Source organism: Cervus elaphus, chromosome X (assembly GCF_910594005.1).
Source record: "Cervus elaphus chromosome X, mCerEla1.1, whole genome shotgun sequence".
Lineage (NCBI taxonomy): Eukaryota > Metazoa > Chordata > Mammalia > Artiodactyla > Cervidae > Cervus > Cervus elaphus.
In genome coordinates this window covers 44265660-44337748 of record NC_057848.1, presented here as the reverse complement: position 1 = coordinate 44337748, position 72089 = coordinate 44265660, and the positions used below count along the sequence as shown (strand labels likewise).

General features: G+C 43.0%; 1 protein-coding gene and 1 non-coding gene across 2 annotated transcripts; both read left to right on the top strand.

Moving 5' to 3' along the window:
- Nucleotides 1–41580: 41580 nt before the first annotated feature.
- Nucleotides 41581–43743, top strand: LOC122690697 (B-cell CLL/lymphoma 7 protein family member C-like). Its single transcript, XM_043897603.1, has one exon. It carries the CDS (start codon nt 41650–41652, stop codon nt 42382–42384), a length of 735 nt encoding a protein of 244 aa, XP_043753538.1. The 5' UTR covers nt 41581–41649; the 3' UTR covers nt 42385–43743.
- A 5701-nt stretch (nt 43744–49444) lies between these two features.
- Nucleotides 49445–49517, top strand: TRNAG-CCC. The gene has a single exon. It is a non-coding gene; the product is annotated as a tRNA-Gly (tRNA).
- Nucleotides 49518–72089: the final 22572 nt, after the last annotated feature.

Here is a 72089-nt window from a genome sequence, read left to right as displayed (position 1 = left end):
TTTTTAAAAGCTTAAGGTTTCTCTAGGAATGGAGAAAAATATGAAGAATACTAATTTTTAGCTTAAAAAGATTATTTTTTAAATGTACAGAGATCTTCTTCCTTAAGGCTTTTAAGATTCTAATCTGAAAATCAGCCATAACAGTTACATTTTCATGGTTACAGGTATATATGGTCAGCCTGCAGTTAGCCAGAAAACTCCATTCTGTGAGCATTTTGTTTAAAAGAGGCTTTCCTATGAATAATTATTAAATGAATAAATAATGAAATTGAACCAACTTGACTGCACATGTCCCTGGCTGATCTATAGATCTAAATGTCTTCTGAAGCACAAATTGCCTGACATTTTATCTTTGGATGAATATTACTGCCAATCAGTCACTTACCCTTTCAAATGTTGCATTTGTTTCCCCACAGGAAACTCTCTGAACCCCAAAATGCTAAAAAGAAAACTGGAAGGATCTGTATTCACAGGCTTTTAGGGGCTGTCTGAGGGTTCCCATGGAGGTTTTATTCATGTTGAATGACTTCAGACAAATCCTGCTGGTCACCCAGACCAAGTTCGTCTAAGACAAGAGGCTAGTCTCCTGAAGAGGAAAAGCATTCTCTTTCCCAGGGAGTGACCTTGTCAAATGTGAAGGTCACAGCTTATCTCCTTCCTCTCTGTTAGAGTACTTGCTCAACAACTGAGATAAGTTATCTTTATTAGCCTAAGAGCAGACATTCTTTAGAGCTCAGAGAACAAGTACTCCACAATAAAGTCCCTACTGAGCATTCTGAAAATTCTCTCTCTTCTTCCATATAAACCTTTTACGCATTCAACATCTATATTGATTTGACCCAAACTGTAATGGAGTACACATTGTTGCTCTTTTGGAAGAAGGATTTATTGAGCAAATTAACAGTAGGTTTATTACATAAGTAAGTTGGATGTGGGTCTTCATGAGCTCCAGTTTAGAAAGCACTCTCAACATACATTTCATTTTACCCTTATAATCATCCTTTGAAACAGGTTTTATTATCCCTATTTTATGGACAAGGATACTGGGGCTCAGAAAGGGAAGGTGACTTGCTCCAGGTTTCACAGATTGGGTTGTAAATAAGGACACAGACATCATCATCATCAACATCAACAACATTATTATTATAAATAATAGCATTTAGTATATACTGACCAGTGATTAAATAACAGGTATTTTATTAACTGTTTCACATGCATTACTGAATTTAATTTATATAGTCAGTCTGTAGATTAGGTATTATTATCTTTCCCATTCTACAGATGAAAACTAAGGTCTCAGAGAAATAGAGCAACTTGTCTGAGACCATACAGCTACTAAGTCTTAGGATATGTTTAACCTGTCTAAGAAAATGAACTGTATTTTAGAAATTTGACAAAATCAGTTTTGAAACATAATTATCAATTAAATATAATTCTTATCTACTCATTTTAAAAAATTGGGGAGGTCCTCTAGATGAAATAATAACAGTAGTCTGAGTTATCATAAGGTAGAAAAAATGAATTTCTATATTAATCTATTTAGATTTTTCACTCCTCCACAACCCCCACATTTTGAGTGAATTAGTGATAATTTATTATAGTTCTGGCATTTTGGAGGGATGAGAAACATCAAAATTACAATTTGAAAAAGCATATTCTTATTGTAATTGCTTTGATTTGCTTTAAGTCATGATAGTAATATATTATGAAATTTCAAACTACATGGAAAAGGTGTGAGGTTTCATACATATCAAAAGGCTGTCAAAAGTTATCATTGCTATAGTTGATTCTCCTCTCCAATGCATACACACATATACACACACTCTCTCTTTCATTTCTGGTCTTCCCACCAGGGCTTGCAGGAAAGTGTGCAAACACACAGACAGACACACAAACACTAACTCATAGCCAACTAAGCCCCTACTATGTATCCACCAGCTCAGAACATTAGAACACGTAATATTCCTCCTGGAGCAAACAATCTGACTGGAGGAATAAAACCCACACAAGAAGAACTGAGGGAATACTTAAAGCAACAAGTGCCACCCAATGGTCAATTCTTTTGGCTGTTCATCAGGATCATCTTGGGGACTTGTTCAAATGCAGGTACCCCAGCCACATCTTCAGAGATCTGTCTGCTCCAGGGAGTCTGGCTAGTGGAGAAATGGAATATTTCCTGCCCTATGAGTAAACTAAGGATGTCATAGTCATCATAGATTGCAGCCACCACAGATGGTGAGCTGGTGAGCCCTGAGGGAACCCAGGAAGGAAAGAACCCCTGCCATCTAGCAGCCAACAGACTGCAGCCACTCCCTATGGTGAGCCCCAAAGAAATTCAGGATGTGAAAACACAGGATACTGGCTCCAGATAGCAGAGATGCATATCAAAGGAATGACGTAAGTGAGCCCAGACTCTTGCATCTTCCCATACAAGAAAAAGTGCTAAATTCCTTAACTTGGGGTATCTAATTTTCTTTAATTAACAATCATCTTTTGATGTTCAGACTATCTGCTCCTTGTTGTAAAGCTCCTATATATTCTGGCTCCCCACCTTGCCTCCTCAGAACAGTTCTCTCTAAGAAGAGAGTTCTCTCCGAGGGTTACTTGAGATGCTACCTCCCAGATATAAAGTCCTAAAGATTCCAGCAGAATAAAATGTAACCCTCAACTTTTAGATTGTGAATAATTTTTAGTCAACACCAAGTATTGCTCAAATTCAGTTTGAGGAAGGCTTATTAATGCTGTAGACAGAACCTGAGAATATGGTTTTGTTAGGTAGTTGGAATAGGGAAACAAGAGTCCAAAATGATGGTCAGAGGAAACAGCAACTAGGAAATAAAAGAGGATGCCACAGACCAGAGTAAGACCCTCAGGTGGGAAAACACACCCTGTTCCCTGATTGGTGCTGGGCATAACCAATCAGACGAATGCTGGTACAATCCCCTATTTTGCATAGGGACCTGCTCAAGGGAAGAAACAAAGGGATATAAAAGAGGAAAGCCAAACTGGGACAGGGCCACTCCTTCAGGGGGGTTGTTTGTCCACTCTCATGCCAGAGAGTGTACTGCTTGCTGTTTGTGCAATAAATCTTGCCTGTTTGAGCTGAACACTGGTCTGTCATTTCAGTTCTTTGCTGCAATGAGACAAGAACCAAGGAAGAAGAACCAACCTGACAGTTTCTTAATGTCTTGTTTTCAAAACAGGGCCAAATGGCAAACAAGGTCACAAGCCAATACAGAGGGCATAGTCACCCAATTGGCAGAGGAAACAAATCTGGGAGGACTAGTGACAGAAACTAACCCTAATAACCTGTCTGGGATCCTATGAACAATTGGTCAAGTAGAATGCCTTGAGTGCCACCGCATGCCTCATGCTCATGCAGTAGAAAATAATATCCATGCCTACTCACACACGTGCACAAAAGGACAGTCATCCTCACACCACACACAGATAGGTACCCTGCTGCCAAGGCAAGTCCCTAGTATCTGTGACACAACAGAGAACTGTTTGCCACTCTGCCTAGCCACCCTTATGTTACATGGCAGCAAGCCCCTTCTTCTCGCAAATCTCCAAAATCCTAGCTGGACCTCACATGTAAAATCCCTGAGACTGCCAGGCCTCCAGAGGATCCTGCTATGCACATGGGAGGAGACAGGAGACCAGATGTGCTGGTCACAGAGACAGAGGACCCACCTTCTGCCTCAAAGAAGGACTTACTGCCTAGCTCCCAGGAATGAAGTTAACAGACAACCTCCTCAACTGCAGACAGTGGCCTCACCTGAGATCACATCCATCCAGGGATAACCTGCATCCAATGACTGTGTAAGGCAGTGGTGTAAAACTGCCAAACTATTGCAGACCTACACAGGACAGCTCTGATGGACAGTCCTTGCTCCAGAGCTTCCCCATCAGATTGACCAGCACTTTGACTGACTTATCTCACAATTCAACTTCTGCCTCAGCCCAATTCTGCTTCTCTCCTTTCACTTCATGGGTATTAGGTCCCTAATAAATATCTTGTACCTCAAACTCTGTTTCAGCATCTGCTTCCAGAGAATCCACCCTGTGACACCAGGTCAGACCAGTTCAGTGTCAATGCCAAGTGTACTTGGAAGATAAAAAGGCAAGGGACTTCTGGCGCCCTTGGTCAGGGCTGCCAACACCTTGGTTGTCTCCAAGAGGCAGAAGTTTGCTTCTCTATGGCACTAAGAACTATGTACCTAGGTTTGCCCAGGCCCCTGGTACTGATGATAAATCTGATGACAGAAAAGCAGGGGGAGGAGGCCTTGTCCCTGGGGAGAAATAGCCATCAATATAAAGGACTAGTTAACTGCATTAGTTAACTAGTTAACTAATAGTTAACACCATTACCCAGGTGGTGCTAGTGGTAAAGAACCTGCCTGCCAATGCAGTAGACATAAGAGACACAGGTTCGATCTCTGGGTTGAGAAGATCCCCTGGAAGAGGGCATGGCTACCCACAATATTCTTGCCTAGAGAATCCCATGAACAGATTGGCCTGGCAGGCGGTCCATAGGGTCTCAAAGAGTTGGACATGACTAAAGCAACTATGCATGCACACATAAAATATCTACTTTGTGGATTCTCCATAAAAAGTTATGACATAGAGGACTGGCTAAATGCATTAGAATCATCCACAGCCCTTAAAAGAGGTAAAAGCATATTTTCTGACATAAGAGTGTCCAAAATACATTGTTATCTGAATTTTGAAAACAACATTTTAGAACAGCTTTTGTAACATGTCATTTTAAAGTCAACACAGTCCCATATTAAATAAATTTAGCTTATAAAAAATTGAAATATTTTGATATAGAAATATTTCAGTCCCAGTTTATGTACAACATTTGAAATAATGCAAATCTCCCCAAATTAATGTATCATCAGCAATCGCAGAATTTCAAAACTGGAAGGCCAGGTGAATTGTAAGCCATATTTACACTGATGCCACATGGTGGCGCCACTTCAGCTGATATTTCTGGCCTGCCTTTGTCAAGACTTGTCTCAAAATATTCTAATTTCTGATTTATGCTGGGCCCTGGGGAACACACTCCTTGCATAAAACACAGATGCCCTGAATACTGGTAGGTAGAACATTCTGGGTACTATATACCAATCTTAACTGGGGTTATCTCTGGAAAGTGGAAATGGGAAGGATGGGTATTATCTGTCTGTGTTATATACTTTTAATTTTATTGTTTTTATATACAGTAAGAAAGGATGTATAAAAAGAAACAATTTCTGATGAAAATAAATACTTTCTTTGGATTCTTAAGTAAAACCCCAAGTGTATTTCAAATGCCAGGCAGATGACACACAGGAGGCAGAGCAGGAGGCCTGTCATCCTCTGGCCAGGCATCTGGTGCTCCATATGAAGAGTCAAAGCCAGAGGAATGTGAATACCTCAGTCCCACTGGCCCTAGCGATATCTCTGCCTTGCCCCTGCTTTCCTCCCAGGCTCCCTCAGCACAACAGCCTCTAGCCCAGAGCCTCTGCACAACATGACCTCGCCCTTGTCCCAGTTCTGAGCCTGGAACTTCCATCAGCCTCAGAGGGAACACCTGGAGAGGAAAACTCCTGCCAGAATTGGCCAAAAACCCCAGCGGAGCTCTAAGTCACCGTGCCGCTCTGACCCTCAGAGGATGGTTCAGGGGTTAGGCTGCCTGAAATAATAGGAGCACTCTCATTTGAGAGCTTACTTTGTACAGGTATCACATACTAAGTATTGTATATACATGATCTCATTTAATCCTCAGTTAAGTTCAGTCGCTCAGTCGTGTCCAACTCTTTGTGACCCCATGGATTTAATCCTCATAGCTACCCTAAGGTGGGTATAATTATTACCCCATTTTACAGATGTATGAACTGAGGCAGACCAGAAAAGCTAAAGACACCTACTAAAGGGTGTACAATAAATGACAGATTTGAATCCAGGTCTATCTGACTGAGGTGCCAGTGCTCAAGGTTTGCAGCTATTGTTTCTCTGTCCACTTGAGCCCTGAAGCAAAGCAGAACTGAATGCTCAATAGCTTGCCTAAATTTCAATGGATGAATATTATTCTATGGCTTAGAACTTTTGAACCCAAATCACAATAAATTTCTGAGCTAGAGATAGACCAGTTACCTGGAAATACTGCCACTCCATCTGTTGATTCATTCATGCATTTATTCAAATCTCTACCTCTCTATGGGCCATTTTGTTTTCTGGTCACATTTTAGGTCAAGGATGAGTCCAAAGCCAGAGCTCCAGGCCCTCCTTTAGGAGATCTTTAGCAACATTTACACCTCAGAGAGTGAAAAGCATGTCATAAGAGATCATCTGTAGTTAGGAGGTAGAGCTGAAAGACCAGAAATAGGAGTCAAAGAAGGAACCCTGACACTGGCAGTGCTAGGAAACTGAGTATGCAATTACCCTTGAACTCTGAACCAAAGGCCTGCTATGTATAAAGCACATGACATAACAGAACACAGTGCTGTGGGATTATAGAGCCACGGCCATCTTTTTTTTGTTATTTTTTAAACTTTTTCTTGGAGAATAGTTGACTTACAATATTGTGTTAGTTTCTGCTGTACAGCAAAGTGTACCAGTTATACACATCAGTTCAGTTCAGTCGCTCAGTCGTGTCTGACTCTTTGCGACCCCATGAATCGCAGCACGCCAGGCCTCCCTGTCCATCACAAAGTCCCGGAGTTTACTCAAACTCATGCCCATCGAGTTGGTGATGCCATCCAGCCATCTCATCCTCTGTCGCCCCCTTCTCCTCCTGCCCCCAATCCATCCCAGCATCAGGGTCTTTTCTAATGAGTCAACTCTTCGCATCAGGTGGCCAAAGTATTGGAGTTTCAGCTTCAGCATGAGTCCTTCCAATGAACACCCAGGACTGATCTCCTTTAGGATGGACTGGTTGGATCTCCTTGCAGTCCAAGGGACTCTCAAGAGTCTTCTCCAACACCATAGTTCAAAAGCATCAATTTTTCGTCACTGAGCTTTCTTCACAGTCCAACTCTCACATCCATACATGACCACTGGAAAAACCATAGCCTTGACCAGACGGACCTTTGTTGGCAAAGTAATGTCTCTGCTTTTTAATATGCTATCTAGGTTGGTCATAACTTTCCTTACAAGGAGTAAACCTCTTTTAATTTCATGGCTGCAGTCACCATCTGCAGTGATTTTGGAGCCCAAAAAAACAAAGTCTGACACTGTTTCCACTGTCTCCCCATCTATTTCCCATGAGGTGATGGGACCAGATGCCATGATCTTAGTTTTCTGAATGTTAAGCTTTAAGCCAACTTTTTCACTCTCCTCTTTCACTTTCATCAAGAGGCTTTTTAGTTCCTCTTCACTTTCTGCCATAAGGGTGGTGTCATCTGCATATCTGAGGTTATTGATATTTCTCCCGGGTTAGATGGTAGTTAAATCAGCTTAGTTTCTCCTACTTAACTCTCAATGTACCAGGAAAAAGTTACAATCACTTACCATCTAGATCCAACAGGCTTTTTTATAGTTTTATATTTTAAGTCATTTTACAAATAATTAACAGAAGTAAGGATAAGGGGTAATGAAAAACTATATTATCAAGCTTAATAGGAATTTAAGCAAAATAAATCAAATTTTTGTTTCATATTTTCCAGATTTTAAAGGTATATCTACCCCAAATGGGCAACCTACTTTTAATGTTGCTCAACAACTGTCATGTACAAACCTGGAACATATCACCTTGTAAATACTGACTCCAGATTGCAAACATATCTCTAAGAACTTCTGCTTTGTCATTGCTTCTGATTCTTCTTCATACATGTAAAATGTCAAAATGTTATACTTTTGAAAACTTGATGGCTCATAATTTTGCTGAAGAGAGGATGGCCACCTTTACTCCACAACAGCAAAACATTTTCATTTTTAGAATCATAAATACTGATTAGAATGACTGACTCAATGATGTTTTATTTTTCATTTTCACATCATCTTTTTCCATCCATTCACCTTTGAATATACATCTGCTTTCAGCATGTCTCCACTTATGAATTATATCAAGTAACTTTCCATGCAGAAATATTATAAAAGATTAGTGTCATGTGTCCTTTTAGCAAAACATGGTAGTCCATATTCATGTAACAAAATATTGCCTGATGAAGTCCTTCCTATTGAATGAGTAGCTAGATAGGAATATCATGTTTCCTTTTTGTTCTTGGAAATACAGTGCTACCTCAAAGATGTTTGAGTTTGAAAAACTGTATCTAAGATATCCAGGATATCGACATCTGTAGACTCACAGTCTGAGATTTCACTGATATGATCAATTCCGCCATCACCATTAGTCTAGAGTGCTGCTGTCTCTTTGGATTCATCTTCTGATTTATCTAATAATTGGGAAACCATCCTCTGTCAATTTTCTTCTCTTAGAAGAAAATTAAAACTTCTGAATTTTCAACTGTGTTTCATGAAAGCCTTTAAAAACCCACAAAGATGTGTTTTCAGACTTCTTGATACGTTTTTGAAGAAGATGCATGATTTCAGGCAACACAGTAAAAGACTGAAAGTGGTATAAAGGTGACGATTTATTCTAGAATTGCATTATCCCTCTGGGATATCTCAGATTTCTACTATTTTCTTATTATTTTATAGTTTTTCACCATAGTTGAGAATAATTGATGAGCGGATGGTGATTGCAGCCATGAAATTAAAAGACGCTTCCTCCTTGTAAGGAAAGTTATGACCAACCTAGACAGAATATTAAAAAGCAGAGACAGAGACAAGTGCTCGGGCCTGGTGCACTGGGAAGACCCAGAGGAATCGGGTAGAGAGGGAGGTGGGAGGGGGGATCGGGATGGGGAATATGTGTAAATCTATGGCTGATTCATATCAATGTATGACAAAACCCACTGAAATGTTGTGAAGTAATTAGCCTCCAACTAACAAAAAAAAATAAAATAAAAAATAAATAAATAAATAAAAAGCAGAGACATTATTTTGCCAACAAAGGTCCATCTAGTCAAGGCTATGGTTTTTCCAGTAGTCATGTATGGATGTGAGAGTTGGACTATAAGGAAAGCTGAGTGCCAAAAAATTGATGCTTTGAACTGTGGTGTTGGAGAAAACTCCAACACTCCAACTCTCTAGAAGACTAGAGAGTCCCTTGGGCTGCAAGGAGATCCAACCAGTCCATCCTAAAGGAGATCAGTCCTGGGTGTCCATTGGAGGGACTGATGTTGAAGCTGAAACTCCAATACTTTGGCCACCTGATGTGGAGAGCTGACTCATTTGAAAAGACCCTGGTGCTGGGAAAGATTGAAGACAGGAGGAGAAGGGGATGACAGAGGATAAGATGGTTGGATGGCATCACCGACTCAATGGACATGGGTTTGGGTGGACTCCGGGTGTTGGTGATGGACAGGGAGGCCTGGCGTGCTGCGGCTCATGGGGTCGCAAAGAGTCAGACACAACTGAGCAATTGAACTGAACTGAATAATAAAATAATTCCTGAGACATTGAAATAGCAAAGTGTTTCAAGTTGTGGTTCTTCCTCAATTTATGACGGGTGCTGCTGCCATTTAGTCATCTCTAAGTCATGTCCGACTCTTTGTGACCCCATGGAGTGTAGCCCACCAGGCTCCTCTGTCCATGGGATTTCCCAGGCAAGAATACTGGAGTGGGTTGCCATGCCCTCCTCCAGGTGATGTTCCTGACCCAGTGATCAAATCTGCATCTCCTGCATTGCAGGCATCTTCTCACTACTATACCACTGAGCCACCTGAGAAGCCCTATGATGGAGTTACATTCTGATAAACACATCATAAGTAGAAAATATAAAGTAAAAAATGCACTAACACACCTACCCTACAAAAAACCATAGCTTAGCATAGCCTACCTTAAAAGTGCTCAGAACACTTATGTTGGCCAACAGTTGAGCAAAATCATCTAACACAAATCCTATTTTATAATAAAGTATGGAATAGCTCATGTAATTTATTGAATATGGTACTGAAAGTGAAAAGCAGACTGTCTGTGTTGGCACAGAGGGGTTGTAAGTGTCTTGTTTGTCGACCCTCATGATAGAGTGGCTGACTGGGAGCCGTGGCCTGCTGTGCTACCCAGCATCACGAGAATATCTACAGCATATCGTTAACCCAGGAAAAGATCAAAATTTGAAGTAGGGTTTATACTGAATGCATATTGCTTTCACACCATCATCATAAAGTCTAACCATTGTAAGTCACAGATTGTCTATATAAGAAAAATAAGATCAGTAAGATACCATAATGTATTTTAACTTTATAAAAAGGTTCAAAGGACTCATGGTAATTGCAAGACAGAATAAGTTGTATTCTGTACTTAAAAAACAATAATCCTTACAACTAGTTAGAAGTGTTCAAAATAGACACTTAAAAAAATAAAATTGGGTCCAATAAACTTTGATGATATACCAAGGGTTAAATCTTCCAAAGGTTCCCAGCTGCCTTCAGGGTAAAGTACTTGACAAAAAGGACCCTTCTAATCTGACTCTTGCTTACCATTCTAGCTGCATCACTGGACTCTCTCCACTCCACTGCAAAACCTTGCATTCCATGCTCCAGTTCTGTCAAACCAGGAGTTGTTTCACACTTCTGTGTCTCTGCTCATACTATTTCCTCTGCTTATAATGCCTCCCCTCCCCCATCTGCTTGGCGAAATTTCATTCTTAATTCAGCTAACACCTCCTCCAAGAAGCCTTCCTGGATCCCTTCCTCAGCTCAGCTTCCCCGAACTAGCTGCACTCGGCAGTACCTTCAGCTTACCCTGCTCATCGTGTGCTAACACACCCTCTTGTCTGTCTTCCTTCCAGCCAGTATATTTCTGTAAGTCAAGAATTGTTGCTAATTCATACCCATAAATTCAGCATCTGGGCACTCAGTAAATGTTTATTGAATGAACAAGTAAATGAGTGAATACTCTAGCAGGTATGGGACAGAAGGTTTCTATTGGAGTACCCTGGGAAATGAGACTTGAAAGGGAGGGTAGGGCCAAACTATGGAAGACTTTGAGTAAGGATCCTTACCTTTATTAGAGTATCCTATAGTTTAATAGAACTTCAAACACCGATCTCATTTAATCTTCCAACAATCCTATAAAGTTGGCAGAGCAGACAAATGAGGAAGTGGATTCTCTGATTCATCAAGTATTATCAATTAGCTTAAGGACATACTGCTAATTAGAAACTGAGATGTTCTGGCCGTTGGTTCAATGCTCTAGTACACCAGAGTAACTCCAGGCTGAGGCATTTAGGCTTTAGACTGTGGTGTGGACACAGAGAGCCACGGGGATCAGTGAATAGGGGAGCTGCTAGATAAACTTAATGTTTTCAGATTCTGTAACTAGGAGACAGATATGATTATTCTATACTAAGAATAAAATCTAAAGGACAAGTGCCAAGTCTGCAAATTAATCTGATCAATTTACCCTCTAAAACTTACCTTCCAGAGTAGAAAGGAGGTTCAAGGCAGCTTAAAGTACATCTTCATGTGATATCTTGGATCTGCTTCAAAATAATCTGGGGCTGGATGATGTATAAATGAAGTAAGATTGGCCCTGAGTTCGCCATTGTTGAGCTGAGTGATCAGTACATGGGGATTTATTATACAGTTTAATCTATTTTTGCATATTTCTTAGTTTAGGTCCCCTAAAAGCAGGGCCTGAGACAAAGACATGGGTACTAGTAACTTATTTGGGGAGTCACTTCCAGGGATCAGGATGAAGGCAATTGGAAGACTAACATAGAGAAGGTAGAAAATCCAATAAAAGAATGTTATTGAGATCACCACTGTGAGTGGTAGGGGCTCAAATTTTCCAAGACAAGCTGAGATACATACAAAATGCCTCCCAAAATTGACTGCCTAAAGTATGGAGGAGAAACACATTCATTCATCCATCCTCACTGGTTGTGGGTTATCCAGAGTATGGGAAAATATCCTGAGGCAGAAAGTAGAAAGACAAGTTGTTGTTGTTTAGTCTATAAGTCATGTCCAACTCTTATGTGACTCCATGGACTGTAGCCCGCCAGGCTCCTCTGTCCATGGGACTATCCTAGCAAGAATACTGGAGTGGGTTGCCATTTCCTTCTCCAGGGGATCTTCCCAACCCAGGGATTGAAACCACATCTCCTGCATTGGCAGGTGGATTCTTTACCACTGCGCCACCTGGGAAGCCCAAGAGGAACATGTTAAAGACAGGATACTGTTACTGTGAGTTGAGTTGATGGACATGAAACTGTCCATCAGAGCTATGGCTAAAATCTGGGATGAACCAAAGATATGCTATGGGAGTATCATCTGCTACAGTACATGTTTGATATTTTTCATAACAAATTAAACAAAAAATAAAGTATAAGCAGTACACTCTGCCGTCCCACAGATCTGTCTCTTGCTTCAACAACATTTGGTTGGAACAGACCCAGGGATGCCCCTTGCTCCAGCCTCCCACTACCCTCCAACCTTCCCAGTTGCAACCTTCAAAATCAGCCACTCAGCTATCCTCGATCACTGGGACCAGCCAACACCATTTTTTGAGCTTAACTCCTTATCATCAAATCAATCATGAGCTCCCACATTCCTTAGCATTATTCCACCAAGGCGAAGGCTGCCATCAACGGACTGATCAACATGCATCTAGGGGCCTCTGACACCTACCTCTCTCTGGGTTTCTATTTCCACCGTGAGGATGTGGTTCTGGGGGTTGTGGGCTATTTCTGTGAATTTGCCAAGAAGAATACAAAACCAGCACAGCGGCCATGCCCTCCTCCAGAACGTTCAGAAGCCATCTCAAGATGAGTAGGATAAAACCGAAGATGCTAAGGAAGCCTCCATTCTCATGGAGAAGAACCTGAGCCAGGCCCTTTTGGGCCTTTGGGCCTGCGTGCCCTGGGTTCTGCCCATACAGACTTCCACCTCTGTGACTTCCTGGAGGAGCAGCTGAAACTCATCAAGAAGATGGCAACCACCTGACCAACCTTCACAGGTTGACTGGTTCCCCGATTGGGCTGGGCAAATATCTCTTTAAAAGGCTCACCCTCAAGCATGACTAGGAGCCCAGCGGCCCTTGAGGAGCCCCCCTGATGTCAGGGCTTCTGCTTGAAGTTTGTCTTTGCAGTTGCTAGGCAGCTTTTTACCCACCCTGGAGCCCTATCCCAAGCCTTGGACCAAATGGAAACAATAAAGCTTTTTGCAGCTAAATATATAAATTAAGTATATTTTCTTCCATCTTTATCCCATTCCAGAATGGTAGTCAGGGGGAAGAAGGCCTTCCTCAGGTTGGCCTTAGCTTTGACTACAAGAGCATGAGGGTCTCTGGGGCTTTGGAAATGCCAAGTTCAGTTCTTTAGGACTGAGCTATAAAAAGATACAAATGCATTGTGATTGTGCTGAGAAGTGAGATTACTGCATCTGAGTAAGACTGAGAGAGCAGTTGAATGGATGGAGTCTTTTTTCCCCCTTTGAACTCACCCAGGGATCTGTAGCTGATGTAATTTACAAAGAATGCTTCCACTGACATCTCTTTTGTCTGCATCCTTGGCAAGGTTTCCTGAGCACTGCACACCCTTAATAGCTCCAGCTGCTTCACACAGCTTGAGACTGAGGGACCTGCCAGTCTAGTCCAGCAGCTTTTGAGTCTCAGGACTCTTCCTAAAGGATGGACACAGTAGATGTCCACCCTTATGGTACAATTGAACTTACCATGCAGTGACTCCTAAGGGCTCATTCAGCCAAGTGGGCACTGGGTACCTAAGACTCACACGAGCCCTGGACTGTGGAGCTGATGCTTTCATCAACCCAGGATGACTCTTTAAGTGTCTCATTCCCCCAGCCTTAAAAAGAATCTCAGGAATATCCAACCTAGCCTTCACCAGGAATGGCTAGGTGGTAAGGAAACCGCCTGCAATGCAGAAGATACAGGAGATGCAGGTTCGATCCCTGGGTCAAGAAGATCCCCTGGAGGAGGGGATGGCAACCCACTCTAGTATTCTTGCCTGGAGAATTCCATGGACAGAGGAGCCTGGTGGGCTACAGTCCATGAGGTCGCAAAGGGTCGGATGAGATTGAGCAACTAAGCACAGAGAAGGGGATGGAGTCAAGTGTCCCAAACAGGACTCTGGAATAGGATTCTGGCAACAGAAAGGAGCCAAAATTGGTTTGGGCTGGTTATTGCCCAGTAGAGTAGAAAGAGCACTGGCTTGGAACTAAAAGGTCCAAGTTCTTATTCTTTTTGTTCTATTTAAGGATGGGATAATACAGGTACAGTCTTACTGGCCTCAGTTTTCCATTCTGTCAAATGGGGCTAAATTATCTCTGCCTTGCCCAACACACAGGATTTTGTGAATACTTAATTAGTCACATTATAAACAAAAAAGTATTTGTATTCCATAAATTTTTTGCCTTTTCATACTGTTCATGGGGTTCTCAAGGCAAGAATACTGAAGTGGTTTGCCATTCCCTTCTCCAGTGTTTTGTCAGAACTTTCCACCATGTCCCGTCTGTCTTGGGTGGCCCTACATGGCATGTCTCATAGTTTCATTGAGTTAGACAAGGCTGTGGTCCATGTGATCAGATTGGTTAGTTTTCTGTGATTGAGCTTTTCAGCCTGTCTGCCCTCTGATGGAGAAGGATAAGAGGCTTATGGAAGCTTCCTGATGGGAGAGACTGACTGAGGGGAAGACTGGGTCTTGTTCTGATGGGCAGGGCCATGCTCAGTAAATCTTTAATCCAATTTTCTGTTAAAGGGCAGGGCTGTGTTCCCTCTCTGTTATTTGACTTGAGGCCAAACTATGGTGGAGGTAATGAAGATAATGGCAACCTCCTTCAAAATGCCCCATGCATGCACTGCTACTCTCAGTGCCCCCAACCCTGCAGCAGGCCACTGCTGACCCACGCCTCCGCCAAAGACTCCTGGACACTCACGGGCAAGTCTGGGTCAGTCTCTTGTGGGGTCACTGCTCCTTTCTCCTGGGTCCTGGTACACACATGGTTCTGTTTGTGCCCTCCAAGAGTCTGTCTCCCCAGTCCTGTGTAAGTTCTGGCCACTCTATGGTGGGTTAATGGTGACCCCCTCCAAGAAGGCTTATGCCATACCCAGGTCTGGTGCACCCAGAGCCCCTGCCGCCGCAGCAGTCCACTGCTGACCCATACCTACACAGGAGACACTCAAACACAGTTCTGTCTCAGTCTCTGTGGGGTCTCTGGGTCCTGGTGTGCACAAGGTATGTTTGAGCCCTGTGAGCATCTCTGGCGGGTATGGGGTTTGATTCTAAATACAATTTCGCCCCTCCTACCATCTTGCTGGGGCTTCTCCTCTGCCCTTGGACATGGGGTATCTCCTCACAGTTGCTCCAGTGCCACACATCTCAAGGCACTTCAATATTCTTGGCTTGAGACCCCCATGAACAGTACAAAAATGCAAAAACATAGGACACTGAAAGATGAACTCCCCAGGTCAGTAGGTGCCCAGGATGCTACTGGAGATTAGTGGAGAACTAACTCCACAAAGAATGAAGAGACAGAGCTAAAGCAAAAACAACACCCAGTTGTGGATGTGACTGGTGATGGAAGTAAAGTCGTTGCTGTAAAGAGCAATGTTGCATAGGAACCTGGAACGTTAGCTCCATGAATCAAAGCAAATTGGAAGTGGTCAAACAGGAGATGGCAAGAGTTTTTAGGAATCAGTGAACTAAAATGGACTGGAATGGGTGGATTTAACTCAGATGACCATTACATCTACTACTGTGGGCAAGAATCCCTTAGAAGAAATGGAGTAGCCATCATAGTCAACAAAAGAGTCTGAAATGCAGTACTTGGATGCAGTCTCAAAAATGACAGAATGATCTCTGTTCATTTCCAAGGCAAACCATTCAATATCACAGTAATCCAAGTCTATGCCCTGACCAGTAATGTTGAAGAAGCTGAAGTTGAACAGCTCTATGAAGCCCTACAAGACCTTCTAGAACTAACACCTAAAAAAAAAAAAAATGTCCTTTTCATTATAGGGGACTGGAATGCAAAAGTAGGAAGTCAAGAAATACCTGGAGTAACAGGCAAATTTGGCCTTGCAGTACAGAATGAAGCAGCACAAAGGATAACAGAGCTTTGCCAAGAGAATGCACTGGTCATAGCAAACACCCTCTTCCAAGAACACAAGAGAAGACTCTGCACATGGACATCACCAGATGGCCAATACCGAAATCAGATTGATTACATTCTTTGCAGCCAAAGATGGAGAAACTCTATATAATCAGCAAAACCAAGACCGGGAGCTGACTGTGGCTCAGATCATGAACTCCTTATTGCCAAATTCAGACTTCAATTGAAGAAAGTAGGGAAAACCACTAAACCATTCAGGTATGACCTAAATCAAATCACTTACAACTATACAGTGGAAGTGAGAAATAGATTTAAGGGACTAGATCTGATAGAGTGCCGGAAGAATTATGGACGGAGGTTTGTGACATTGTACAGGAGGCAGGGATCAAGACCATCCCCAAGAAAAAGAAATGCAAAAAGGCAAAATGGTTGTCTGAGGAGGCCTTACAAACAGCTATGAAAAGAAGAGAAGTGAAAGACAAAGGAAAAAAGGAAAGATATACCCATTTGAATGCAGAGTTCCAAAGAATAGCAAGGAGAGATAAGAAAGCCTTCCTCAGTGATCAATGCAAAGAAATAGAGGAAAAGAATAGAATGGGAAAAACTAGAGATCTCTTCAATAAAATTAGAGATACCAAGGGAATATTTCAAGGAAAGACGGGCACAATAAAGGACAGAAATGGTATGGACCTAACAGAAACAGAAGATATTAAGAAGAGGTGGCAACGATACACAGAACTAATCAAAAAAGATCTTCATGACACAGATAATCAAATGGTGTGATCACTCACCTAGAACCTGACATCCTGGAATGTGAAGTCAAGTGGGCCTTAGGAACCATCCCTACGAACAAAGCTAGTGGAGGTGATGGAATTCCAGTTGAGCTATTCCAAATCCTAAAAGATGATGCTGTGAAAGTGCTGCACTCAATATGCCAGCAAATTAGGAAAATTCAGCAGTGGCCACAGGACTGGAAAAGGTGAGTTTTCATTCCAATCCCAAAGAAAGACAATGCTAAAGAATCTCAAACTAACACACAATTGAACTCATCTCACATGCTAGCAAAGTATGGCTCAAAATTCTCCAAGCCAGGCTTCAACAGTACGTGAACCATGAACTTCCAGATGTTCAAACTGGATTTATAAAAGGCAGAGGAACCAGAAATCAAATTGCCAACGTCCATTGGATTGTCGGAAAAGCAAAAGAGTTCCAGAAAAACATCTACTTCTGCTTTATTGACTAAGCCAAAGCCTTTGACTTTGTGGATCACAACAAACTGTGGAAAATTCTTCAGGAGATGGGAATCCCAGATCATCTGACCTGCCTCCTGAGAATTCTGTATGCAGGTCAGGAAGCAACAGTTAGAACTGAACATGGAACAACAGACAGGTTCCAAATCAGGAAAGGAGTACATAAAGGCTGTATATTGTCACCCTGCTTATTTAACTTATATGCAGAGTGCTTCATGAGAAATGCAGGACTGGCTGAAGCACAAGCTAGAATCAAGATTGCAGGGAGAAATATCAATAACCTCAGATACGCAGATGACACCACCATTATGGCAGAAAGTGAAGAAGAACTAAAGAGCCTCTTGATGAAAGTGAAAAGGAGAGTGAAAAAGTTGGCTTAAAACTCAACATTCAGAAAACTAAGATCATGGCATCTGGTCCCATCACCTCATGGCAAATAGATGGGGAAATAGTGGAAACAGTGACAGACTTTATTTTGGGGGGCTCCAAAATCAATGCAGATCGTGACTTCAGCCATGAAATTAAAAGACGCTTGCTCCTTGGAAGAAAAGATACGACCAACCTAGACATTTATTAAAAAGCAGAGATGTTACTTTGCCAACAAAGGCCCATCTAGTCAAAGCTATGCTTTTTCCAGTAGTCATGTATGGATGTGAGAGTTGGACCATAAAGAAAGCTGAGTGCCGAAGAATTGATGCTTTTGAACTGTGGTGTTGGAGAAGACTCTTGAGAGTCCCTTGGACTGCAAAGAGATCCAACCAGTCTATCCTAAAGGAAATCAGTACTGAATATTCATTGGAAGGACTGATGTTGAAGCTGAAATTCCAATACTTTGACCACCTGATGTGAAGAACTGACTCATTTGAAAAGACCCTGATGCTGGGAAAGATTGAAGGTGGGAGGAGAGGGGGATGACAGAAGATGAGATGGTTGGATGGCATCACTGACTCAATGGAGATGAGTTTGAGTAAACTCCAGGAGTTGGTGATGGACAGGGAGGCCTGGTGTGCTGCAGTCCATGGGGTCTCAAAGAGTCGGACACGACTGAGTGACTGAAGTGAACTGATTCCATAAATTGGGGCTTCCAAGGTGGCTAAGTTGTAAAGAATCCACCTGCTAATGCAGGAGCCACAGATTCAATCCCTGGGTTGGGAAGATCCCCTGGAGAAGGAAATGGCAACCCACTCCAGTATTCTTGCCTGGGAAATCCCATGGACAGAGGAGCCTGGCAGGCTACAGTCCATGGGGTCACAAAGAGTCAGAAACAACCAAGTGACTAAACAACAACATTTCATAAATTACTCTACACACAAAGAATAATTATTAAAATGATAATGTTAGCAAATATGTACTCCATACAAGGTCTGATTTCTTTGTTTTATTGTGTTTGTGTCTTAAAACTGTCTAAACTTAGCTCAAATGCATGAAAAGGAAGAGTGATTTTCATTGCTCTCATTCAAGACTCAGGACTCTGAATTCAGTATAATGGAAGAAAACGAGAGGCAAGTAATGGCTGGGGATTCCTTTCATCTGAATCATTCCCTCAAAGATGAGCACCAGATGAATGGATAAGGAAGCTCTGGTACATATACACCATGGAATATTACTCAGCCATTAAAAAGAATTCATTTGAATCAGTTCTAATGAGATGGATGAAACTGGAGCCCATTATACAGAGTGAAGTAAGCCAGAAAGATAAAGAACATTACAGCATACTAACACATATACATGGAATTTAGAAAGATGGTAACGATAACCCTATATGCAAAACAGAAAAAGAGACACAGAAGTACAGAACAGACTTTTGAACTCTGTGGGAGAAGGTGAGGGTGGGATGTTTAGAAAGAACAGCATGTATATTATCTATGGTGAAACAGATCACCAGCCCAGGTGGGATGCATGAGACAAGTGCTCGGGCCTGGTGCACTGGGAAGACCCAGAGGAATAGGGTGGAGAGGGAGGTGGGAGGGGGGATCGGGATGGGGAATACGTGTAACTCTATGGCTGATTCATATCAAAGTATGACAAAACCCACTGAAATGTTGTGAAGTGATTAGCCTCCAACTAATAAAAACAAAAAAAAAACAAAACAAACAAAAAAAAAAAAGATGAGCACCAATAATGATAATGTTAATAGCTAATACTTAACAAGCAATAATTATATCAGGCTCTGTTCTATGTGTGTTATGTATATTAACCCATTTAATCCTCACAAAAAATCTGTAAGGCAGGTACTATTATTAGCTCCATTTTACAGATGAAGAAACATAGGAACAAATTGCTTAAGTTTTTCACCCAAGATCACACAGCTAGTAAGCAGCAGAGGTGGGATTTCAACATGTTTAATTCTGGGGCCTATAATCTTAATCTCTACCCTTTACTAAATGTGAATACATGTGTGCTAAGTTGCTTCAGTCATGTCTGACTCTTTGCGACCCTTTGCACTGTAGCCCACCAGGCTCCTCTATCCATGGGATTTTCCAGGCAAGAATACTGGAGCAAGTTGCCATGCCCTCCTCCAGGTCATCTTCCCGACCCCAGGATCAAACCTGCGTCTCTTATGTCTCCTGCGTTGACAGGCGGGTTCTTTACCACTAGCACCACCTGGGAAGCCCACCCTCTACTATACCTACTGAAAACTCCTCATCTCCTCCTTACCCCCTATTCCACCCTCAGTTCAGTTCAGTCACTCTGTCAAGTCCAACTCTTCGCAACCCCATGGACCACAGCATGCCAGGCCTCCCTGTCCATCACCAACTCCTGGAGTTTACTCAAACTCACCCATGGCTGATTCATGTGAATGTATGGCAAAACCACCACAATATTGTAAAGTAATTAGCCTCCAATTAAAATAATTAAAAAAATAAACAGAAACACAGGTACAACACAATAAATAAATAATGTCTCTGCTTTTTAATATGCTGTCTATGTTGGTCATAACTTTCCTTCCAAGGAGTAAGCATCTTTTAATTTCATGGCTGCCGTCACAATCTGCAGTGAGTCGGTGATGCCATCCAACCATTTCATCCTCTGTCGTCCCCTTCTCCTCCTGCCCTCAATCTTTCCCAGCATCAGGGTCTTTTCAAATGAGTCAGCTATCTGCATCAGGTGGCCAAAGTATTGGAGTTTCAGCTTCAACATCAGTCCCTCCAATGAACACTCAGGACTGATTTCCTTTAGGATGGACTGGTTGGATCTCTTTGCAGTCCAAGGGACCCTCAAGAGTCTTCTTCAACACCACAGTTCAAAAGCATCAATTCTTCAGTGCTCAGCTTTCTTTATAAGTCCAACTTTCACATCCATACATGACTACTGGAAAAACCATAGCCTTGATGAGACAGAACTTTGTTGGTAAAGTAATGTATCTGCTTTTTAGAAACAGCAAAAGAGACACAGATGTAACAGACTGTTGGACTCTGTGGGAGAAGGCGAGGGTGGGATGATTTGAAAGAATAGTATTGAAACATGTTTATTAGCATATGTGAAATAGATCACCAGTCCAGGTTCAATGCATGAGGCAGGGTGCTCAGGGCTGGTGCACTGGGATGACCCTGAGAGATGGGATGGGGAGGGAGGTGGGAGGGAGAGTCAGGATGGGGAACACATGTACACCCATGGCTGATTCATGTGAATGTATGGCAAAACCACCACAAAATTGTAAAGTAATTAGCCTCCAATTAAAATAATTTAAAAAATAAACAGAAACACAGGTACACAATAAATAAATAATGTCTCTGCTTTTTAATATGCTGTCTATGTTGGTCATAACTTTCATTCCAAGGAGTAAGCATCTTTTAATTTCATGGCTGCCATCACAATCTGCAGTGATTTTGGAGCCCAAAAAAAAGTCGGCCACTGTTTCCCCATCTATTTGCCATGAGGTGATGGGACCAGATGCCATGATCTTAGTTTTCTGAATGTTGCGCTTTAAGCCAACTTTTTCACTCGCCTATTTCACTTTCATCAAGAGGCTCTTTAGTTCTTCTTCACTTTCTGCCCTCACTAGTTCCACCCTCACTAGTTATTAATTGATCCTGGAATCAGTATCATTGAATCACCTTTTTTTTTTTTTTTTTTTAGCCACATGGGGTCTTAGTTGCCACACATAGGATCTTTGTTGCAGTGCATAAGCACAGGTTCCTCTCTAGTTGTGGCCCATGGGCTCCAGAGCACTAGTGCTATAGTTGTAGCACTAAGGCTTAACCCCATGACATGTGGGATCTTACTTCCTTGACAAGGGATCAAACTCACATAATCTGCACTGGAAGGTAGATTCTTAACCGCTGGACCACCAGGGAAGTCCTTAAATCACTTACGTTTGGCGAACAACAGCAAGACATTGCCTCCGAGGACCTGCTTCTATGGTTAGGTGTCATCTGGTACCTCAGTTCAGTTGCTCAATCATGTCTGACTCTTTGCGACCCCATGGACTGCAGCATGCCAGGCTTCCCTGTCCATCAACAACTCCCAGAGTTTACTCTAACTCATGTCCATTGAGTCGGTGATGCCATCCAACCATCTCATCCTCTGTCGTCCCCTTCTCCTCCCACCTTCAATCTTTCCCAGCATCAGGGTCTTTTCTGATGAGTCAGTTCTTCACATCAGGTAGCCAAAGTGTTGGAGCTTCAGCTTCAGCATCAATCCTTCCGATGAATATTCAGGACTGATTTCCTTTAGGATTGACTGGTTTGATCTCCTTGCTGTCCAAGGGACTCTCAAGAGTCCTCCAACACCACAATTCAAAAGCATCAATTCTTTAGTGCTCAGCTTTCTTTATGGTCCAACTCTCACATCCATACATGACTACTGGAAAAAGCATAGCTTTGACTAGATGGACCTTTGTTGGCAAAGTAATGTCTCTGCTTTTTAATATGCTATCTACATTGGTCATAGCTTTTCTTCCAAGGAGAAAGCGTCTTTTAATTTCATGACTGCAGTCACCATCGGCAATGATTTTGGAACCCAAGAAAATAAAGTCTCTCACTGTTTCCATTGTTTCCCCATCTATTTGCCATAAAGTAATGGGACCAGATGCCATGATCTTCATTTTTTGATTGTTGAGTTTTAAGCGAGCTTTTTCACTCTCCTCTCTCACTTTCATCAAGAGGCTCTTTAGTTCTTCACTTTCTGCCATAAGAGTGATATCATCTGCATACCTGAAGTTATTGATGTTTCTCCTGGCAATCTTGATTCCAGCTTGTGCTTCATCCAGCCTGGCATTTCGCATGAAGTACTCTGCACAGAAGTTAAATAAGCAGGGTGACAATATACAGCCTTGACACACTCCTTTCCCAATTTGGAACCATTCATTGTTCCATGTCCGGTTCTAACTGTTGCTTCTTGACCTGCGTACAGATTTCTCAGGAGACACATAAGGTGGCCTGGTATTCCCATATCTTTGAGAATTTTCCACAGTTTTTTATGATCCACACAGTCAAAGGCTTTGACATAGTCAATAAAAAAGTAGATGTTTTTCTAGAATTATCTGGTATATAAGGAGAACTTATTACATGTTTGGCAATTGAGGGACAGAGTGGAAAGTGGGAATGGCATGAGAGAGAAGGTGCCTGGACTTGTACCAAGAGGATGGATTTGTTTGTTAAGTGTATTGTGTTCTCACCATGGAAAAGAGAGTCAGCTGCTAGGGCTTGAGCCCTGCCTGGTTCTGGGTCCCTGCAGCTCCCCTCTCCTCCCAGATAGATCATTTGTCCCCATCAGTAGTCTAAGCCCTACTTAGGTTCTAACTCTTATCCAGACCAGTGGCAGGAAGTCCAAAGGGGCTTCTCACAGTGCTCAGGGCTTCACCACCAAATCCCATTGGTCCACTCAGGATCTTAGGTCCCAGTACTTCTTTAGGCTTCTGCCTTGCCCCTTAATTTAAGTTCCCACTTGCTGCCCACTTCTGGGAATGTGTTGCTTCACTGAAACCCAGGCCCTCCAAACATGTGAGGGCCTTTTCAGTAATAAAATTTTAAATAATAAAAGTAACAAAAAAACAAATAATGACAGGGAGCTCCTTCTCAACCTTCAGTCACTTCCCATTCAGGTCAGTATTAAGCCAGATTCTTTGCCATGGCCTCTAAAGCCCTCATGGTCTGCCCCCCTACCTCTTTGATGTCTCCTCCTAGGCTCATCCTCCTCCACTCCTCTGCAGCCACACTGCATTCATGTTGGTTTGCCAACACTCCAGGCATATTCTTGATCTGGAGCTTTGTACTTGCTAGGCCCTGCACATGGAACATGATTCCCATGGATTCCTTATGATTTACAAGGGAAACCACACTAAGCATACAGTAGAGAAGGGCTTTCCCAGGTGGCTCAGTGGGTAAAGAACCTGCCTGCAATTCAGGAGACGTCAGAGATATGGGTTTGATTCCTGGGTCAGGAAGATCCCCTGGAGGAGGGCACAGCAACCCACTCCAGTATGCTTGCCTGGAGAATCCCATGGATAGAGGAGCCTGGCAGGCTACAGTCCATGGAGTCACAAAGAGTCGGACATGACTGAAGTGAGTGAACACAGCATAGCATAGCACATTCAGTAGAGAAATGGATAACACCTGGTCAAAGTGATCAGGATTAGCACTACCAATGAAGGACAGATGGCTACATGTACTTCATAATGCCTCAGAAAGGACCCAGCATCTCTCATTAGTCTTCTAGCTAAGGACACAGCACCCGAGTATAAACATGAGGAAACATCACACAAACCCCAAATGATGAATGTTCTACTTTTCAAAAAGGACTTTATTCTCCAAAAATGTCAGTGTCATAAAAGACAAAGGTTTGGGAAATATTTCAGATTAAAAGAAGCTAAAGGGACATGACAACAAAAAACAGTACCTGACTCTAGATTCGATCCTGTACTGAAGGGGCAAACAATGCTATGAAAACACTATTTAATCAACTAAAAAAATTGGCGTACAATCAGTGGGTTAAATAAAATGTTATATCTGTGTTAAATTTTCTGAACTTGTTAATTATACTGTGGTTTTGAAAGAAAATATTCTTAAGAAGTATCTGCTAAAGTATTTAGAGGCCATGATCATGACAGTATATATAACTTACTCTCATAGGGTTCAGGGCCCCATTAGGAAAATGAGAAGTTAAGACACAGAATGAGATAAAATATTTGCAATATATAAACCTGACTGAGGACATTTATGCAAAGTATAAAAAGAATAAGAAAAAATTCAGTTAAGACATGGACAAAATATTTGAACAGACACTTCACAAAACAAGAAACATGAATGGCCAACAAGTGCATGAAAAGATTCTCAACAAAGAAAGGCGATTAAAAACATAATGAGATATCACTCCATATCCACTAGAACAGCTAAAATTCAAAAGGTTGACAATACTGAGTGTTAGCAAGTGATGCTCTCATATGTTGCTAGTGGGAATGTGAAAAGATATAACCTCTTTAGAAAATTGGAAGTTTCTTACAAAGTTAAATATGCCATTATCCTATGAACCCAGAATTTCATCCATAGGTAATGCATTAATATTTCTGTGGGGCATAATAATTTACTACAAACAGTGACTGAAAACAACACAAATTTATAATCTCACATTTCTCATGATTCAGGAGTCCAAATATGGCTTAACTAGTTCCTCTAATCAGGGTCTCACAGAGTTGCAATCAAAGTGTCAACCAGGGTGGCAGTCTCATCTGAGGTTTGGAGTCCTCTCCCAAGATTATATGGCTGTCTACAGAATTCATGTCTTTCGCAGTTGCATAGACTGCCTCTAGCCACTCTCTTTTAAGGGCTCACCTGATTAGGTCAGGCCCACCCAGGATAATATCCATTTGGTTAACTGAAAGCTAACCAAAGACCTTAATTACATCTGAAAAAAATCCCTTCACCTTTGCCATATAATGTTATCTAATCATAGGAGTGATCTCCCCTCATATTCACAGGTCTCACCCACACTCAGTCTCATGTCTACAGGACATGTAGACCATGGAGCAGGAATCTTGAGGGCCATCTTAGAATTCTGCCTACCATAGGTTCTTACCTAAGAGAAATGTTACACTATCTGATATTGTACCACAGTTCCTGAATGTTCTCTTCTAGTATTACTAGTACTAATACCAGTAGTAGTTGTAATTATTCTCTCTTTGCATTTCAGTTTGTTAAGTTTCTATTGACCTGTCTTCACAGTCACTGATTCTTTCCTCAGCTATGTCAACTTTGCCAACAAACCCATTGAAAGCATTCTTCATTTGTTACTATTTTTAACTTCTAACATTTTCTTTTGACTCCTATAAATCTTTACCTCTCTGTTCCTGCATGCTATCTACTTTTTCCACTAGAGCCCTTCATATATCAATCATAGTTATTTTAAATTCTCTGCCTGATGATTCTAATACCTGTGTCATGTCTGATTCTAATGGTTGCTTTGTCTCTTCAGACTTTTTTTCTTGCCTTTTGGCATACTTTGTAATCTTTTTGCTGGCCACTAGACATGTTGTGTCAATAGAAACTAAAGTAAATAGATTATTAGTGTATTGATGGACTTCAAATTTCTCTGGCATCCTTACTTTTGTTGCCTCTTGACCTTAGTCTTCCCCAAGTACAACTCCTTCCAGAATGTCTGTGTCTCACAACTCTTTTAGCTGTTACCAACAGTTAGTATACTGGAGACTACTTGGTGTGGTAATAGTTTGTGGGAGAAGAGAACATTCTATAATCTCCTGGTTAAGTTTCAGTCTTTAATGAGCCTGCATCTCTAGGATGTGGCCTTTACAAGTATTTCTGTCCCTCCTCCAGAGGCATAGCTATCCTTCCATCTTGTCCCCAACTCTCTTCACTAGCTGTAGCATTCCCAGTCTATTTCATTGAAACCCTGTCCCTTCTTGACTATTTTGTTCTTTATGGTTTTGTCTTTTTTAATGTAGAACTTTTTACTAATCTATTAATTTGAAAGTCTTTATTGAATTAGTTACAACATTGCCTCTGTTTTATGTTTTGATATTTTGGCCCTGAAGCATATGGGGTCTAAGCTCCCCTGACCAGGGATCAAATCCACACCCCCTGTATTGGAAGGCAAAGTCTTAACCACTAGACTGCCAGGGAAGTCCCACTGTTTTTTTATAGGATTGCTGGAGGTAGCTGGAATAGGGGTAGCAAGCAATCTCCTTCTCCCAGGTAGGATAGAATTTCAGTATCACTCAATGGTAGATGTTTTTCCCTAAAGAGGAAGCCTTTGTCATGGAGCAGGCTTCAGGTATGTGTTCCAATGGCTCCTGCTCCTCTTCCCCAGTCAGGGCCAAGAGGGCATCTTTCTCAGATCCTCACTCTGAGAGCCTGGTGGAGTTCCTAGAGGAAAATGCTGTAGGCGTGTGGGGGTCCCACTTTGACTGTGGCCCCCAGGAGCTTCTCACTCTAGTGCTACCCCACATACAACCTCTAATGTGTGAGTGCATGTGCTAAGTTGCTTCAGTCATGTCTGACTCTTTGTGATCCTATGGACTGTAGCCCGCCAGGCTCCTCTGTCCATGGGATTCTCCGGGCAAGAATACTGGAGTGGGTTGTCATTTTCCTCCTTCAGAGGATCTTCCCAACCCAGGGAATCTGCATCTGCTATGTCTCCTGGACTGGCAGGCAGGTTCTTTACCACTATCACCACCTGGGAAGCCCTACAACCTCTAATAATTTGTCCAAATTACTAGCCAAGTAAATGATCCTATGGAGTCCAGTGACTTCTGCTCCATGTCAGCAAATCTTGAATGTTGTAACTCTCTATATGTACCTATCTCTGCAGATTTGGGGACGGCAGTTTGCCTTCTGACCTGGTCCAAGAAAAGTCACTAATTTTCAGTTTGTCTAGTTTTGCCTTGTTGTAGTCATGGGAGTGATCACTTCCAATCTCTTTACATGTCAGAGCTGAAACTGAAAGTCACTTCCCTAAGAGAATGAAAACACATGTCTGCACAAACAGTTGGACACAAATAGTCACAGATCTTTATTCATGACAACCAAAAACTAAAAAAAAAAAAAAAAAAAAACTCCATCAACAAATGAATGAATTAAAAATGTGATATATCCCTACAAAGAAACACTACTTAACAATAAAAAGAATGAACTACTGATCCATGCAACAGTATGGATGAATCTCAAACTGCTGAGTGAAGGAAGACATACAAAATATTACTACATAATACACAATTCCTTTTATATAAAAGCCTAGGGGGAGACTTCCCTGGTGGTCCAATGGTTAAGAATCTGCCTGCTGATACAGGGGACACGGGCTCAATCCCTGGTCTGGGAAGATCCCACATGCCACAGGGCAACTAAGCCTGTGCACCACAACCACTGAAGCCCTGCGTTCTAGAGCCCACATGCCCACATCTACTGAAGCCTGAGGGTCTAAGAGCCTGTGCTCTGCAACAGGAGAAGCCAGCACAATGAGAAGCCCATGCACCACAACTAGAGAGTAGCCCTTGCTCACCACAACTAGAGAAAACGCCCAGGCAGCAACGAAGATCCAGCACAGTCAAAAATAAGTGAATATTATTTTTAAAAAGTCTAGGAGATGGAAACTAATCTGGAGCAACAGAAAACAGATCAGTGGTTGCCTGAGGCTGGGCAGGGGACAAAGATTGATAGCAAAAGGGAAGGAGGAAGCTTTTGGATGTGATGGGTATGTTCTATATCATGGTCATGGTGTTGGTTTCATAAGTATATTCATATGTCAAAACTTATTGAACTGTACTCTTTCAATGGGTGTGGTTTATTGTATGTAAATTGTTACTAAATAAAGTTGATTTTCTAAGTGCTATCTTTGGTATTAGGTAGGCAGGGGTTTTCATGTCAGCTGTACTACTTATCAGCTGGGTGACCATGAGCAAGCCACTGGACCTCTCTGAATCTCAGTTTCCTCATTAGTAAAAGTCAATCACACTTCATATATTTTTCTTGAATAGTAGATGTAATGACTCATATGAAGCATTTAGTGTAATATCTGTCACATAGTGAGTTTTAATAAGTACAAGAGGATGAAGGCAGCTTTGATGACAAAGTTTAACTTTGAAACAGTTCTTAGATAGTCCCTGTGTCACATTACCAGGCAGCACAGCAAAGTCCCTGCCCTCTGCAGCTCCTATGGTCACTCCCTGTGGCCTCTGTGTTTTCCTCTCTCCTAGAACTTCACATACTGTATAGCAAGTGTTAGTTTCCTTTGCCAATATCTATCAGCATTTATATTTGCCTAATATATACTGCTTCAAAGCTTGTCTGGTTCTACTATCACAAAAACAGAAATCGAAACTGTAATCAGAAATATTTCAACAAACAAAAGCCCAAGGCCAGATGGCTTCACAGTTGAATTCTACCAAAAGTTTAGAGAAGAGCTAACACCTATCCTACTCAAACTCTTCCAGAAAATTGCAGAGGAAGGTAAACTTCCAAACTCATTCTATGAGGCTACCATCACCCTAATACCAAAACCAGACAAAGATGCCACAAAAAAAGAAAACTACAGGCCAATATCACTGATGAACATAGATGCAAAAATCCTTAACAAAATTCTAGCAAACAGAATTCAACAACATATTAAAATGATCATACATCATGAACAAGTGGGCTTTATCCCAGGGATGCAAGGATTCTTCAATATCTGCAAATCAATCAATGTGATACACCACATTAACAAATTGAAAGATAAAAACCATATGATTATCTCAATAGATGCAGAGAAAGCCTTTGACAAAATTCAACATCCATTTATGATAAAAAAAAAACCCTCCACAAAGCAGGCATAGAAGGAACATACATCAACATAATAAAAGCCATATATGATAAACCCACAGCAAACATTATCCTCAATGATGAAAAACTGAAAGCATTTCCCCTAACGTCAGGAACAAGACAAGGATGCCCATTCTCACCACTACTACTCAACACAGTTTTGGAAGTTTTAGCCACAGCAATCAGCAGAAAAAGAAATAAAAGGAATCCAGATTGGAAAAGAAGAAGTAAAACTCTCACTGTTTGCAGATGACATGATCCTCTACATAGAAAACCCTAAAGACTCCACCAGAAAATTACTAGAGCTAATCAATGAATATAGCAAACTTTCAGGATATAAAATTAACACACAGAAATCCCTTGCATTCCTATACACTAACAATGAGAAAACAGAGAAATTAAGGAAACAATTCTATGCACCATTGCAATGAAAAAAAAAATAATACTTAGGAATAAATCTACCTAAAGAAACAAAAGACCTATATATTAGAAAACTATAAGACACTAATGAAAGAAATCAAAGAGGACACAAATAGATGGAGATATACACCATGTTCATGGATTGGCAGAATCAATAGAGTGAAAATGAGTATACTACCCAAAGCAACCTACAGATTCAATGCAATCCCTATCAAGCTACCAACGGTATTTTTCACAGAACTAGATCAAATAATTTCACAATTTGTATGGAGATACAAAAAACCTCGAATAGCCAAAGCAATCTTGAGAAAGAAGAATGGAACTGGAGGAATCAACCTGCCTGACTTCAGGCTATACTACAAAGCAACAGTCATCAAGACAGTATGGTGCTGGCACAAAGACAGAAACATAGATCAATGGAACAAAATAGAAAGTCCAGAGATAAATCCATGCACCTATGGACACCTTATCTTTGACAAAGGAAGCAAGAATATACAATGGAGAAAAGACATTCTCTTTAACAAGTGGTGCTGGGAAAACTGGTCAGCTACTTGTAAAAGAATGAAACTAGAACACTTTCTAACACCACACACAAAAATAAACTCAAAACGGATTAAGGATCTAAATGTAAGACCAGAAAAACTCCTAGAGGAAAACATAGGAAAAACACTCTCTGACATAAATCATAGCAGGATCCTCTATGACCCACCTCCCACAGTAATGGAAATAAAATAAAAAATAAACAAATGGGACCTAATTAAACTTAAAAGCTTTTGCACAACGAAGGAAACTATAAGCAAGGTGAAAAGACAGCCTTCAAAATGGGAGAAAATAATAGCAAATGAAGAAGTGAAGTTGCTCAGTCGTGTCTGACTCTTTGCCACCCCATGGACTGTAGCCTACAAGGCTCCTCTGTCCATGGAATTTTCCAGGCAAGAGTACTGGAATGGGTTGCCATTTCTTTCTCCAGGGTATCTTCCTGATCCAGGGATCGAACCCCAGTCTCCCACATTTCAGGCAGATGCTTTACCGTCTGAGCCACCAGGGAAGCCCCTAATAGCAAATGAAGCAACTGACAAAGAATTAATCTGAAAAATATGCAAGGAACTCCTGCAACTCAATTCCAGAAAAATAAATGACCCAATCAAAAAATGAGCCAAAGAACTAAACAGACATTTCTCCAAAGAAGACATGCAGATGGCTAACAAACACATGAAAAGATGCTCAACATCACTCATTATCAGAGAAATGCAAATCAAAACTGCAATGAGGTACCATCTCATGCTGGTCAGAAAGGCTGCTATCAAAAAAGTCTACAAACGATAAATGCTGGAGAGGGTGCAGAGAAAAAGGAATCCTCTTACACTGTTGGTGGGAATGCAAACTAGTACAGCCACTATGGAGAACAGTGTGGAAATTCCTTAAAAAACTGGAAATAGAACTGCCATATGACCCAGCAATCCCACTGCTGGGCATACACACTGAAGAAATCAGAATTGAAAGAGACACGTGTACCTCAATGTTCATTGCAGCACTGTTTACAATAGCCAGGACATGGAAGTAACCTAGATGTCCATTGGCAGACGAATGGATAAGAAAGCTGTGGTACATATACACAATGGAATATTGAATCTGTTAAAAAGAATGCATTTGAATCAGTTCTAATGAGGTGGATGAAACTGGCGCCTACTATACAGAGTGAAGTAAGTCAGAAAGAAAAACACCAATACAGTAAATTAATGCATATATATGGAATTTAGAAAGATGGTAACAATGACCCTATATGCAAGACAGCAACAGAGACACAGATGTAAAAACAGACTTTTGGACTCTGTGGGAGAAGGCAAGGGCAGGATGATTTGAGAGAATAGCATTGAAACATGTATATTGTTATATATGAAATAGATTGCCAGTCCAGGTTCGATGCATGAGACAGTGTGCTCAGGGCTGGTACACTGGGATGACCCTGAGGGATGGGATGGGGAGGGAGGTGGGAGGGAGGGTCAGGATGGGGAACACATGTACACCCATGGCTGATTCACGTGAATGTATGGCAAAAACCACCATAATATTGTAAAGTAATTAGCCTTAAATTAAAATAAATTTTATAAAAAGCTTATCTAGTTTTAAAAGGCTGGGTTTTATCACTATTCAATGTCACTATTGAATAGTGACATTATTACACTATTGAATAGTGACTAATGAAATATTATGACATCAGGACACTATTAGAGTCCCTTGGATAGCAAGGAGACCAAACCAGTCAATCCTAAAGGAAATCAACCCTGAATATTCATTGGTAGGACTGACGCTGAAGCTCCAATGCTTTGGCCACCTGATGGGAAGAGCCAACTCACTGGAAAAGATGCTGATGCTGGGAAAGATTGAAGGCAGGAGGAGAAGGGGACAACAGAGGATGAGATGGTTGGATGGTATCACCGACTCAATGGACATGAGTTTGAGCAAACTCCAGGAGATAGTGAAGGACAGGGAAGCCTGGCATGCTGCAGACAGTGGGGTCACAAAGAGTCAGACACGACTGAGCAACTAAACAATGTCAATATTCAATATCTTACATACCCACTGTCCTCGTTCTAGTCAGATACCTTCTCTAAGAAGCAAGCCTTGCTCTAACCCTTGTCTTACCTACAAAATCTGTCTGTCCTATATCCCAGGCCTCCAGGATCTGATAAATGATGGGAGTGGATTCAGGAAACTAATGACTGATATTATATGCCTTCTCTTCCGAGGGAGTATATTTATATTCCAACAAGGACCTTAAGCCAAACAAGAGACTTGCAGTCAAGATATTAGGCACGTGGTACACTAGGAAAGGGATTCATGTACTATGCCCCTTGGGATGCTGCCTCTAACTCTGGCTAAAATACTGGCCAAGAGCTGGCCCTCCATTTCCTCTGACTACTCCCCACCATGCTCCATGCTCTACACAGTCACACAACTGCAACATTTCAGAAAGAGACCATCTTGGGGAGGTCACCCAGTCCAGTGATTCTCAAAGTGTTGTCCCCAGACCAGCCACATTAGCATCACCTGGGAATTTATGGGAATGCAAATTCTCACGCTCCATCTTCTGGATCAGAAACTCTGAGACTTATGGTTATCAAAGGGAAGATGGGGAGGGATAAATTATGAGTTCAGGATTATCAGATACACACTACTATGTATAAAACAGATAAGCATCTATGTATAAAACAGATAAGGTCCTACTGTATAGCACAGAGAACGATATTCAATATCTTATAATAAACTACAATGGAAAAAACAGAAATTCTGGGGACTTCCCTGGCAGTCCAGTGGCTAAGACTCCCCACTCCCAATTCAGGGGGCCTGGGTTCGATTCCTGGGTCAAGGAACTAGACCCAACACAGCCAGATAAATAGATAAAAATATTTTTAAAAAAGAAAGAAAGAAACTCTGAGGAATGGATCCAACAATGTGTGATTTAACAAGCTCTCCAGGTGATTCCAATTCATGTGAGAGTTTGAGAAACACTGCACTAAGCCAATATTGCCATTTTACAGATGAGAGCATTGAGACCCAGGTGTCCAAGTTCAACAAGTTGACAGCTGAGAACCAGTGCTCTGACCCTCAATCCAGTGCTCCTTCCAATATACCATATAGTGCCAGGGACATGCTCATTGACTACCAATGGAAAGGGCAGTAATCTCTTCTTTCTACTATGAAAGACCTTAAAATGTTGTTAGGTGTTCCAGGAAACTCAGGATGGTTACTGAACATGTGGGATGAATCAAATACAGTCACATGCATTCCCAAGGCCAATGAGAGACTCTTCCTGCTTTTAGGATTAATTTTGCCTCCCTTGACATCAGAGATTCTAAGTAACAACCACCTCAGACAAATATTTGTGGTGTTTGGCTTTCTCAGACTGCTGCAAGCAATCAGCCAGAAGCAACACATAAAGCACAGAGCATCCAATCCTTTCTGAAACAGCCAACAGAACCCCTGAAGCCTGGATCCCCAGGGTGCTTCAAAAAGCAGCTAACATATCTGGCAAGAGAAGCCAGCCACACCTCCCCACCTTGGAGAACAGGGTAAGTGAGTAGCCAGATCTTTTTAAAGGCTCCTGATTAGCAGAGCAGCTGAGGACCCACATACAGATGCGGGGCCAGGCGGGCTGGGTAGCCCACTGACTTCGATCACATTGAAACAGATTAATGTTTATAAAAGGATGAGGCTTCAGAAACCATTCACTTGATGCCTTCAGCATTCCAGTACCATCATCACTATAGCCATGATCCAGAAAAAGCTAGATGCTGCATATGGGATGGGATCTGAGAAATGGTTATGGTTTTTAGAACAATTACAACAAAGTATGCCATCTACCTTTAGAACAATTACAACCAGAGTATGCCATCTACCTATACCATCTACCTTGACATTACTTCGCCAACAAAGGTCCATCTAATCAAAGCTATGGTTTCTCCAGTAGTCATGTACGGATGTGAGAGTTGATCCATAAAGAAGGCTGAACACCGAAGAATTTATGTTTTTAAACTGTGGTGCTGGAGAAGACTCTTGAGAATCTGTCCCTTGGACAGCAAAGAGATTAAACCAGTCAATCTTAAAGGAAATCAACCCTGAATATTCATTGGAAGAACTGATGCTGAAGTGGTAACTCTAATACTTTGGCCACTTGATGCGAAGAGCTGACTCATTTGAAAAGACTCTGATGCTGGAAAAATTGAAGGCAAGAGGAGAAGAGGATTACTGGACGACATCACCGACTCAGTGGACATGAGTTTGAGCAAGCTCTGGGAGTTGGTGATGGACAAAGAAGACTGGCATGCTGCAGTCCATAGGGTCGCAAAGAGTTGGACACAACTGACTGACTGAACAACAACATGCCATCTACTATCTGTGAGGAAAGAGAAATGACTCAGGGTCAAATTAGCAGAGAATCCATAAAAACATTCTGCTCATAAATCATCAGCAGAGAATCAGACTATAGTTCAGAACGTGATAATTTCTGAAGTTCCAAGGCTCAAAGTAGGAGAGATGAGGAAGGAGGGACTCTTGGTTCTTTCCTCCTCTTATCATATGTGATCCTTCCTTTTCTCCAATTTCCTACATCTATATGACTCTACAACTTCTGCTTACACCTGGTCCCCTCCACCCCATCCCAGCCTTTCTTCTCCATACTCCACCCACTCTTGTTTCTTAGACTCACTCTCCTCCAAGCACAGTCCTCATCCCGTCCCAGACCCAGGTAGGAGCCTGAGACTTGGGTGAAGTCTGCAGACAGATGAGGGGGAAGCAGGGCCAGTGCTGTGGAGGCATGGGCCCACACAGCTGCCAAAACGTTGGGCATCTTTCACATCCCTTCCACAGGAAGGCCCCCTAAATAGCTCAGACAGCTGTGCCCCTAGCCTCTCCATGTCTACCCAGGCCCTCGGGGCACTGGCAGCGTCTGTCCCCACTAGGCTCCAACCCACATGATGCTAACCTTGGGGCAACACTGGGTCCTGTGCTGATGAACCCCTAGGCAGATGGGTATAGAAAGGTCTTTGTCACCACCTCTGCCATGCACCCCAGAACTGCACTCCTGTCATACTTCCCATAAGTACAGACCCGCATAGCCTCTGTGAGATGAATGCTGCTCCCGTCCTGTTGGGACTCGGCATTTGAGCTGTCAGATCCCCCCACGCCCCCCACTCCCTCACCCCCCACACACACACACACACCCCTCCTGGATTTGACGCCATTTTCTCCTCCTCCTAATCTAGGTTTTATTCCTCCACTCCCCAAGCTTGCTCCCAGCACCCCCTAGTGGTTCTGTCAGCTCCTGCTGGGACTGAATCATAACCCACCCCTCCCACTTCCCATTTCTTTTTTCATTCCTCACTTTTTTCCATCCCCTCCCTCTTTGGCTTTCATCCTTCTCTCTAAACTCTTTCCCCTCCCTCCCTTTCATACCTTCCCTTTCCTTTTCTGAACCCCTTCCCCCCACCCCCACCATCCTGATGGCACATTTAGTGTCTACATGAAGGAGACAGAACAATCACTCTGAGCAGGATATGGGCACTGAAGTGTCTTCTTATGACCTTGATCATTTTACACAACCAACTTTCAAAGCAGATGGATTAATCAAGGTTGATTTGAACCTCCTGCCCCCTGTCAGAGTCTCTGAAGCTAATCTTCCCATTGCAACAGTATTCCATTTTAACAGAGTCTGTCAGGGATAAAGATGTTAAGACAGTCAAGTGCTCTTTGCTTCTCTCCAGCCACCAAAAAGCAATTTTCACTAATGCTGGTGAGAATTACATTAAAATTGTGTAAAGAAAGGCATGACCTCATTTTTTTTTTTTTTTTTGTCTGCTGGTTCTCAGCAGGGCTGTGATGGTGCTCTCTCCCACCAGCTCTAGGTGCCTGGACCAACCTGAAATGTGAAAAGCTCAGGGGTTGGGTGGAAAGGAGGACATTCACTCTGGATCACCATAATCCATTACCAGTGGTTGAGCCTAAATCCTCACTAACCCAATCTCTCCCAAAGGGATTGTTCATGCTTCTTGGAATTCAGGCTAACCTCCCATTTTAGATCTTTTGAAGGGGAAAGGATGCTTCAAACTGATACAAAGTTTAAATTTGTGATTTCCCAACTGATTCTGATCGTCCTGGGATAGGAGTAGTAGTAGTAGTAAAGCCACTAAGTTGTGTCCGACTCTTGCGACCCCATAGACTGTAGCCTGCCAGGTTCTTATGTCCGTGGGATTCTCCAGGCAAGAATACTGGAGTGGGTTGCCATTTCCTTCTCCAGAGGATCTTCCCGACCCGGGAATCGAACCCGGGTCTCCTGCATTGCAGGCAGATTCTTTACCGACTGAGCTATGAGGGAAGCCCCCTGGTATAGGGAGGTATCTGTAAATTTGAAAAGGTTCCCGGAAGCATGATCTGGTATATCCCAAACACCCAGCTTTCCAGCACTGTAACTTGCCTTCTTTTGGGGAGTGGGGGGATTTCTTTTTAACTGTTTATTTGTTCTCTTTTTCTTTCTTTTTTTTTTTTTTGGTCCCACACAGCATGTGGGATGTTAGTTCCCCCACCAGGGATCAAACCCACTCTCTCTGCAGTGGAAGCACAGAACTTGAACTACCAGGCCACCAGGGAAGTTCTGGAACTTGCCTTCTTAATTGAAAGCACAGATATGACTTTAATTGCCATCCTCCCCACCAATCATTGCCAGGTAGAAGTCCTCAGGAGGCCTGTCTAGGGAGAAATGATAAGGCAAAGATCCTCTAAATGCATACAGATTCAGTTTTAAAACTCAAAACATTCCACTTGCACATTGTACTCTTAAGAAAAACTGTTAGTTCTGCCAGTGGAAGTGTCAACACAACTATAATGCACTGATTTGCCACTAAATCTTTTATCGACCTTGTGTTCTTCAACAAGAATGCCTGAAAAAGGCATTCCCCATGTTTATAATTAAAGAAATCTTGCAGACATATTTTGATTTCAGTAAATTAAAATCTCCCTACATTTTCAAACAGCTACTTAAGCCCCAAGAACACCTCCATCAAATCAGATCCCCATTTGCACAAAATCTTCTCCATCTAAAATTAGTAGTGGGCATGCTATATTTAAAATAGATCTACTGTTTAGGATCTGCCTTCCAATGCAGAGGACACAGGTTCAATCCCCAGTCAGGGAAATAAGATCCCACATGTCTCAGGGCAATGAAGCCTAAGCACCACAACTACTGAGCTCTGAAGCTCTGGAGCCCACATACTGCAACGAAGATCCTGTGTGCCACAGCAGAGACCCAACACAGCCAAAAACAAATTAATAAATATTAAAATCGATCTACTGTATAACACAGAAAACTCTGCTTAATATTATGTAGCAAGCTAAATGGGAAAAGAATTTGAAAAAGAATAGATCCGTATAAATGTATAACTGAATCACTTTGCTGTACACCTGAAAACTATCACAACATTGCTAATCGACCATACTCCAACATAAGATAAAAAGTTAAAAAAAAAAAAAAAAACAACCTAGCAGTGGCAACCCAACCGTGGGTTCTGGTCTTTGGCTCTGGTAGGTTAAATTTGCCCAAAGGATTGCATGCAGTGCATGGCTGGGGCTTAAATCATGGCTCCCATTTCCAAACATAGACCTCCCTGCTTGGGATAGGATTCTCCCTAAGGTAACCCCCTGACTTCTTTGTGCATTAAGTCAGCATGTTCTTTCATCATCTTGTACTCAATCACTCAGATATTTATAGCACGCCTACTTTTTGGCAGTCTATTGGCTGGGTGCTCACGAGAGGACAGCAGTGAGCAAGGCAGTCACACTGTGTTCCCTCAAGGAGCTCACGAACCCCAGTGTTTTGCTGGGTCATACTGTCATTCTTGACTCAAACTCCTTTCCTAAGTCCCTTATTTGAACCAGATGTTCCTACCCTGCTTCTTGGACCAAGTGTGGGCATTGAATGCAATCCACAGGGTCTTCTGTCTTAACCTGAGACCCAAGGCCTAGCTGGAAGGATCTTGGCAGGGAAGAAAAGAGGTCAGACCGGTCACCATTACCTTTGATCTGGTCCTATCTTGTGCCCAATTGTGATCTATCCATATCCAGATTCCTGAAACCCATATCACAGGAATCTGATGGCCAGCAATCTGTGATTGCTGCTTTGTCCCTGTGCTCTCTGACACTACCCAGTCTTTGGACTTGTATGGGGCTTTGTACATTCAAATTAGTAATGTGGTCATATCACTCTGAAACTGATGTCTTGGACCTGTATGTGGAATAAAGATACAGACATCACTCGAAACCTATGTCAGTCGGGGTCTCAGCAGGAAGTAGATGACACACTCAAAATGGATATGTCAGAGAGTGAAGGTTAATAAATGGACAATATATAAATGGAGGGCTTTCCTGGTAGCTCAGTAGATAAAGAATCAGCCTGCAATGTATAAAGGTGGGGACAGGGTGCCCAGGGCTAGTAATAGGAATTGGAGATGCCCTTACCATCTAAGCCTAAATATGGATGGTCAGGCCTTTGATGTCATCCCTATAGGTCAGGCTCCTCTCCCAAGGCATAAAGCAGGATGGAGAAGGATGGAGAGGGAGTTTGAAGGGGCAGATTGATGTTATCCAGCACAGAATGTCTCATTCAAATTTTGCAGGAATTGAGACCAGAGCTGAGATCAGTGTATTGTGCTTTGATCTGTGAAAATTGGCTTTGTTAAGCAAATGAGCAGGATAAACCAAATGGCAAGAAGAGCTTTTACTCTTTTCAAAAAAAGTAAATATTTTCAGATATTTTTAAATGAGGGAAGAATTCATGTGCATAGAACAATAAGTGATTTTTAAGTGATTTTTTTTCTTATCTATTTATCAAAATAGGGTCTCACTTTGTCACTTTGGTAACGTTAGCTCCAGTTACCAACTGTGACCAAAAGGAATGAAACTGTATGTATTGAGAAGAGCCTGGGTTTCAGATTTATAGCTAATTCAGGTTGCTTTCCTTGCACCACTGCCCACCACCCCACCAACCCCTTCTGCAAAAAATAAAAATTAGGTATACCAAATTAAGGAGCTTTACCACTTACAATAAGGGCTTCCCAGGTGGCTCAGTGGTAAAAAATCCACCTGCCAATGCAGAAGACACAGGAGATGCAGGCTTGATCCTTGGGTCAGGAACCTACTCCAATATTCTTGCCTAGAGAATCTCATGGACAGAGGAGCCTGGCAGGCTACAGTCCATGGGGTCATAAAAAGCCGGACATGACTAAAGGGACTAAGCATGCACACACCACTTATAGAAACATTTTAATGCTGTTATCAATGAACTAAATGTTGCTTTTCCACAATCCACTAGAAGAACCTAGTAACAAGAAAACAAGCTGATGTTGGGGCTTTTTGGGAGAAGGTGAGGGTGGGATGTTTAGAAAGAACAGCATGTATATTATCTATGGTGAAACAGATCACCAGCCCAGGTGGGATGCATGAGACAAGTGCTCGGGCCTGGTGCACTGGGAAGACCCAGAGGAATAGGGTGGAGAGGGAGGTGGGAGGGGGGATCGGGATGGGGAATACGTGTAACTCTATGGCTGGTTCATATCAATGTATGACAAAACCCACTGAAATGTTGTGAAGTAATTAGCCTCCAACTAATAAAAAAATAAAATAAAATAAAATAATAATAATAAATAGGCTTCATTCCCAAGCCTTCTGCTGCACAGCCCGGGCTCCTGATCTCCCCCCATTCCTGCAGCCCTGACCCTAAGTACCTCCCAGGTGACCAGTGCAGTAGCACTGAGACCCTGTCTGAGTCCAGGAATCATGTACAGCAGAGTCCATAAGGGAGAAACACGGATAGGCTGACCCTCAGTATCACACAGATGCGCTCAGCCATTAACCAACTGTGCCACCTTGGGTGAGTTATTCAATTTCTCCCAGCCTCACTTTCCTCAGCTTTAAAATGGAATAATGTAAGGTCTACATCATCAGTTGTTACAGGGATTAAATAAGACAATGTCTGTAAAACACCTAGCACAGTGCCTGGCACACGATAAGTGCACAATAAAACCCATTATTTTTAGACTTAGAAATAAGAACTAATGCACAGGGGGGAAAAAAAGGAGAAAAAAAGCAGGGGTGAGGAGTGGGTTATGTTTCAATCAACTAGAATGTTACCTTGCCCAGCTTCCCTTCCCTAAGGGGTCCCATTAAGTCCACATTTATGGTATTGATTTTTCCCAATGCAGGGAACATTTTACACGCTAAACATCTCTACTGCCCATTGCTGTTTCACAAGTGGTGCTATATATATAATAAAATCTCCACTAATATCAGTGCAGAAGTCTTTCTCTGTCAAAAGCAGGAGGTAAAGCAGAATAAAAGTCCTAGGTCACTATAGGGGGGAAAATGTGTCAAGGAATAGGTTGGAGGGGGATGTGCGATGGAATAAGAGATAAAAGAGGACAAGAAGTTGCCATGATGTGTTTGTTTGGCTCTTCATTCAGAGAAACCACATCTACAAATGTTAGGCACGCTTTCTTGTCTGATTTATTTCACCCTTTAACTTTGTGGCACGAAGTCCAGGGTCACAAACTCCCCCAGTGACCACCATTCCCACAAGGGGAGACAACAAGAGGAGACAAGAATACCCAGACAAATCTGAATACTCCCCCAGATACCCTCCCTCTTCCCATCCTCACCCCTCGCCCCACAACAGCCAGCATGCCCTTCATAAGTTAGATCATTCCATCCTCTGCTCAAAACCATCTAATGTCTTTTGATCTCAAAGTTAAAATCTAGTCCTAAAAGGGCCTACAAGGCCTTGAGCAGCTTGCCCACCTGTTACCACTGCCACCATGAACTCTTTATCTACCACTCTTCTCATCTATTCCCTCTGGTCACACCAGGCTCCTTGTTTTTCCTAAAAAACCAAGCACACTCCTGACTTGAGCTCTTTGCACTGGTTATTCCCTCTGCCAAGAAGGCTCTTCCCCAGAAATATGCATGGCTCATCTCAGAAACTTCTTTCAGTTCTTCCTTACTTGTCCCTTTTTCTGTGAAGTTTTCCTTGACCACTGTTGTGGACTAAGTGTTTGTATGCCCCCAAAATTCATAGGCTGAAATCCTAATGTCCCAATGTGATGATATTGAGGTGGGGCCTTTGGAAAGTGATTAGGGCCTGAGGGTGGAGCCCTCATGAATGGGATTAGTGCCCTTATAAGAAAGAGGAAGAATCAGAGCTCATCTTTTAATACCAGTCATGGCTGATTTTATCAGTTCAAGGGTAAAGTCAACCTTCACAATGTAAAAGTGATGAGGCAGATACTGCAAATGAGGTAGCTGTCCAAGAATGCTTCAATAAATTATTGATGAAGGCATGTATTTACATGAGCAGGTTTTTAATGTGAATGAGACAGGACTATACTGGAAGAGGATGCCAAACCGAAGTTACATCAATAAAAAGTCACTCATCCAACCTATGGACCAGGGAGTTATAGTGACTTTAAGAAAGTATTACTTATATCGCTGGCGCCGAGCCTGAGCCCGCCGGACGGGAGGCGGCCCAGCCGCGGGCTCGGCCTGGGCCCCAGCCCCGTCAGCATGGCCGGCCGGACCGTGCGGGCCGAGACCCGGAGCCGGGCCAAGGATGACATCAAGAAGGTGATGGCGACCATCGAGAAGGTCCGGAGATGGGAGAAGCGCTGGGTGACTGTGGGTGACACTTCCCTTCGTATCTTCAAGTGGGTGCCAGTGGTGGACCCCCAGGAGGAGGAGCGCCGGAGGGCAGGTGGAGGGGCAGAGAGATCCCGAGGCCGGGAGCGGAGGGGCAGGGGCGCCAGTCCCCGAGGGGGCGGCCCTCTCATCCTGCTGGATCTCAATGATGAGAACAGTAACCAGAGTTTCCATTCGGAAGGCTCCCTGCAGAAGGGCACTGAGCCCAGCCCTGGGGGCACCCCCCAGCCCAGCCGCCCTGTGTCACCTGCTGGACCACCGGAAGGGGTCCCAGAGGATGCTCAGCCCCCACAGCTGGGCCAGGAGAGAGATCCTGGGGGCGTACCTGCGGGCAGCACGGATGAACCCCCCATGTTGACCAAGGAGGAGCCTGTTCCAGAATTGTTGGAGGCTGAGGATTCGGGAGTGAGGGTGACCAGGAGAGCCCTTCACGAGAAAGGCCTGAAAACAGAGCCTCTCAGGCGGCTTCTTCCCAGAAGAGGCCTCCGGACAAACGCCCGGCCCAGTTCCGCGGGGCCGCCGCCGCCGGAGCCCAGAGCTCCCGGGGGAGGAAGCAAGGCCCCGAGGGCACCCCGGACGATCCCCCAAGGGAAGGGGAGGTGAGCCGGCTCCCCAGGCAAGGCGAGGCCCTGAGGCTTCCCTTGGCTGCCCCAAGATCCAGCCACCCACCCGCTCCCCCCGAGGGCGCAGAGAGCTTCCCAGCTCCACGGCCACCGTGGGATCATCAGGGGCGCGCGGCCCCAGCCTGCCCCGAACCTAAGGTCACAGCACTCGTCTGGCTCACCACCGACACCCGCACAGAGCAGGATCGACAGCCCCCCAAGTGAGGGAAAGGCTCCAGGCACAATCTGACCCCGTTGAGCGCCGGAGGACGCATCGCAGCCGGAGTGAGGGCGGGGCGCCGGGCCTCCACCCCGGGAAGGGCAGCCCGGGACGCGCCCCCTCTGCTCCTGGAGACCACATGCCCTCCCCACTCCCTCCCTCCGGCCTCCCCGGAGGCCAGGCTAGCGGGTGGGTTCATCCAGCGCCCGAAGACCTGCAGCAAGACCTCCCCACGGGGCCAGCCTCCCCGCAGGAAACCGACCTGGGCGGGCGGGGAGCGCCCAAAGCTTCTGGCACAGCCCCAGCGGACCGGAAAATCCCCACCTGGAGAAGGCCCGGGGCGAGGGAGCCTGGCTGCACTGCTGGCCCTGTCCTAGGAAATGTCGACATCTCCAGTTGATTGAGGGCTTACCCCGTGCCAGGCCTTGTGATTTATGGGAATGATCTCATTCAATCCTCACCACATCCCTGGGCCATTGGTGTTCTCATTATCAGCATTTTACAGAAGAAGAAACTAAGTCTCAGAGAGGTTAAGGCACCAGCTCAAAGTCACACAGCCAGAATGTGGCCGAACCAGCATTCAGACCCAGGTCTGCCTGCCTGACCCCACAGCCCGCCCAAGGGCACCGCTTCTCCTGTTGGCACATGAGTGAGGGGCACTGGTCTGACAGGACATCTGCTTGTGAAGCATCCATTTTTCTCCTGGTGATTATATAAAACACTTTTTATACTAAAGTGAGCAGATACTCACTGGAATGCAAGTGAACATTTGCACCAGCAATTGAGATGCAACTTGTGACATCATAGGAATTTTATGCCAAGTCCAACGCTTCAAGCTCAGCCCCTGGCTACCTGAGGTGCCCTCTTCTCAGACCTCTGCCTTTGGAGGGATGGTGACCAGGGAAGCTCTGCCCTGGACCAGCTCCTGGATGGAACCCTCCTGGAGGCCAAGGAAGATGGCCTTTCCCCAGTTTTCCATCCCATTGAGTTGCTTAAGGATGTTCATTCAGTTTCTCTGGCCTAATTTCCAAATTCCTGACAGATATCAATCTAGGATTGGGGATTGGAAACCTGGAAATCTTAGGAACTCCTGAAATCATATTATTCTGTATATTTCCTAACTTTCTATATCTTTTTATAATAAATAAGAAATACACTTTTAAAAAAAACAAAAAAAAAAAAGAAAGTATTACTTATATCAAACTTTATATCAGGCAGTAAAGGCAAGTGATGAATCTATAATAACCTTGTGGCTATACTATACTGTATGCCAGCTGTTCTACTGTACCACCTGACTCTACTTTAGGATCACCTAGCTGAGCTGATTTTAAAACCGGCTGAAAAAATAAATAAATAAAAAAATAAAACCGGCTGATGCCAGTTAAACCAGAATCTCTGGAGTAGGGCCCAGGAATCTGTTTTAAAACTAACCAGGTGATCCTAATGGATTGCCACCATTAACCCCTGCTTCCAAAAGCTAAATAGCTCTCCATATCTTATAAGTAACAGCAACCTCTGGGAACCACTTGCACTCCTCTTAGCTCAATAAAAAATGAATCTGGATGAAATCACGTTCAAATGACCATCATAGGGGGAAAAACCCAAAAGAGGCAGCCAGTGGAGTATGTGGAAGGCAGAGCTATAGGGACTGGTTAGGGTGCTATGGTTAAGAGGTGAGACAGAGGCCATGCCTTTGAGGACCTGTGCCTCCATGGGGGTCAACTTGGGTCTGGGAGCCAGCTTTCAGTTTCAGAAATTAACAAACTGTATTTTGTCAGCCCTCTCCAGGGAATATTCTTGAGGAATTAACTCCCATTCACCAAACTCACAAGAGATTGATCACATAGGTTGTATCATTATGTAATCATAAGACTAACTCATAGTCCATAGCCCTGACAGAGGCAGACCACACAAAGATGCAAGGCTGGATGCATAAGTTCTAACTGAGGGGGAGGGCTGTGGGGAGGGGTGAGAAGATAGTTTGAAAGCAGGCACTGCTGGGTAGGCACTTCTCAGAAAAGTGTGCCGTGTTAAATAACTGTAGCCGCTATACACAGAGCCTCTGCTTTGCCCAGGTTTTTAACATTGTTTTTTATTTATTTATTTAGGGTTGTCATTGCTGCACTCAGGCTTTCTCTAGTTTCAGACAACAAGGGCTACTCTCTAGTTCTGGTGTGTGGGCTTCTCATTGCAGTGGCCTCCCCTGTGGCAGAGCATGGACTCTTGGGCCCATGGGTTTCAATAGTTGTGGTTCATGGGCTCCAGAGTACCCAGTAGTTGTAACACACAGCTTAGTTGCTCCAAGGCATATGGGATCTTCCTGGACCAGGGATTGAACTGGTATGTCCCATACATTGCAAGGTGGATTCTTAACCAAGGGACCACCAGGAAAGCCCCTTAACACTGTTTTTAACAAGTACTTAGAGGGGTCAAACACCTGCCTGTGAGAGGTCAGGGGATGCATCAAATAAAGAAAAATAAGTTTGCATTTCCCACTGAATAGGGGAAGCTGAAAAAAATGCATGGGGGCATAACTTCTTGTTATTAAACAAGAAGTTTAATAACAACTACCAGGTTGAATGACACATAGTATGTCATTTAATTCTCCCAATAGTGCTGTGAAGGAGGTATTATTCTTATTCCATGCTATAAGGAAGAAACTAAGACTCAGAAAGTGAAATAGCTTGCCTAAGATCACAGAGCTGTTGTGTAGTGGAGCCCTATAGAACCCATGTCTTAACACAGGGTACCTGAGACTCACCTGGAGAACTTGTTCAAAATGCTAACTTGGGACCCAGCCCCAAAGATTCTGATGTGGAGGGTCTGAGAGGGGGCCCACTAATCTGCAGGTTGTAAACCCACTCCTCCGTGCCAGGAAATGATGGTGCAAGTGGTCCTTTCTGAGGCCTCACTGCTCTTCTCTTTGTATGGTGTCCTTGGTCATGGGAACTACCTCTACCCTCTTCACAGCACATCCAACCTAGACTTTAAAAGAGGCTTAACCATGATTCTCTTGTGTTCTTTGATCCTCTTCCACTTCCTGGAGTTGCCTGACGAGTTCAAAGACCCATCACAGCGAGCGCCAATCTGGGACAAAATGCACACGTGTCTTGGAGTGAAGCATCTATCCCAGCTGGCTAACAGCCCAGGAAAAGAGGATGAGCACTCCCCAGCAGGAGGCCCCCAGATGAGGGAGGAGTGACAACCAGCTCTGTTGTGGATGAGGTCACCCTGAACACCTTCAAGAAGAGAGCATCTACTTGGCTTTGAATTGGTTTTATTTGGTCTCTGGTGGTTTCAGGCTCTGCAGGCCTCTCTGCATAAATCCCAGGAGAAAGGGAAGCAAACATAAGGTCCGGAGACCCATTCCACTGCAGTGAGTGGAGGAGCCTGGGCCCTACAGCCTCTCGGGGGAGGGTTTTCCATTCTCCAACCAGGAAGCTGTTACTTTCCCAGCCTCGGTGAAATCACCTGCATTTGGATTGAATTCTGCTTTGGCCCTCCTTCAACACGATGTTCTGACCCTCAGCTCCTCAGAAAGCTAGCCCCCATCCCAGCTCTCCCCTTCAGCTTTTTTATCTCCCCACTCCCCCAGGCCAGGCTTCTGGGGAAAGTCGAAGTAAGATCCTTGGTGGCTCAGTGGCTGTGAGGGTCCCTAAGCATTTCATTTAAAAGTGGTGTTGCTGTTCCACTCCTTCAAAAAGGATGAAACCATTCAGAAATAGCTCAGAACTCCACTCTGCCACTTTGTGTAAAAGTTACTTTAATCTTTCTGAACTTGTTTCCTTTTTTTTGTGTGTGTGTGTGTAGAAGCAAAGTTTTTTGTACTTTTAAATTTACATGTTTTTTTTTTATTAGTTGGAGGCTAATTACTTCACAACATTTCAGTGGGTTTTGTCATACATTGACATGAATCAGCCATGGAGTTACATGTATTCCCCATCCCGATCCCCCCTCCCACCTCCCTCTCCACCCTATTCCTCTGGGTCTTCCCAGTGCACCAGGCCCGAGCACTTGTCTCATGCATCCCACCTGGGCTGGTGATCTGTTTCCCTATAGATAATATACATGCTGTTCTCTCGAAACATCCCACCCTCACCTTCTCCCACAGAGTTCAAAAGTCTGTTCTGTACTTCTGTGTCTCTTTTTCTGTTTTGCATATAGGGTTATCATTACCATCTTTCTAAATTCCATATATATGTATTAGTATGCTGTAATATTCTTTATCTTTCTGGCTTACTTCACTCTGTATAATGGGCTCCAGCTTCATCCATCTCATTAGAACTGATTCAAATGAATTCTTTTTAATGGCTGAGTAATATTCCATGGTGTATATGTACCACAGCTTCCTTATCCATTCATCTGCTGATGGGCATCTAGGTTGCTTCCATGTCCTGGCTATTATAAACAGTGCTGTGATGAACATTGGGGTGCACGTGTCTCTTTCAGATCTGGTTTCCTCAGTGTGTATGCCCAGAAGTGGGATTGCTGGGTCATATGGCAGTTCTATTTCCAGTTTTTTAAGAAATCTCCACACTGTTTTCCATAGTGGCTGTACTAGTTTGCATTCCCACCAACAGTGTAAGAGGGTTCCCTTTTCTCCACACCCTCTCCAGCATTTATTGCTTGTAGACTTTTGGATAGCAGCCATCCTGACTGGCGTGTAATGGTACCTCATTGTGGTTTTGATTTGCATTTCTCTGATAATGAGTGATGTTGAGCATCTTTTCATGTGTTTGTTAGCCATCTGTATGTCTTCTTTGGAGAAATGTCTGTTTATGAACTTGTTTCCTTGTGTACAAAAAAAAAAAAGGATAACAATATCTATTATGCTCAAGAAAGACGATTATATATGTATGTGTGTATATACATATATATCTTCTTTTTTTTTTTTTTAGCTTGAGGCATGCGGGATCTTAGTTCCCTGACCTAGGATCAAACCTGTGCCCCCTGCATTGGAAGCGCAGAGTCCTAACCACTGACCCCCAGAGAATTCCAGAGGATTATGTTTTTCAAACCAATTATTAAAATGCCTAGCACATCAGGGCTTACTAATAATAATTACAACAATAAAGAGCTAAGATTTAATATTTATTACACTCCAGGCACTTTCTATTTGCCACATTTGCATTAATTTATTTAAATTACAAGAACCCTCTGAAAGAAATACCTTGTCTTGTGGCCATTTTACAGACAAGTGAACAGGTTCAGAGGGGTGAAGCACATTTTCTGAGGTCACAGCATGAGTTGGAATCAGAGCGGACATTCACACTCAAGTCTGTGACCCCAAAGCCTGTTGCTGCTGCCATCGTCGTTCTTTGTTGTTTACTAAGGAACCACGATGTATGACACACCTGGATAGTAATGAAGACCACAGATTATGTAGGGGGATTGTCCCCAGTAAATTCACAGTCTAGATCAGATATGGAGACAAGGCCTATGCATTAAAGAGAGACTAATACAAGGTAGCCCTGCCAAGTGCCCATGTGTGGCTCAGAAGTGCACAGAGGGGAGGATATTGGGAGATATTCTTCCATGGTTCTCTTGTGCTCCTATATTTGTTGCTAGTGAGAAATGGAATATTTCCTGCCGTGTCAGTAAACAAAGGATGTCAAAGTCAATAGCAGTTGCAGACACCAAGGATGGTGAGCTGGTGAACCCTGAGGGAACCCAGGAAGGAAAGAATACCTGCTGTCTAGCAGCCATCAGACTGCAGCCAGTCCTTACGGGGAGCCCTGAGGAAACTCAGGACACTGGTTCCAGATAGCAGAGGTGTATATCAAAGGAATGATATCAGTGAACCAAGACTCTTGTGTCTTCCCATACATCAAAAAGCACTAAATTCCTTAACTTGGGATATCTGGTTTTCTTTAATCAGCAATCATCTTTTGACGTTCACACTACCTGCCCTTTGTTACAAAACTTCTATATAACCTGACTCTTTCTCCCCACCCCCCCGCCACCCCTCCCCCCACCTCCTCAAAGCACTTCTCTCAGAGTTACTTGAGATGCTGTCTCTTGGGCTTGAAGTCCTAAAAATTCCCATTGAATAAAATGTAATGCTCAACTTTTAGGTTGCAGACAATTTTTAAGTCAACATTGGCCATGCTAAGAATGCAAGGTCCTGAGTGCTCCTTATCTGGGACATTTCTCAGGGTTATGTTTGCAGTGAGTAATCTTGAGGGATGAATTAATGCCACCTTCTGGGACAAAGAGTAGGCATGCCTACTGCCCACTACAAAATGCTGAGTTCCCCAAGCTCGGGGGCCATCAGCCATCCCTCTGTGTCGCCCTGTGGGGTGGGGATATGGGGAACTGACGCAAACATGGTGATGTTCATGCTACTTGCTGTGCTGTGAGTCATGCAGTCTGTTCTCTCTGATCTGGGAATCTCACGTTTCCTTCCAGCACCCATGAAACGGTAACAGGCTAAATGATGAGCTTGTAAGTAGGGTAAAATCAAATCCCAGATGTGACGAAAGATACAAGCTATTAAGAAGCTGTGATGTGCCACACACACGTGTAGGCACTGGACATTACACAGTGAACAAAACAGGCAAAAATCCTCTCTCATAGAGTATACATTTTATGTGGGTAGACAGACAAAGGTACAAATCAACAAGCTGATTAGAGATGGTGATCAGTGTTGTGAAGGAAATAAGCAGGGGTAAATGAGCCTCAGTGTCCTCATTTGTAAAATGGGACCAGTATTAATACCTACTTCTCTGGATCATTGTAAATGCTTGATTCATGGAAAGTCTTCAACAAATATAGACTTACATGATTATTTCTCCTTCCTTCTTCCATGGAAATAAAGCAGGAAAGTGGCTTCCTAGGGACTTCCCTGGTAGTCCAGTGGCTAAGACTCTGCACTCCCAATGCAGAGGGCCCAGGTTTGACCCCTGGTCAGGGAACTAGATCTCACAAGCCACAACTAAAAGATCCTGAATGCCACAATGAAGCTTGAAGACCCTGAATGCTACAACTAAGACCCAGGACAGCCAAGTAAATAAATCAATCAAAGAAAGTGGCTTCCTTGTGTGCTTTGTAAGAGTGGAGGAAAGAGAAAACTACAGGAGGAAAGAGGCCTCTTTCCTAAGCAGATATGAGGTAAGCAGGTCCATGCCACCTGATTATTTTGCTGATCAGTACTTGGGAGCCAGGAATTTGAAATATTACAAACAAAAAAGAACTTGTCATTACACCATTTCAGCACATCCCTCACACATGAAGATATCCACTGAAAAGCCAGCCTCAGTTGAATGGTTCTGGCCTTAGGATGTCCCTTCCTCTCTCCCTCCTAGTCATTGCCCAGGGTGACCTGATCCAGGGATGGAGCTGGTCTGGATGCATGGAACCCAGCAAACCTCTGCTACCCTTCCTCCCACCTCCCCCACCCAAATGCAGCCACTTATCCAGCAGTCACTCCCCACCCCAGTGCTGATCCCAACAGCAGGGTCTCCAGCCTGTTTCCTCTTCTCCAATGTCTTCCTGGCACCTGAGTCAACATGAAACTCATGGACAGAGCACACTCCCATCTAGATGCAGCAGACATTAGCAAATGGGGCTGGAGTTCCATTTTTCTTTCTAAGCCATCATACAAGAAACTATTTCAAGGACCCATTCTGTGCTAGGAGTGCCTCCCACCCCCTTCAATAACTCACTCAGACATCACCCTAATAGCTCTGTCTCTCTAGTGGACAAATAGCTGGCCTCCAATTACCCAGACCCATTTGCTGCAGCAATGCGTGGATGTTCAAGTGATGGTCGGTGATCAAATGGCTAATTCACAATAATGATGGGGCAGGGCATCTCCTCTTTTTTTTTCAGGCTTTGCTTCCCATGTACTATATTTTAAAGCCCTTTCTGAGAGCTTTTAAAAAAGACCTTCTTTAGAAGGGCATGTACCCGTTGTTCTGTGATGGCTGGAACTGTCTTTGTCTGCCTTGGCATAGGGTTTTCCTCTGAGCTGCTTGTGACCTGAGCTCCCCCAGGCCTTGCCAGCCTGCATATATTCAAGGCCATATTATGAGTCATCTCCCAAGTTTTACCAGCTCTTGCGTTTATCTCTCACACAAAAATTAGCCTCTAACAAAAGACCCCTGAATAATATTCGAGTGCATAAGGAGTAGGTGCTTCCTGCTGCAAGCTGCTGCCACAGTTCCCCCTCCCCCCGGCAGTTTATTCCTTAGTACCTGTGCTAAGGAACTCTGTCTGCTGGGCAGCAAACACTGAAGAACTGAGGCCCTTGGGACGCCAAAGCCACCATGTTATGGGTGGAGGACAAGCCCTCCTCACTTTGTGATACCCTTTCTTAGAGGAACAACCAATAAGGTTTATGGATAGATGTCTTATCAAGGCTTTTTTTTTTAATTTAGAGGTCCCCCTCCCTTCTCTTCCACCTTCTTTTTCTGAAAAGATTCTGAGATAATTTGAAAGGCAACTGGACCTGGAGATGCACACGTCTGCATTCAGAATTTTCTGCTTTGCTCCCAAGACTAAGGATTCCTCACTAGACCCAGCTCACTGTGTTTGGTTTTTGCTTCCCTCAGAGTAATATACATAAATCAAACTTCAATCCTGTGTATTCTCTCCAACACACCAGTATCATCTATGTGCTCCTTGATCCTCCTCCCTACAAGGGCTAAAAGAGAAGAGAGAAAGAGGGTGAGTGCAGAGGTGGGGATGCCCAAGTGGCCTTATGTCAGATTGGCACTAGGGGTAAAAGTCCTTCAAATGCCATATACTTATGTCAACATCAAAGGGCAAAGAGGAACATGCAATGGCAGTTTCTGATCAGAAGCAAACGGTTTTCCATATCCTTATAAGAGAAGTTCAAGGAAATTCCCTGGCAGTCCAGCAATTGGGACTATGCATTTCCTCAGCAGGGGGCATGGGTTCTATCCCCAGATCGGAAACTAGGATCCCACAAGCTGCACGGTGCAGCCAAAAAAAAGGGCGGGGGGGGGGGGGCGCAGAAGTTAAAGTAGAAGCAGGATGATATCAAATGAAGGACTGTGTAGACTGTCTCAGGAGGGGATGGGGGTGAGACAGTTATTAGATGGCCTTCAAGGCCTGTTATAATCCTGAGGATGAAGAAATTGCTTAGAACACTGTGAAAGTGTTAGTCTCTCAGTTGTGTCTAACTCTTTGCGACCCCATAGACTGTAGCCCGCCAGGCTCCTCTGTCCATAGGATTCTCTAGAGAAGGATACTGGAGTGGGTTGCCATGTCCTTCTCCAGGGGATCTTCCCCACCCAGGGATCAAACCTGATCTCTTACGTCTCCTATATTGGCAGGCAGTTTCTTTACCACTAGGTGGGTTCTTAACACCTATAAGAATCATTCTATAAGAACACTGTAGTCTTCCCCAAAATGTGTGAGGCAAACCACCAGTGAGATATGAGGTGATTGTTAATCATGCCCAGATGAACATTTATAATTAACAGTTACTGGTTAGTTATTACACTTTCATTTTATTTAGGGTATTGATACTGGATTTCAATTTATGATAGTGTTACAAAGTTTCCTTTTAATGAAAATTAGTTTAAATATAAAAAACAAGTTGATTCAAAAATATGAAGGAAATAATAGTATAGACAGTACAGTCTCAAAAAGGCCAAGCTGCCCTTCTGTGCTGTGAACAGACTAGGGTGGGTCACTGAGCAATAAATCCTCCCAGGGCCACCCCCCAAAACACATGGAGACAGCTCTTTCCTTAGAAGAGTCTGCAAGACATCTGCAGGGAAACAAACTCCTTACAGCTCACTGTCCAAAAGCCACTTGGCCAAACACCAATGCCACTTCTAGTTCAATTTGTCTTTCACTTGAATCTGCATCATTTTTCACACTTAAATGGCTGGGGAAGGCCCTGGTGCTCCTGTCAGATTCCCAAATTTGGATTCTTTGCTCCCATGTGAATATGCATGGGGCTTCTAAGCAAGTCTGCTTTGGGGTTTTTCTCCTATTAAATATTCCACAAGCAGTGGCTTTCTATGGAATCCTGTAGTTTCTGTTTATGAGAGTAAGTTGATTTTAGGCTAAAAATGTCAAGAGCCTTAACTAATTTGGGTTTCCTGTCAGGAAAAGAGGTTTAGAGTAGACTGAAGTGTAGTCATCAGTCCTCCCTCAGTATCCGTGGAGGGTTAGTCTTAAAACCCTCCAGGTACCAAAATCCATGGATGCTCAAATCCCTTATGTAAAATGGTATAGTATTTGCCTATAACCTACACACATCTTTCTGCATACTTTTTTTTTTTTTTTTTGGCTGTACCACCTGGCTTGCAGGACTTAGTTCCCCAACCAGGGATCGAACCCACAATCCCTGCAGTGGAAGTGCAGAGTCACAACCAGAGGATGGCCAGGGAAGTTCCTCCTGCATACTTGAAATCAGCTCTAGATTACTAATAATACCTAATACAATGTATAGTTGTAAATACAATGTAAATAGTTACTAGCCCCAACGAATTGAAATTCTACTTTTTGGAACTTTCTAGACTTTTTTTTTAGCAAATAGTTTCCATCCACCATTTGTTGAATCCAGAGATGTGGAACATGCCAATTCAGAGGGCCAACTCTAGGAGGGATTTTCAAGACATATACCAAGGAGAAAATTTAGCAGATTCGGCAAAACCATACCCTGGAACTCCACAGGCAGCAATGTGACTCTAAATTGCCCTTTGAAAATGGGGCAAGAAATCAGGGTCTCCAAAGCTTAAATGTACTTTTCCAAATTATCTAAAGAGGGCCAAACTCTCCAGTCCTAACCCCAGCACCCCAAACCTGCCATCAGTACACAAGGCTAGTTTGCCTGTGTTAAGAGCAGCTCACTCCCTCTCTGGCTCCAATCCGCACTTGCTCCATATTACCTGTCTACTCTTCTCACACAACATGAACTCTCTCCAGGAGAAACAGCAGGGCTTACGACTCTGGCTCTGCATTGTTCAGCTACCAGTAGATTAAGCTTTAAGAGAGAGATCCTATCTGTTTATGACTTCCCAAAGGATCTAAGCCTGGAGTCTCTCACCATTTATTCATTTAATGAACAAACATATAATGAATTTCTATCATGTGTCAGCACTGCTGAGACAGCAATGGAAAACAACAATGTAATCTAAAAACTCACGGAGCTGAGGGTCTGATGGAAGATATAGACAAGGAAATGAGGGATTACAATGCATGACGTGAAAGAGCAAGTGCTGTGAGAGCATAAAGGAGGGCATCTCACCCATTCCAAGAGGGTCTGAGAAAGGACCATGTGAAATAATAGAAATACATACATTGGTCTCTGTGTGCCATGCCCCCTCCCCCAGGTTGTTGGCACAGAGCTCCTAAAACCATGCAATTCCTAAGCCATAAGAGCACTAGGAGTTTGTTAGCCATCTGTATGTCTTCTCTGGAGAAATGTCTGTTTAGTTCTTTGGCCCATTTTTTGATTGGGTCATTTATTTTTCTGGAATTGAGCTGCAGGAGTTGCTTGTATATTTTTGAGATTAATCCTTTGTCTGTTGCTTCGTTTGCTATTATTTTCTCCCAATCTGAGGGCTGTCTTTTCACCTTGCTTATAGTTTCCTTTGTTGTGCAAAAGCTTTTAAGTTTAATTAGGTCCCACTTGTTTATTTTTGCTTTTATTTCCAATATTCTGGGAGGTGGGTCATAGAGGATCCTGCTGTGGTTTATGTCAGAGAGTGTTTTGCCTATGTTCTCCTCTAGGAGTTTTATCGTTTCTGGTCTCACATTTAGATCTTTAATCCATTTTGAGTTTATTTTTGTGTATGGTGTTAGAAAGTAATCTAGTTTCATTCTTTTACAAGTGGTTGACCAGTTTTCCCAGCACCACTTGGATGCTCAACATCACTCATTATCAGAGAAATGCAAATCAAAACCACAATGAGGTACCATTACACACCAGTCAGGATGGCTGCTATCCAAAAGTCTACAAGCAATAAATGCTGGAGAGGCTGTGGAGAAAAGGGAACCCTCTTACACTGTTGGTGGGAATGCAAACTAGTACAGCCGCTATGGAGAACAGTGTGGAGATTTCTTAAAAAACTGGAAATAGAACTGCCATATGACCCAGCAATCCCACTTCTGGGCATACACACCAAGGAAACCAGATCTGAAAGAGACACATGCACCCCAATGTTCATCGCAGCACTGTTTATAATAGCCAGGACATGGAAGCAACCTAGATGTCCATCAGCAGATGAATGGATAAGGAAGCTGTGGTACATATACACCATGGAATATTACTCAGCCATTAAAAAGAATTCATTTGAATCAGTTCTAATGAGATGGATGAAACTGGAGCCCATTATACAGAGTGAAGTAAGCCAGAAAGATAAAGACCAATACAGTATACTAATGCATATATATGGAATTTAGGAAGATGGTAATGATAACCCTATATGCAAAACAGAAAAAGAGACACAGATGTACAGAACAGACTTTTGGACTCTGTGGGAGAAGGCAAGGGTGGGATGTTTCGAGAGAATAGCATTGAAACATGTATATTATCAAGGGTGAAACAGATCACCAGCCCAGGTTGGATGCATGAGACAAGTGTTCGGGGCTGGTGCACTGGGAAGACCCAGAGGGATCGGGTAGAGAGGGAGGTGGGAGAGGGGATCAGGATGGGGAATACATGTATTTCCATGGCTGATTCCTGTCAATGTATGGCAAAAACCACTACAGTATTGTAAAGTAATTAGCCTCCAACTAATAAAAATAAATGGAAAAAAAATAAAGTGTTCTTTAAAAGTTAAAAAAAAATGAGCACTAGGATTGCCTCTTGTTCTAACATTAGATCTTTGACCCTGGTTCCTGACACAGAGCTTCTAAACTCCTTAGAATTTCCTGGGTGATAGCAGTGTGTCTTGTTCTAATGAGGTGACTCTGGGTGAGCTCCTTGATAGTCTCCAGATGAGGGCTGGTCACTAGAAAAAACAAGCCATGATTAGAAGCTCAGAACTTTCAGCCCTGAGCCCCATCCTCTAAAAAGGTGAGAGGGGCTCAAGGTTGAGTTCATGGTCAATCATGCCTATGTGATGAAGCCACCATAGAAACCCAAAAGTATAGGGTTCAGAGAACTGCCAGGTTGCTGAACACATCTGCGTGACAGGAGGGTGGCACACTCCAACCCCATGGGGACAGAACCTTCTTCTCTGCTCAGGACCCTCCCATATCTTGCCCCATGTACTTCTTCATCTGGCTGTTCAACTGTATCTTTCATCGTATACTTTATTTTATAATAAACCAATAAACATCTTTCCCTGAATTCTGTGAGCTATCCCAGTAAACGATTAAATCAGAAGAGTGGGTCATGGGAACCTGCAATTTGCAGACAGTCAGTGAGAAGCACAGGTGACAACTTGGGCTTTGAACTGGCATCTCAGGGGGTGGCAGTTTTGTGAGATTGAGCCCTAACCTGTGAGGTCTGTGATAACTCTGGTTAGTGTTGGAAAAAAACGACTTGTAGGACACTTAGCTGATGTCAGAGAATTGCTAGGTGTGGAAAACCCATATATCTGATATCAAAAGTATTGTGAGTGTGAGAGCAAAAGAAAACACTTCTGAACTGAGGTCTGAACGATGAAAAGGCATTAACTGAAAAACAGTGTTCCAAGCAGAGGGAACATATACCTATGACCACACATGAGTTTGAGGAGCAGCAGAATGGAAGCATGGAGTTTGAGCGTGTGAGAGGGTTCCAACTTAAAATGGAACTGGAGGATTGGAAATAGAAAATCTCAGGCATGTGTCCTCAGAAGAACAGAACTTAACTGAGAGACCGATTTCCCATAAATGTCTGACCTACAGAGGACAGAGACCTATCTCCTGACCAATGAACATCTCCCCCCATCCTCAAGCCAGTGAACTTGCTGCTTGGGCTCTGGCTGGACGTCTCTGTCTTTGCACTCCTTGCCCAGAAATACAACCTGCCCCCAACCTTCAAGGGACTCACCTGTACCTCACTATTGTATTGAGTTGGCCCAAAAATTCATTCAAGTTTTTCTGTAGCATCTTATGGAAAACCCAAATGAACTTTTTGGCCAACCTAATAATTTCCCCTGCTATTCCTGAATAAATAAACCCAAATTTTGGTTAATTTGAGCTTGCCTCAGTTTACTTCCATACTTAGGTGGACAAAGGTTAATCATAATAACATGCAGCATTTATCTAGGATGTCTGAGTGACAGTGTCTGCTAAGTGTCTGCTATGCCTTCTCAGTTGATGCTCACAGCATCATCCCTCAGGTGAGACACAGGGAGATTAAGTGCCTTATCCAAAGCCACACCCGTGGTGAGTGGTGAAGCTGGGAATTAAACTCCAGCTGTTTGGAGCCAGAACCCACATTTTTAACCCCCACTCTCTAATGCCTAAGTCTCTAATGCAAATGAATAAAACAAATCATGGGACGTTAGCACAGGACTTGACCCTTTGCTCCAAAGGCCACCAACCCCATTTAGAGATCCATATCTCTCCCAGCTTCTGGCCCTTTGTGACCACAGAACCTCTGTTCAGTCCCCGGTTTCTTGCCAGTAACTGGTACCCAGTCATAACCCTCTCTGTTCCCTGGATCCTTGGTCAGCATGTCAGGTTCCCAGATCAGGGGCCAACTCCCTAATTCTTCTGAAAACCAGAGGCTTTCTTGCCTCTGAATGCTAAACTCCTCCTATCAGACCCACAGGCACTATACTATGCCAACTTCTCTGCGCTTCTTCCTATTCTGGTTTCCTGGGCCTCCCCGAGTTGCTTCAGTGTCTCTGTGTCTCTGACTGGCCTCCGGGGCACAGCCCCCATCCCCAGCCTAGCATCACCCACAGCCCAACAAAGACCAGACTGGGAGGTGTGGGGAGGGGTGGGAAAAGTGAGAGACTTATGAAGGCAAGAAGGGCAACTGTGTGAGAGGCTGGCCAAGTGAGAATTATAGAATATGGGTAGAACTGGGGCCCAGAGCCTAGAAAGAGAGATGTCCTTATCCTAAGGAGGCATGTATGATCCAACCCACCCCTGGTGCCCTAGTCCAATAGCTAGCTGAGCACTGAAACCTCTTTTTAAAAGGCAGTTCATGAAGAAGAAACTGAGTAAGAAAGTAGCAAGCCCAAGGGAAAAGAAACGTGTATTTAATTTCACACTAGAGGACATGCATTCCTTCCCAGATGCTCATTTTGGTTGGGGAGGGCACCCCACACGTGAAAGAAAAAAGGAAGAGGGCCTTGGAAGTAAGGAAATGGAGCCAAAAGGGGCCAAGAGTTCTAAAGGGCATGGATGCCATAACCAGGCAGAAATGACAACCTGACCCAGGTGCAGACTTGCCTAGATGCGGCGCTCCCATCATACAGTGGATGTGGTTCCTGATTTCATTTTAGCTGATGGCCCAGAAAGAAAACTCAACGTTACCTGCTATTTAGGCAGCACCGCCCTACAAAACCACTGAATTTGCTGCAGTCCCTATGATGCACGGGCCAACCAGAGTTCTCATTTTAGGCAACCCTCCTCCCATTTCCCCACTCCAGAGTTTAGGGACAGCTGTGGAGCAGATGGAAGGAGATTAACAGCTAGCCCAGGGCTTCTCAAGTTTTAAGGTACCATTGATCACCTGCAGACCTTGTTAGAATGCAAATTTGGATTCAATCAGTTTCTGGTGGGGCCCAGAGTTTGCATTTCTAACTAGTTCCCAGGCTTCCCTGGTGGCTCAGTGGTAAAGAATCTGCCTGCAATGCAGGAGATGCAGGTTCGATCCCTGGATCAGAAAGATCCCCTGGTAGAAGGAAATGGTAACCCACTCCAGTATTCTTGCCTGGAGAATTCCATGGACAGAGAAGCCTGGAGGGCTACAGTGCATGGGGGCACAAAAGAGTCGGCATGACTTAGCAACTAAACTGCCACCCAGGTAATCCTGGAGCAGCCACTGTATGCTTTTTTTTTTTTTTTTTTGAACAAGTGATTTAATCCTTTATTTGATGGCATTGATGGGTTTCTCCATGTGGGCCATCCCACACCTTTGCATTATTGCCTCACACTTGGCTCTCTGAGAGGTTTTTGGAGCCCAGAGACTGACCACAGCCAATGACAAAGCCCATCCCAGGGAGCAGGAACATCACTAACCTCCACACTGATTCCCCAGCTTTCTATTTTTTTTTTTTTTAATTTTTTTATTAGTTGGAGGCTAATTACTTCACAACATTTCAGTGGGTTTTGTCATACATTGATATGAATCAGCCATAGATTTACACTTATTCCCCATCCCGATCCCCCCTCCCACCTCCCTCTCCACCCGATTCCTCTGGGTCTTCCCAGTGCACCAGGCTGGAGCACTTGTCTCGTGCATCCCACCTGGGCTGGTGATCTGTTTCACCATAGATAGTATACATGCTGTTCTTTTGAAACATCCCACCCTCACCTTCTCCCACAGAGTTCAAAAGTCTGTTCTGTATTTCTGTGTCTCTTTTTCTGTTTTGCATATAGGGTTATCGTTACCATCTTTCTAAATTCCATATATATGTGTTAGTATGCTGTAATGTTCTTTATCTTTCTGGCTTACTTCACTCTGTATAAGGGGCTCCAGTTTCATCCATCTCATTAGGACTGGTTCAAATGAATTCTTTTTGACGGCTGAGTAAAATTCCATGGTGTATATGTACCACAGCTTCCTTATCCATTCATCTGCTGATGGGCATCTAGGTTGCTTCCATGTCCTGGCTATTATAAACAGTGCTGCGATGAACATTGGGGTGCATGTGTCTCTTTCAGATCTGGTTTCCTCAGTGTGTATGCCCAGAAGTGGTATTCCTGGGTCATATGGCAGTTCTATTTCCAGTTTTTTAAGGAATCTCCACACTGTTTTCCATAGTGGCTGTACTAGTTTGCATTCCCACCAACAGTGTAAGAGGGTTCCCTTTTCTCCACAGCCTCTCCAGCATTTATTGCTTGTAGACTTTTGGATAGCAGCCATCCTGACTGGTGTGTAATGGTACCTCATTGTGGTTTTGATTTGCATTTCTCTAATAATGAGTGATGTTGAGCACCTTTTCATGTGTTTGTTAGCCATCTGTATGTCTTCTTTGGAGAAATGTCTGTTTAGTTCTCTGGCCCATTTTTTGATTGGGTCATTTATTTTTCTGGAATTGAGCTGCAGGAGTTGCTTGTATATTTTTGAGATTAATCCTTTGTCTGTTTCTTCATTTGCTATTATTTTCTCCCAATCTGACGGCTGTCTTTTCACCTTACTTATAGTTTCTTTTGTAGTGCAAAAGCTTTTAAGTTTCATTAGATCCCATTTGTTTAGTTTTTCTTTTATTTCCAATATTCTGGGAGGTGGGTCATAGAGGATCTTGCTGTGATTTATGTCGGAGAGTGTTTTGCCTATGTTCTCCTCTAGGCACTGTATGCTTTATTTATTTATTTTTTTCATAGGCTTTAGATAGCAAGGCCTTCCTGCTGCTATAGTGCATTCCACTCCATTGCCCTGGCTCTTCATAATCTGTGAAGTATTAAACAAATACGGAGGAATCTGAGTGTTCTTTTATTTGATAAATCTAGCAACCCTAAATAGAATGGATGCATGAACAAATAAGCTTCTATAGAAGAAAGATGTGCTGGCAGCCCGTTAACGATAACAAGGAAAGTAAAATTACACAGGCCAAGAGGGAGAGTTCTATTTTCCTTGAGTTTCCTATAGTTGTTTGTTGGTCATCAGACACATAAAACATTCTGTGGACCTTTCACCACCAAAGAAAAGTCTCTTCACACTGAGCTAGAAGTTTGGTATTAATATAGATATTAATACATCAGAGTTTGGCTCAATTGCCACATTGTTTCTTGTGTTGCTTTACAACATGGTAGACCATTAAAACTACATTTCTTCATTTTACAGGGTAGGGAACTAAGGCTGGCCAGAGAGGTGATTCACCTTGCTCAAAGTCACGTGACTAGTTAATAGCTAAACTGAACTAGAACTAGGCAATGAGCCTAGTGCTCTTTTCAGTACAAGAATTTGTTAAAATAGCATCTGAACAGGGGAAAGACTTTAAGTTGATTGGTCCCATGTGGTCCCCAAACCCTACTGTGGGGACCTTGTTGGAGGCTTCTACTTGGAAATTAACATTGTTTGTGACAGGAGAAGTTTTCTAGTCTCTCAGTCACTCAAATAGACACCTTTTTGAGCATGGATTACCCATCTGATTATGCAGCAGGAGGGAGGGAGGGATCCTACAAAGGTCGTGGAAGGCTCTTTTGAGTTAAGTCTAGAACTGAGCCTTCAAGCATGTATAAGAATTATATAACCAGAGAGGATGCTTCAGATGGGAAACAGTATGAGCAAAGGTACTGATAAAAAAAAATACATTGTATATTTGGCTATAGCCTTTTGCATATCAAGTTTAAAATTTGTTAAATCACCCTTCACCTTTTGCTTCTATAACCAAGCAGGACACTATGGGGCCTTGAGGGGGAGCAGGCCCTTTCCCCATGTCCTCTGCTTTAGCTCCTCTCTGAAGTACCTAGATAATAGTATCTGGTGCACATTTCCTAAGTTGTTTTATAGAAATAAAAACCCTACCAAATGGAAGATGCTGACTACCTGATGACACTGACCCCAAGTCTACTGGAGTCTGAGGATTGATCATGTTAATCCCTGTGACACGACCCTGTTACCTCACCATCAGTCAATCAGAGAATTGTGCACAAGCTGATTGTATACCCTGTGACAACCCCTCACCTGGCCATTAAAAATGCTTTGCTGAAAGGCCTCCAGGGAGTTTGGGGTTTGGGGGAGGGGCACAAGCCACCCATCTCCTTGTTTGGATGTGCAATAAATCTTTCTCCAATCTCTGACACTTTGGTATTATTTAGCCTCACTATGCGCTGGGCACACAAACTTGTGTTTGGTAACACTGCTCCAAAATAGTTACCTTTTGCTTTTCCAAGTCAGTGGGTCACATTTGAATTGGTCCTTCATCCCCCAGTTTCACTCTTCCCTCTCACTGTACTTCTGATCGTCTGCAAGGATGTCATGTACAGTTGTATGTGTTGTTCACTGCACAAAGATGCCCAGTCATGGAGACAAATGGGGGCTGATATCCAAAACGCACTGCACACACCAAGCCATGCTTTCTTAATTTGGTACATTGTGTATTTGCCAGACCATGTGCCCAGAAAAGAGCACACTTTTTCTAGTTTACACAAAAGCACCCTAGCCATGGCCAAGGAACGATATCAGCTGCAGGTCAAATCGTGAAGTAAATGAGATTTTTCTCTGATTTCTCCTAGCCCCAAATCTTTAGAGCTGAAGCCACTAATGAAGCCACATCTGTAGACTAAGTTCTGCAGCAGTTCTTATAGGGTACTAACCATGACTGAAATAAATCAAGATTCCCAGTCACCTTTTGGGAATTTTAGAGCTGCCACCCTCCTGGATCTAGCATTACATGTCCCAGGGATGACCTAGGTCTAATGCAGCTCACTTGGTTTCATTTCCTTCTAATCCCAAACAGGGTAGCTCTGAGCCCCACAAGTTCCCCTGAGTCAGTTCATCTTTACTATAGGAACACTATTACATTTCTTCATGACTCATGACCAAGCCTATTCCTTCCTTCTCATCTCCCATACCTGGCAATACCATCAGAATCAGCATTAGAAATCAGAGGGGCACTCACCTGCCAATACCCATCTACCATAGTGTCTAGTCTTGTGCCAAGTCCTGGCTCCTTTGTTCTCCTACTTGCTCTGTGCCATGAAGAACCCCTCTTCCCCACAACATACCAACCAGGGCTTTCAGACCTCCAGGGATTCCCCTTCTTTATCAGGGTTAAGTCTTCCCTGGTGGCAGTGGTAAAGAAACCATCAATCAATGCAGGAAACGCAGGTTCGATCCCTGAGTCGGGAAGATCCCCTAGAGAAGAAAATGGCAATCCATTCAGGTATTCTTGCATGGGAAATCCCATGGACAGAGGAGCCTGGTGTGCTACAGCCCATGGGGTTGCAAGGAGTTGGACACAACTTAGTGACTAAACAACAACAGCAATCAAGATTTAAGAGCTAAGCTGCTCTAACATAAAGACCCAACAATGCAGTAAACAAAGAACAATAAAGTTTCTCTCCACATGACAGTCCAGGGCACATAAGTGGGCTACTTGGCTCCATTCAGTCATTCATGGACTAAGGTTCATTCCATCCCATCAGATTTTTCCACCCTCCTATAGGGCAACATTGTTGTCTACCCAACTGAAGCTGTGTTCTAGGAACAATCATCTTTCTGCTCACGGAAAGAAGAAAGCAATGAGGAGCACGTGTATAAAGGGCTGGGCCAAGAGTAAGCACATATCTCTTCTGTTCACATTCCATTGCTCACAAAGCCACAAAAGGGAAGCTGGGAAATGTAGTTCCCAGCTGGACAGCCTCATTCTGTTATTACAAAAGATGCCATAACTTCTTTCCTATCAGGAAAAATCATCTTTTTGTCACAATTTCCTACCCAGAGTAGACATTTGATTAAGTTCAATCAAGTTCAAACAACTTAAACAGAGTCAAAACTTAAAACAATAAATGTGTTTAATGTGTAACATATACCTTTCCCTTAGGCATAGTTTCTCAAAGTATGGCGTATGGACTCTCGGTGGCCCAGGACCACTAATTTCCTCAGAAATCTAGCAAGTGGTGGAGGAAAAAGTGATGAGATTATTTCTTCACATACTTTCCACTATTTGATATGTAAGGTTAATTATGATTATTCACAGCTGTCACATTACATTCATAACAATCCTTATGTTCTTCAGGATTGGGCATGAACAAGAACTGTATGTGTCTCTGTCAACACTCATTTGTCAGAATACAATTCAGCTCTGTTAACATACATTTGTGCCTTTTGCATGTTATTGCTTACGCTTGTTAAATTTACATTTTGTGTTATGACTCTTGTGTACCATTATATCCCCAACCTAATCAACCACTCAAAAGTGGTTCACTGAATATTAAAGTAGCAATAAAAATAGTAAATTCAATGCTACAACTCAGTAAACATCATGAGCATAAATAGTGAACAGGACTCCAGTATGAATACAGAAAATGAATCTGTATGTGATGGGACAAATAAACCTGTGCAGGTGAAAATAGCACATAAGCAGCCAAAAATGCAAATGTGAAGTAAGAAGATAAATATCTGAAAATCTGATTTTGTTAGACCTACCATCCCTTTGCCCCTAGATTCCAGCAGGCTGTTTATAATAAAACCTATCAAATTGTAGCATGAAGTCATCAAAGCTTTTACATAATTATTAAACAAAGTACAGTGAACCCTGCGGTAAACCAATGGAATTTTTAGAGAACAAGCATGAAGTAATTCCTTCATGAAAGTGATGAATATTGTGACTAAGGCAGAGAAGACACTAAAGCGATAGGAGTATCCTTCAAAGTTGTTAGGCCTCTTGGCAACACAAGTACAAGTCACTTTATTGCCAAGAAGCTTGTAAAACTAGGCACAATTTTAATGACAAATGACTTAGAGAAAGCAAAATGAGCTATTGGCAAAATTCCTGTAACAAACAACATAGCGGACATCCACAATATCTATGGCACACAGTGTAGAAGGGCAATTACTAACACATGTGAGGGCCAGCAAATATTTTATTGTGGAGTCAGACAAAACCACTGATACTCAGACTCTTGGCATATGAGGGGAGAGGCTACATGATTTTTTTACATTTTTGACCCTGAAATCCCATTCTATCAGAGGAAAGAGGTTTTTTTAAATTAAATTTATTATTCTGAGATAAGTGTTGATTTACATGCAGTATAAGAATAACGGGCTTTCCAGGTGGCGCTAGTGGTAAAGACTCCGTTTGCCAATACAGGAGACTTAAACGCAGGTTTGATCCCTAGGTCAGGAAGATCCCCTGGAGGACAACCCACTCCAGTATTCTTCCCTGGAGAATCCTCATGAACAAAGGAGCCTGGCAGGCTACAGTCCATGGGGTCGCAATGAGTCAGACATGACTGAAGAGACTTAGCCCACATGAACTTCACTTAACCCAAATGAACTTTTTGGCCAACCCAGTACCACAGTTTGTTGAAGCACTCACCTTGTTGAAGGACATCTGGGTTGTTTCCATTTGGGGGCTATCATAAATACTGCTGCTGTGAACACTTGTGTAGAGGTATTTGTGTGAACATAAGTTTTCACTTCTCTTGGATAAATGTTTATAATTGCTGACTTGTAAAGTAGCTGCATATTTAGTTTTATAAAAAAAAAAAAACTGTCCAGAATTCCCTGGTGACTCAGTGGAAAAAAAAAATCCACTTCCCAATGCAGGAGACACAGGTTTCATCCCTGATCTGGGAAGATCCCACATGCTTCAAAGCAACTAAGCCCATGCACCACAACTACTGAGCTTGTGCTCTGGGAGCCGCAACTAATGAGCCCACATGCTGCAACTACTGAAGCCTGTGTGCCTAGAGCCGGTGCTCTGCAACAAGAGCCATGGCAATGAGAAGCCCAAGCACTGCAGTTAGACAGTAGCCCACACACAGCAATGAAAACACAGCGCAGCCAAAATAAACAAATTAATTAATTTTTTAAAAACTGTCCAACTCTTTTCCAGAGTGTCTGTACCATTTTACATTTCTCCCAGCAATTACAGAGTGCTCCAGTTTCTCCCCATAAGAAGAAAGGGTTTTCAAAACAAAATAAAACCATACTCATAAATATAGAGAGCAGATTGCTGGTTGCCAGAGGGGAAGGAGTTTAGGGGGCTGGTGAAGTGGGTGAAGGGGGTCAAGAGGTACAAGCTTCTGGTTATCAAATAAATAAGTCGTGGGGATGTAATGTACAGCAAGATGACTATAGTCAATAATATTGTAATGCATATTTGAAAATTGAGGATAAATCTTAAAAAGTTCTCATCACAAGAAAAAATGTAATTTTGTATGATGGCAGATGTTAACTCAATGGTGATCATTTTGCAATGTAAACAAATATTAAAGCATTATGCTGTACAGCTGAAACTAGTATAGTGTCAAATGTCAATTATACAATAATTTTTTTAAAGTGGAAAGATTTTTAATTCAGTTATCAAGTGTTTTTTGTGAGTCACAAAGTACACTGGAATAGGGGCAATGAGATCAATTCTGAAGAGCATTCACCATAAGCACAGGCCAGAAATATGTTGCTAAGCAAATATTAGAGGCTGCATCCAAATGCCAATCCACTCCCTCCTCAATTCGCTGATAACAGCAATCAGCAACAGGTCCCCTGATCGCGATTCAGTATTGACGAAAACCATAAAAATTGTGAATATAATCAAATCATGGCCCCTAAGGGTATGTCTTCCCAGCACACTGTACAAAGAAATGTAGCAAATACCAAAGTCTACTTTTCCACTCTAAGCATGCCAGCTGTTGAGAGAAATCACTTTCCCGCAAGTTATTGAAACAAGGGCTGTGGGGGAAGACTCTATGACTCTGATAATGACACTAAGGATAATTTCTCAGATGTTAAATGCCTTGTTCAAGAGATATATATATATATATAGTCATATATACAGAAACTCGAAGAAGCTGCAAGTAATTACTTCAGTGATCAGATGCAGCTATGTTTAATGTTAAAGATGAAATAAGCAGGATTTCTTTAAAGAGACCAAACTATGGGGCAGTTTTATCACTGAGATTTTGAGACTGCCTCAACATGTAGAGATTTCTTCCCTTCTCACAGAAAGAAATAAATTACATATCGTTGGGGACGTTTAAATATCACATCCAATTCTTTCAGTAGAATTTGGCACCACGCTTTCTAGAATTGAATCAATCAAACAGGTGAATCCACACCCATCTACTTCCTGGTTTAACTATTCAAACTTCCAGCCTTTGAACGTGATTTGTTCAAGGACTTTAGCATCTGATGGAGTGTTTCAAAGTGTCAACAGGGAACTATTATTGTCATTTCTGGGCCCATGTTTGCTCCAAAAACCCAAAACTCTGCAATAAAGCCACTAAATAGTTGCAGCAATCCCAAGTGGCCTGTGATTCTGAGTTTGGATTTTTAACTTTTTATTATGAAAAGCTTTTTCAAACATACAAAAAATAGGGTGGCTAGGACTATGAACTTCCATGTACCCACTACTCAGATTCAGTAGTAGTGCAAATACCTCTGGGGCCCCTCATCACAGTCCCTCCACCCACCTCTGATTTCAGCCAGAGCTGTTCTGCACAAGTTCAGACTCACACCACCCTGACAGCATTCCACCTCCAGATCAAGCTTCTGTGTTTCCGCTTCTGCCCCAGTGCCTTCTCCAAAGTCAGTCCACGTAAAAGCACAGACTGGAAGTGTGGGACTGTTAATCCCTTTGGGGATAACCTTGAACTGAAGTGGGGTCAGGAACCAGTGGATGAGAGCTACAGCCTCTTATCTATCAAGGGGACAGTTCTGGGAGAGGTTCTGTATCCTTCTCAGGATGTCCATCCAGAATCAAGTCCTTGTGGCCCAATGCAGCAATATCACAAGGCACCCTCTCATTGACTTTTCCTCCTTCTCTAATTCTCCCAAACCCCTGACTCCTGTCTCCTGGGACAATACCCCAAATATACCCAACTACTCCCCAGTCCTTGCCTCAGACTATGTTTTGGGGAAACCCAACTAAGACAAATAAGTTATCAAATTTTACCATTCTTATTTCATCTATCCTGGGATATTTTAAAGCATTTAAAGTATTTTTAGAAAAATAAAGTATCTTAAAGTTTGGATTTTTAAAAATTTATTAGAAATAGGAAGGAAAGAAACCAGCTCAATATGGAAGCCGATCTGGGGTCAAGCTGTGCGTCACCAAGGTAGACCTATATACCTTGGTGAAATATTGCTCCTAAATCTCATCACTCTCCCTTATATTAAGTTATTATTAACTATATTCTTCTAAATACTACTTTAACGTAATGGTGATAAAAATGTGATAGAGCTTCTTTTCAATTTACCTCAGCACGGGTCTATGAATAGGCTAGCTGCCCACTGCATGGCTCTTGAAAATCAGCTATGAGAAACACTGGCCATCCAAAGATCACCCCCAGAGCAGTTCATGGGAGTCTGTGAACACATAAAAATGTACGCTGACATGTGCACACACACGCACATTTCTATGAGGAAAGGTCTTTCACCAGATCCTGAAACAAGCCCTTGACCGAAGAAGGGCTGAGAGTCACGGATGAAGGGCTATCAGGTACTCTGAACCTGACTAGGGGATGATTTTATTGTACAGACAGACGGAGCCCTTCTGGAACTCTTTAAATCATTCTGCATGGCTGATCATCATCTTCACCAAATGGCATGGCTAACCTCATTATGTGAATCCAACTAGAATTGATATGATTACAATGAAAGGATTTTCCCCTCCTCAAGGTCTAGTTTATAAAGAAGAGATTTTTTTTTCCCCTCAAGACTTAGTTTATAATAAAAGGTTTTTTTTTTTTTCCCCTCCTCAAGGCCTGGTTTTCCACATCTGGATTAGATGATCTGGTCCCAATTTTCTTCTCAAAGCTATCTCTCCTAGCCTCAAAGAACTTTTGGGATCCTGCCAATCAACAGGAAAAGGATTTCGATTACAGTACGTGCTCTTTGCAGACTAGCCCTGGTTCTCCCAGATAGCTCTGTACCCTGAACTGGTGCACACTTCCAGGCATGTGAGAGATTCAGGGCCAGCTGTCCATGAAGCAATTCCTCCCACCTGCATCTTGGCCAGCCCTGAAATTACTAACTCAGACAGGAAGTTGGAAAGTGAAAGAGGCACACTTTTTCTCTAAAGAGGCTTAATTAGGTTTAGAATTTGGGTTTGAGGTTTTTTTTTTCTTTCCCTGTTAACAAAGAAGTATTTGTACAACATGAACGCAAGTAGAGGAAGAAAATGACATCTTAAAATCATTTCCACTTAAAAACCAAGACAAAAATGGTACAGGTGGCCTTTTAAAAGGGGACTCCTCTACACAAGCCCTTTTCTTGAATAGGCCTCTAACTAGCCCTCATGCAGCTGCAAGGACGAGTTAACGTTCCTGTGATTTATTACTTTAAAGAGGATATTCTCAGGCATCGTCTGCAAAAGAGGGCCTAGCAGGATGTAGAATGGGAGACTAAGAACACATTGGAAGGAGCTGAATTTTCCATGTGGTTTTCATTCTCTTTCTGACTGTACATGAAAAATCTTTTTTTTAAGATTTTTTTTTAGCCACCACAAATATCACAAAAGCACCCTGCTCCTAGGGTGACTTGCAGCAGGCCTGAGGAAGGCACTGAGCCCACTGCACCCAAAGCGAGCTTTATAATTATAATGAAAGGCAAAACTTCCTAAAGCCACTTCTTGGCACAAAATGTCCTCCCTGACTCAAAGACTTTTAACTTCCATGGTGTGTCTCCTGACCAAGCCACCCTTGCTAGGTAATAAAAAGCAGCTGACACTGACTGAGCACTAACTATATGACAGGGAATGTTTAGGGCCATTGGCTTGGGTTATTTCATATTCCACGATAACCTCAGTTTATCATACCTGGTTTACAGGTGAGGAAACGCCAGCTGAGAGAAATTAAGTCACTTTACCCATGTTGTTGTTTAGTCCCTCAGTCATGTCTGGCTCTTTTGCGACCCTATGAACTATAGCCTGTCAGGCTCCTCTGTCCATGGGATTCTCCAGTCAAGAATACTAAAATGGGTTGCCTTGCCCTCCTCCAGGGGATCTTCCCAACCCAGGGATCAAATCCACGTCTCTTATGTCTCCTGCATTAGCAGTCAGGTTCTTTGCCCTAGTGGAAACGACTGCCAAGACTTGTTGTTTAGTTGTTAACTTGTGTCCGACTCTTTGCAAGTCGATGGACTGTAGCCCACCAGGCTCCTCTGTCCATGGAATTCTCTAGGCAAGAATACTGGAGTGGGTTGCCATTTCCTTCTCCAGGGGATCTTCCCAACCCAGAGATTGAACCTGGGTTTCTTTATGTCTCTTGCAATGGCAGGCAGATTCTTTACCACTGAACCACCTGGGAAGACCCACCCAAGGTCACAGAGCCTATGAAAACAGAGCTCAGATTTTTCCCTGGTTTGAATGACTTCAACAGTAGTGCTTTTAATGACTACATAGTTTTCATCCCTTCCTTTACTTCTAGGGTCACTCCCTGACCTCAAATGCTAGGATTTATACTAGCCCCTGGTTACCTAGGTGTTCTAGCCACAGTAGCTATCTGGCCTGCCCTCGGGAATAATGCCTCATGTATAAAATTTCCCATTTTATCCAAAAACATCTAATACCATTGAACTCTCGGTTTCCCATCAAATCTTTGAGAAAAATTATGGCACTTTTTTACATAATTAAAATCACTTCAGATTCTCTTGATATTATCTTTAAAATTGCTCTTGGGTGTACCTACACATACACATATCCTCTCACAATACTAGTTTACATGTATTGAGCATTCACTCTGTGCCAGACATCATGTTAATTATTTAACATGCATTTTTTCATTCAATTCCCCACAGTAACCTCATGAGGTTGCTACTATTATTACTCTTGCTTTACATATGAGAAAACTAAGGTTTAGAAAAGTTCTACCACTCCAGAAATTAGAGCACCCAGGATTTGAATACAGTTGTGTTTGACTTGAGAGTCAAACCCTTTAAAGCACTGCTTCCTACTTACACTCTTCTTACCACTAATAAATCATGCTGATAGTATATACCTCTAATATAATATAGTGAGACTTGCACTTTACTTCTGTATTATTTCTCCCAAACCCCATTGCCTCAGCATAATAATGGACAAAAACATCAGACAGAGGTCAATGGAGGGGTGTTCGAAAAAATACCTGACCAGTATTCCTCAAAACTGTCAAGGCCATCAAAAACAAGGCAGAATCCGGGTGACATTTGTGAAAATGATAGATTAGGGAACTCCAAAAGTCTATCCCTCCTCAAAAGCTATGAATAAACTGCCAAAAACCATTGGAATTAACTTTTTCAGAACTCTGGATACTAATCAAAAGCTTGCAGGAACAGGGGGTATGCTCAATCAAGAGAAAGCAGCTGGATCTTGCTAAGAGAGCTTTGTGGCATTTTAACTGATCTTGGACCCATTCCTTGCTCCCCAGCTCAGCAGTGACCTTGGAGACAACAGCAGCCCACATTCCTGGTAAAGTACCCAGTACAGCAGAACAGACTTCATCCTCTAAGAATTGCATCTGTTTATTTTAACTCGCCTAGTGACTTCCTGAAAGACCAACTCAAAGGGCTCACCTTTATTTAGACTCACTCAGAACTCTCCCCGGGCTGAGGTGACTATCCAGGGGGAAATTGTCAAAATCATTTGAAGGCAGCCATTAGTAGCTGCCACCTAGGTAAGGCATAACAGTTGGGGAAACAACAGACTAAGCAAAACTCTCAAGAGAAAAGGTTGGGCAACGACATGCCTTGGGGAATAACGGCTTTGAAAAGCTTCCACAGGGACTTCCCTGGCAGTCTAGTGGTTAAGACTCTGTGTTCCCAATGCAGCGGGAACAGGTTTGATCTCTGGTCGGGGAACTAAGATCCCATATGCCACACAGTGTGGCCAAAAGAAAAGAAAAGCTTCCACATACTCCTTGAAATCTAGAAGGCCACACGCATGCCCAGGATTGAGCACATACTCAGAAGAGATCTGAGAAGGCCCTAAGTGCTATATCTGACTGACAATGCATACTTTTTTTCATATAATGTAAAGAAAATTAAACAACATGAATTGTTTGTGAGATAAGACAACATAGAAGTGTAATTTTATATTGCATTTAGTATACATTTTGGCCCCTAACCTCCCCTATTTTCAGTATGCTACTCAGGCTCACAACCATGCAATCTTACCTTCCATCATGATATATACAACTGGAAGACAAAAACCAAAATTGTCTTCTAGAATGAGTTCCAAAGTCACCACGAAACCAAGCAGGGCCCTATGGGGCCTTCCAGAGACAGGACCCCCACCCCCGCCACCAACTGTGTCCTCTGCCTTCCTCTTGTTTGTACAAAAGCTCTAGTCTCCCAGGCTTCTCCTGAGTCACAAAAGCCTGGATCAAGAATTAATGATTGAAAGCATGTAGTAACAAAAGTAGTAGTTGGGCCAGGAGAACTGGTAAGAGTTTAAACAGTAAATCAGCCATATGGCAGTGACAGAATCTTTAGCTCCATCCTGAGGTATCTGATGAAGACTTTCTGAGTTGTTTTGCCAGTGCTAAAAACTCCACCAAATGAAGAAGTTAACCACATGATGATCATGAGCACATAGTTCCCAGACCTACTAGTGCTTAAGGATTGATAATGTTAACCCCTGTGACACTGCCATGTTACCTCACCACCAACCAATCAGAGAATTGTCCATGAACTCATCACATACCCTGCAACCCCCTTCCCTCACCTGGCCTTTAAAAATGCTTCCCTGAAACCCATTGGGGAGCTTGAGTGTTTTGCACATGAGCCATTCATTTTCCTTGCTTTGCCC

What these genes read in the sequence shown, in the direction of transcription:
- LOC122690697 (XM_043897603.1), top strand. Translation starts at nt 41,650, where the DNA reads ATGGCCGGCCGGACCGTGCGGGCCGAGACCCGGAGCCGGGCCAAGGAT.